The 72,089-nt window shown below is 37.1% G+C and overlaps 1 protein-coding gene and 1 long non-coding RNA gene across 2 annotated transcripts; both read right to left on the reverse strand.

The window, feature by feature from the left end:
- Positions 1-214: 214 nt before the first annotated feature.
- LOC141515262 (sodium-coupled monocarboxylate transporter 1-like) lies at positions 215-44,788 on the reverse strand. The gene is made up of 15 exons (XM_074226687.1): positions 44,438-44,788; positions 35,497-35,562; positions 31,233-31,284; positions 25,492-25,559; positions 24,788-24,942; positions 21,059-21,199; positions 17,844-17,973; positions 13,698-13,786; positions 11,599-11,711; positions 10,766-10,833; positions 9,202-9,288; positions 3,689-3,900; positions 3,064-3,167; positions 2,533-2,612; positions 215-492 (listed from the first exon to the last, which is right to left on the reverse strand). The coding sequence occupies exons 1-15, from the start codon at positions 44,786-44,788 to the stop codon at positions 367-369; spliced, it is 1,842 nt and encodes a 613-aa protein (XP_074082788.1). The 3' UTR covers positions 215-366.
- A 184-nt stretch (positions 44,789-44,972) lies between these two features.
- LOC141511781 (uncharacterized) lies at positions 44,973-48,752 on the reverse strand. The gene is made up of 3 exons (XR_012475402.1): positions 48,703-48,752; positions 47,830-48,031; positions 44,973-45,797 (listed from the first exon to the last, which is right to left on the reverse strand). It is a non-coding gene; the product is annotated as an uncharacterized LOC141511781 (long non-coding RNA).
- Between the last annotated feature and the right edge of the window lie 23,337 nt (positions 48,753-72,089).

Genomic DNA, 72,089 nt, shown 5'->3' on the forward strand with positions numbered 1-72,089 from the left:
GAGTCTTCCATTCACTTGGAAGAACCAGGAGCAAAAGAATCAATATTAGGATGAGACATCATCAGGACCCAGAAATGTAGCCAAGTTAGAAGTCAAAGTAGATCAGAAAATAAAAAGATCAGCAAAAACCACACAGGGATAGTAATGGGGACTAGTCATGTGATTTCTTTGATATGAGGAACTTCCAAGTGAGGAGATGCCCTCTCCCATGCAGGTCATCACCTTCTCTGTACCTTACAACTGAGTGTATAAAAAAATAACAGAGGAATTCTAAAACAAAATCTAAAATGCAAAGTAATTATCTTAGAAAAAAACATATAAAAAGCAGCAAGGCTTTCAAGTTCATCCAGTATAATAAGTACAGCCTCAGAAACGTGACTCCAGGGTCTTTCCACTGTTCTCTGAGTAGTTCATTTCAATGTGGTTAAAAGCAGGGTTAAAAATGCCACCATCTTCATTTCCATAAGGTTGGTGATTTAAAATTGATTTTTCCTGAAAAAGAAAAATTAACTAGTTACATCAATACTTTGAAGATGAATGACTTCATTAGCCAAGATCCTCCCTCCATTAAAGGAAATCATACTCTTTTTGTTCCTACTAGATTGTTGTTGTAGCTGACAAACATTTCCCTCTAGTGGCCAACTTTTCAGTCTTCCCCAGCACTAACATTCTACTATCATGAAATAAGAGGATTTTAATGAAGAAATGAGGGTGGAATGGAATATATATATATATATATATATATATATACAATTGTAAATTATTGATGTTTTAATTTCTTTTTTTTTAGATTTTTCAAGGCAATGGGGTTAAGTGACTTGCCCAAGGCCACACAGCTAGGTAATTATTAAGTGTCTGAGGTCAGATTTGAACCCAGGCACTCCTGACTCCAAGGCTGGTGCTCTATCTACTGCGCCACCTAGCCGCCCCTGATGTTTTAATTTCTTAAAAATTCTTTTCCTAGCTGTATGACCCTAGGCAAAAATTTAACTCTTTTCTGTCTCAGTTTCTTTATCCATACAACAGGAGTAATAGTAATATATGCACTTCTTGGGGTAGTTGTTTTAAAAAAAAATGAAATAAATAAATTTTTAAAAAATAAAATGAGATAATATTTGTAAAATATTTAACAAGCCTTAGAATGCTGCATAAATTCTAGTTATCATCATTATTATTATTGACTTCCTATTCTGAGGGAGCAATATATAGAACAAGCACATATCATTAAGCTTTACGAGTTTAAGAAAGATTTTTATCAGTTGATATTTGTTCTACATATAATCCCTCCTCAAAAGGCATGTACACATACAAACAATGAATATTGTGCATGTGCACATATGTGTAGACACATGTTTGTGTGTTGTGTGCATGGATATGCATTTATGTTGGAGAAGGTATAAATCACTTTTAGAGGAAAAGGTCCTATATATACAGGAAAAATTTATAGCTCTCTTTTTGTGATGTCAAAATTGGAAACTAAGGTAGATTCTCATCAACTGGGGAATGGCTGAACAAATTATGGTACATGAATGTAGCGAAATACTATTGTGCTTTAAGAAAGGAGGAAAGAGATGTTTCAGAGAAACTTCAGGAAGACTTGTAAGGACTGATGCAGGGAGAAGAGGGACAGTTCATATAAGGACATCAACACTGTAAAAATCAAAGATTTAATGTATGTTTGTGTGTGTTTATATATATATATATATATATATATATACAAACATATATGTATATATATATGCCCACAGACAAAGATAAATATACATGTAATATTTAGGTATACATATAATAAATTATATGTTATTTTATATTGTATTATATTACAGACACACATATACACAAATCTATCAGGTTTTCCAAAAGTCATAAAACAGTTTTAAGCTTTAATTAACTTTTATAAAAGCATTTTTGAGATCTCCTGAATAACAAAAGAGATAACATAGAAACAAAGAGACATAGAGAGAGAGAGAATCTGCATTTGGGAATTCATGATTTCAGTGATATGGGGAACTCCTCCCATTGTAGACTTATAACTCTGTTCCCCGAAGTCTTGGGGAACTGCCTGGGGTACTGAAAGGATAAATATCTTGCCCCAAAGCACACAGCCAGTAGCATCAGAGGCAGAATTTGAATCCCATTCTCCCTGACTCATGATCAGCTCTCTCTCTCCACCTGCTTCCCCTCCACCTCTTAGCATATGGTTACATAAATTGCCATAGCTGGGGGGAATTATTTCCTGATAGTCAAATTTTTGGTGCTAAACCTTTATAAAATTAGCTAAAGAGTTCCTTAAACACTAGGGTCCCACTTAATAGACCCTTTGAGAGCTCCCCTTCTATTGGCAGAGACTTTGTTCTCCCAGGGTCACTTCAGTCCTTACTGGAGTGAGACTTTGGTGGAGAAATCATTAGAAGTATTAATTGACTCTTTTCTCCATGATGTTTGGGGAGGGAAGGAGTGATGGAGGAGAGGAAGTCAATCCTTTCCTGTTATAAAATGATAGAAATGACGTTATTTAAGGACAAAACATACCCTCTTTAAAAAGTTAAAGTTGGATAAAAAGTCTTCTTTTGTTAATAGGAATTTGTCATCTATGTTCTGTCTTCTTCCTCCTGAAAAACAACCAATTATGGAAACATATTCAAATATCTTTCTTAAAGTAAACTAAGAACATTAAGAAATAAAAATTCCTCCAGTCTAAAATCATTTCCAGATTTATCAGAAGAAAAGAAATTTTTATGAGTTCTTAATCAAACTCCAAGAAAGTGTCCTCTAATAAATCCTCTTCCTCCTTTCTCTTAATCTTAACCCTGTTCTCTTGGGAAAGTGTCCAAGAAAAACAAAAAGAAAAACTGAGGCCTGGCAAAGTGATTTCAGAGGAAAACATAATAAGAAAAACTTCATTTTTGTCTCTATTCCCAGCACTTAAGTGCAGTGTCCCCTACTGGTGAAAGCCAGTTACACTCAATCACTCAGTTTCCATTTATAAATTGGAGGGGAAATTCATGTATTAATTATTATTAAAGATTATCTCAAAAAAAATCACAAAGCAGAAATGAGTACCTGTTAGGAGGCTAACAATAATTCCCACAAGTAGTGTGACTAAGGTTCCAATGGTGCTGAAGTACAGATAGGATAAGGAATACCAGTTATCCATGAGAGGTGTTCTAGAAAGAAGAGGGAAAAAATTCATTATAAAATTTATCTACAAATCTCACATCAAAAACAATCAACATGCTCCATTGGCATCTATAAAGCATTAAGAAAACTAGAGGAAGGATAGCACTATGCTATATTGGCTCCATCTTATGGGAAGACAAGGTAGAGAGTCAAATGAGATGAGCAGGCATGGATTGGGGTTGGGATTTGTATTTTTGACAAAGGTTCACACTTTGTTGAGTTCAAAGATCCTTGGAAGTCTATGCCATGACCAACTCAAAACATACATACATACATTAATGATCCCCAACTCAAGGAGTCTTCTGTCTTTTACCCATTTTTTTTTAGGATTTTTGCAAGGCGAATGGGGTTAAGTGGCTTGCCCAAGGCCACGCGGCTAGGTAATTATTAAGTGTCTGAGGCTGGATTTGAACTCAGGTACTCCTGACTCCAGGGCTGGTGCTCTATCTACTACACCACCTAGCCATCTCTTAAAAACTCATAATATAGTCAAACATAATTCAGTTACCTTTCAACATCGCGCATTTGAAGGGTGCTTGCAGAAAATGGCATTTCTGTGGTAGTTGTCCAGTTCCCCTGGGAATCTAAGTTGGTCATGTTACAACCATAAGTATCAAGTCTCAAGGGTAAAGTCCTCTCTGGAAGGGGGGGATAGAGTTGAGCTCCAATTCCAACCCAAAGGGAAATGATAAATCCAGCAACGAGTCCTACAAATGCCCCCTGTAAAATAGAAGTGATTTTGAGAGAATAACAAATGTTTTCTTTGGAAGGAAAAAAGGAATAAAGTAGAATATTAAAGGAACCTTCACAAGTCAGTGTCCGCATAAATAAAGTAGTAAACCAACATCTCTTAAGCTCCTTCTGTGCTCCGATTACTCTGGCACACATAGTATATAGTTAACAATTCTTTATTTGACTGGTTAGTTCTTGTCCTTTGTTATAGAAGAAGCTCAAAATGATATCATTATGTTAGAAACAAATTACAGTGTGTCCAACTGTGGCTGATCAGACCAATATGAGCTCAGAATGCTCTATCACAGTTCATGCACAAATAGTTCATGCAAACACCAGGGGTATTTACTCTAAACTGATGTATCCCACGTTTCCTTTGAACTGCTTCAATTCTGCCTTGCTCATAGGGCACAGCCCCCACTCTAACGAGGGCATGCCATGCTGGGCGGTCCTGTGCCAGTGTCCCCCATGCTGCACAATCAATTCTAAAGTTCTTAAGAGAGACCTTCAGGGTGTCCCAGTATCTCTTCTTTTGGCCCCCTGTGAATGCTTGCCCTTTGTAGGTTCTCCATAAAATAGTCTTTTAAGCAAATGTACTTCTGGCATTCTACCAACATGGCCAGTTCACTGAAACTGCACTCTGTTGTAATGTTTGGATGCTTGGCAGTTTAGCTTTAGAAAGGACCTTCGTGTCTGGGATCTTCTCTTGCCAGGTGATCTTCAGAGTCTTCCTAAGATGATTTAAAAGGAAAAGATTCAGTTTCCTGGCCTGGCAGTGATGGACCGTCCAGGTTTCAAAGGCTTATAGCAATGATGTCAGCACGAGGTTCTGTAGACCTTCAGTTGGGTAGTTAGTTTAATACCTCTTCTCTCTCACACACTTTCCTTCAGAGACTCCCAGATACTAGCAATGTGTGTATCAACCTCATTATCAATGTGAACTTCCCTGAAAAAGGACACTGCCAAGATAAATAAACTTTTCCACAGTACTCAAAACTTCTCCATTTGCTGTAATTGATGGTTTCATATATGGATGGTGTGGTGCTGGGGTTTTCTTGGAGTTAATTGTTGGATCAAAATTAGCACAAACAGTAGAGAGTTGATCCAACTTTGTTACATCTCAGCTTCAGAGGGTACATTAAGGTGTACAATCATCTGCAAACAGAAGAACATGCACCAACACTCCTTCCATGTTGGTCTTGGCTTGTAACCTTTTCAAATTGAAGAATTTGGCATCATTGAGGTAGCTGACCTTGCGGCTGTGTTCATCCTCATTAAAGGCATCTGATAACATGACTGAGTACGTCATGTTAAAAAGCATGAGAGCAAGGACACAACCTTATTTCACTCTATTGGTGACCAGGAAATCTCAAGAACATCGTCCACTATTCAGAACCTGGCAAATATGCTGTCATGAGACTGAAGTACAATAATGATGAACTTTTCCAGGTAACCAAATTTTGACATAATTTTCCATAAACCGTCATGTCTGATGGTATCAAAGACCTTGGTCAGATTTACAGACATTGTACACAGACCTGTGTTCTCTACCTGTCATTTTCCTGGAGTTGTCAGGCAGCAACTGTTGAAGGGTGCTTGACTGTTCTCCACACCGAAGTCACGCTGGCTTTCAGGTAGGTGACCATCTTCCAAGTGAAGGATCAGTCTATTGAGAAGAACTCTGGCAAGAATCCTACCAGCAATGATTAAAAGAGGAAACCCCCTTGTGATTGTCACAGGACAGTCTATTCTCTTTATCTTTATAGAGGTGGACGATGGAGATATCATTGAATTCCTGGGGAATGACTTCTCCATGCCATACAACCTGAAGTACAATTTCTTTTTCTATTTCTCTCACTTTATTTTTTGTGAAGTTTTTCTATTTTGGGGGTGGAGATTATGTTTACTCTTACAACAAGACTATTTTTAGTAATGTATAAATAAATACATAAAATAAATAAAATTACAAGTAAAAAACAAAAGAATTACTGTCAAGAGATGAGTATCTCTCTGAACTGGAACAGTTTGTGGCTAACTTGGAGGGGAAAACCAAGCCAATACATAGTTGGAAACAGATGATCAGAAAAAGAGTGGGCAACTTCCAGATATCTGGTTTAAGGTACTGCATTTCCTACAAACATCAAGACTGGCTTATTCAGTGTTCAGATTCCATCACTTCTGTCTCTGGAATGGATTGCTTTCATCATAAGTCCATCAGAGAAGTTGCTTCCATATTTTTCCCCCACAGTTGCTATTGCTAATTATATTTCCCTCCATCCAATCCACCCCATTCCCTTTTATTCTATTCTTTCTCTCCTTTCACTTTGACCCCCCCCTTCTTGACATTAATTCTTCTAGTAGTCATTTTGCTTTGGGGCCACTGCTTTGATCGAATATGAATATTTAGATTGGAGAGGATGAGTCCGGAATCAGTGCATCATTCTGGACCTTTGCCACTCTCACATCCTGTCTGTCTCTTCTTGTGATCACATAGTCTAATAGATGCCAATGTTTGCTACAAGTGCATCCAGGAAGTTTTATTGCCTTTAGGCAAAGATAGTGTTTGTGATAAGAAGGTTATGAGATGTGCAAGTCTTCAGTAGTAGGTGACTATTGCTATTTCTTTTTCCAACTCCATTTCTCCCAAGGACTTCCTGCCATGTCTGGTAATCTGAGGCTACTCTAACATTAAAGGCACCCTGAATTCTGAGTTTATCTTCTTTTGGTACATTGATGAAAAGGGTCTCCAATTCTTCATAAAATTTTTCTTTAATTTCATCAGTTTGCCATGGTGGGAGCCTGCTGGTGGCATGGCTTTTTCCTAGAAAACGGCTCTTTGCCATGAGCTGATGTTCACTCCTTTTGGTAGGCATTAAGAATGTTGACTAGATTAGTTTTGATTGCAAAACCCAGCTTCACAGCATTCCCTGTCTGCAGCCACTCCAGAAAAACGTATATCCAGCTCTGACCTTCATTTGCCAACCCTGTTTCACTCAAGGCGGCTATTTGGATATGATACCTGCTGAGATCTCTAGCAACAAGAGTCTATTGGATCTTGTGGTGTCTATGTCTATGAATGTGTGCGCTTTCCATGCACTGATGGTGAGTGGAATCTTCTATGAAGAAATTTTTGTACTTTTTTTTGTGTTTTGACGGCAAGGTGGGATTCCTGCTTGCCACAATAATCAGACCAGGGTTGGACAATTTTTAGGGCACCTTTTGTAGCCCCTTCCTCACACCAGGAAGTGAGTAGTACAATCTTTAAAAGGACTCCTCAGAGACTCAGGAGGCTGCCAAACCTCACTGCTTCTTTTAGTGGAGAAATGACCCTATGGCCTGGGCCAATTTTGTGCAGAGTTATAGCTCCCAGTATATCTGCACCTGCTGCTTTATCACTTGCCAGTCATTGTAGGACTTTGAGATAGGAACGGTGAAATAGTTCTGGTGATATCTTTTGATTCATGTGTAAATTGGATTAAGTGAGATAGAGTTGCAAGAAGTCATGGGCCTCACTCTCTCTTCCAAAGTCATTATGGTCCAGTGGCAAAACAGAGTCAAATCTAACTAGCTATTGCTCTAAATGCAGTGGCATCTTGGCACCTTGGCATCTTCTATGTCTAACCAAGCTCTAAGCTTTCTATAGTACCTCCTTCAGTTGCCTTCATGGCTTTTGGAAGTGTTCTCATCCTCTCAGTCCACCAGTGAAAGATTTCATATTCTTGGGGCAAACACCCCCTCTCCCGAACTCATTGATGAATTTGAGGCTCCCTCAGTTTCCTTTAACCTGATTTAGCCCTTCTGCTGAAATGGTTTCCTACAGTGTGGCCACTGTGTTTGCTACAGCTTCTTGGAGCCACACATGAGAGTTAGGTAGCTCAGGTGGACCTCAGAGGTGGAAAGCAGCCCTCATACCAGAGCTATTTGTTTTCCATAGTGTAGTGGAAAGAGCCCAGGATTAGGATTCAGATACTGCTATTATCTATATAATCTTGAGAAAGTCACTTTTTGTGTCTTAAAAAAGTTTTTGTAATTATAAATATAATTTTTCCCTCCCATTCTTCCCATCTCCAAAGTAAAGAAAAGAAATAGAAAACCTTTGCAACAAATATTATATAATACATACATATACACACTCAAAAATACAAATTTCCAAATTGGTCAAGTCCAACAAATCATTGTTGTCTTATTCTGTATCCAGAGTTTGGGAAAGTCACTTAAGTTAGATCAACCTCAGTTTTCTCATCTGTTAAATGAGGAAAATGGGTTAGATCTTCTCTAAGGTTCTTTTCCCATCCATATTTATGATCTCGTTATCTTTCACACCCATTCCCATATTCAGGCAGTCACTAAGTCCCCATCTTCACCTCTTCTGCCTTCTCATTACCTCTTATCTAGTCACCTCATAGGGACAGCTAAGTGGCTCAGTAGATAAAACAACAGGTCTACAGTGACGATTTATCTTCCTGAGTTCAAATCTGGCCTCAGACATTTACCAGTTATGTGAATGCAGGTGAGTCATTTAATCCAATCTGCCTCAATTTCCTTATCTGTAAAATGAGCTAGAGAAAGAAGTGTCAAATCACTCCCATATCTTTGCCAAAAAAACCACCAATGGGGTCACAAAGAGTCAAGCACAACTGAAAAAAATGACTGACCAACCTCAACCAGCTGGCACCAGAGAACAGGCAGTGCTTCATCTTAAGAAGCAGCTTGGTACAGAGTGAAGAGAGCTGGCTTTGGAGTCAGAAGACCTGGATTTCAATCCTGCCTCTGATACTCAACAGTGTGTGATCTTGGGCAAGTCACTCTCTGGAGCTCATTTTCCTCATCTGGAAAATAAGGGGTTGAACTGGATGGTCTCTGAGGTCCTTTCTAGTTCCAGATTTATATGATTGTACATTTTCACTTGCCATCCCACTGTCCCCCTAGGCCGTCTTGTCATCTGCCTGCCACCTATCACCTTATCCACTACCTTCCTTGCCCTTAGGTACTGGATACAGAAATCATAGGTTACTATAGTAACATAGCACTGTTATTTTGGGAAAGAGCAAGTCAATAGACTGCCTCCTATATCAACGTACCATCCAAATGAGTTCTCACACCAAAACCCCTCTCCCTGGCTGTATAGTCTTCCCCTGTTAGAGTGTTATCTCCTTGAGGGTAGGGTATTCTCTTTATATTTTTATCTTAATTACTTGGCATTATATTTGGCAACTTCTAAGTGTGCCAATCATTCAATTATTCACTTTGGGGAAGGATATTGCCTTCATGGTCATATTTTATACTTACAATTGAGTTGGCAAAGGGGACCAAGATCCCCAGAGAAAATAAGCCCAAAAGTGGTCCACCAACCATTCCGAAGATGCTAAGCGCTGCCTAATAAGAGAATAAAAATCACTAATTATTCATGAATGATATATATTCTCAAGAAAAAAAAGTTAGCTTTTCCATTTGGACAGAAAAGAATGGAATACAAGTCAATAACAGAAGTCAATAGCATTTGCTGACTTTCCCAAAATAGAAAAGGTTTTCTGGAGAACCATGAATGAGTCAGAAAGAAAATCAAATCTTTTGCTGAAAGGACACTAAAGTGGAACAGGACAAGAGAGGTTGATATTGTAGATACAGGAGAGGAAAACTCTGATAATGAATGCAGTTGTATAAAAAGGTAAATAGAAAGAAATATCTTCACTGACATCACTCACTCACTACCTGGGTGATGAGTGAGTCACATATACCCCCAGATTAAAGAATTGATGGATGTGGACTTCATAATCTGGTTGGCTGTGTGTTTCTGGGCTAGGACCTTAACTTCTCTGTCCCTCAATTTTTTTTTTAGGTTTTTTGCAAGACAATGGGGTTGAGTGACTTGCCCAAGGCCACACAGCTAGGTTATTATTAAGTGTCTAAGGCTGGATTTGAACTCAGGTACTCCTGACTCCAGGGCCGGTGCTCTATCCACTGGACCACCTAGCCGCCCCCTCTGTCCCTCAATTTAATAAAATGAGAGGAGGAAGCTCAATGATCCATAATGTACACACCAGCTCCAAAATTCTATAACTTATTTGGACTATCAATATGGGTTTAAATCCCTGCTTTGCCACTACTTCCCTGTGTGACCAGTGGTGAGATTCTATGTGTCTCAGTATCTTCATTTGTAAAATGAAGGCGATTTCTAAGGCCCTTTTTGGTTCTAAGTCTGTGAACTTAAATAATTAGAATAGGTTTTAGAGGTCATAAGAAGGTATAATTAGATGATGAATGGAAGCCATGAGATACAAGGCAAACTTATTAGGATTGATGTAAAGAAAAAAATGAAATGGTAAGGAGTTTACAGATATCAATGTTCTTCAAGAAGAGATGAAATGACTATTGTCAGCTAGGTTGTAGAAAGTATTGTTGTATGGGTTAAACTGGAATAGCTTCCAAGGTTCCTTACTTCCAAAATGTCAAGCTAAAGATAAGTGGACATATATATATATATATATATATATATATATATATATATATATATACATGTGTCCATATATGTCTATAAATACATATAGACAGACATGCCTACATATATAGACACATGCATGTATTACATGTATATAGAAAATCATGATGTTAGGCACTTTCTGTTTATCACAGAGATGTTGGATGGTGATAACCAATAGGCATTCCAAGATTTAATTTCTCTTTACACCCATACTTCAATGAATGATCATAAGCAGGTTTTTCAGCTATGAAAATGCCTCCTAGTGGCCAGAGTGAACAAAAAATAATCTGGTGTCATTTGACTAAAAAATAAATTTATTGATGATTTCTTATCATTGATTATTTTCCAGACTTGCCAAAATTCAACACTTACCTGTAACAAGGCTCCCATGAGTGACGCCAAGGCCGCCATCCCAATGCATAGGGCTCCATATAGGATACCTAGGAATAGATGGAAAACCAAGTTTTGATTGCTGCTGATAGTTGACATTCTCAATGGAATATATTCCTAATGGATTTTTTTTCCAAGTCAACAATAGAATGGGACGAATAATCACGGTGATCAAAGCAGGTAAAAATAAAAATAGGATGTGTTTTTCTGCCAGAAAAGCAGTTTGCAAAGTTGATAAATAATACCCTAGTGTGGTGTTTAGGATTAGTTGAAACACAAGATTATGTCAAGTAAAGAATCCCTGGAATTAATGGGGGGGGGTCATAAGCCTAACAACTATTGTATTATAAGTCTAATCTTCTACAGACATGTGTTTAGAGGAAAATATATATCTCCACCCCAGTTTAAACAGCAATAATAATTTGAATTTGCCAAAAGGTAAAATAATTGCCTAAGGAGGTAGGGATTGTCATCCTCTTCCTCCCTCTCCCATTGGGAACATGGGATGTCTTCAGGCAAAGATTGAATGATTACTTGATGATCATTATAAAAAGGGAATGCTAATTAAAATACAGGTTGAACTAGCTTGTAAATGAGCCTCTTTTCATTTCTAAGATTTTTATAATTCTCTGATGGTCTAAGAGTCCTTCCGAATCTAAATGCTTTCAATCCTAAACTTAGGATTTCACCTTAGAACAAAAATGTTCTATGTCCAGCCTAAACTGAGTCAGATTTCTGAAGAGAAATTTCAGTTTTGTAAACTTTCATTCCTTTGATGTTAGTTGAAAAAGGGGAGATAGTCAATGGACACTCACTTGTTCCTTTTGAAATCCAAGACAGAGTCTTTTCTGAAAGTGATCGGAAGTAAGGTTTGATGAGGTCTTCAACCGTTACTGCAGCCAAAGCATTGATACTGGAGGACACAGTACTGGGGAGACAAAGGAAAATCTTTCATTTTAAGTCTTCCACATTTTCATAAACATTATGAATACTAAGTACCTGAGGGAAGAAATTGTGATAAAAGGTAACAATCATCAATATTTAAGTGAATTTATAGGATCCTGGCTGTAGGACTGGAAGGAACCCTAGAAACCAACTATCTAAGGCAACATCTTATTTTATAGATAAGCACACTGAAATTTAAGGAAGTCAGATGACTTGCCCAAAGTTATGCAGGTAGAGAGTTTTAGAAGGATTTAAATCCAAGTCTCTGACTCCAGAGTAATGAGTTTCCACACTATCAGATCCCATGCTTTTCACACTCAGCTGAATTCAGTTCAATTGATAATCCAAACAACATTCATTGGGGGCTTGCTAGATCTGGGGGAGACAAAAATAAAAATAAGAGCCAGTGCTTGCCTTCAAACAGCTTATGTTCTCCTAGAACTTTTAATGTTACCTACATGCTTCCTGAAAGGTCAGAGGATCTGATTTTAAACTAGAGGTACCCTTATTCCAAACTCCCTATTGAATAAAGGAGGAAACCAAGTCCAGGGTTAAGGAAATGATTTGCCTCAGATGTCAAGAAGTGATAGGCCTGGGATATCTTGAATTCAATTTTTTGAGTTCAAATCTAGCACTTCTATGACACTAAGCTGCCTTTGAAATTCAGAAAGATCTGATTTCATAAGACTGAAGGAAAATATTTCTTTCTTTCTACCCATCCATTTTAAAATATACAAATATATTCACTTATATCTATCAATATATACATATGTATGAATATATATAGCTATCTACCCACCTAATTAGATATATTCATATGAATATATGTATTTATATGTCTAGCTAGATATATTCTTACATATATTATGTCTATGGAGTTGTCTAGCTAGATAGAAACATAGATATAATCTATCTAGACACATTGGATATATGTATTTATACATGTGTGTACATACATGTATGCCTGGGTGTATTATGCCTATATAAAAATACATTGCACATGTAGGTAGCTATATATTTTTAAGTATGTGTATATATCTATATTTTATTAGATATCCTCAAGATTTAATGAGTGGACTATTAGAGGCCATCTTCATTAAAATATGCTACAAAGGTGGGAGGCAGGGAAGGAAAGGGAGAGTCTGTATCAACAGTGTCTTTCCACATCCTTTTTAAAAAAATGAGATATTTTATTTATTTACTTTTCCAACTACATGCAACAGTAGTTTTCGGCTATTTTGTTTTGCATGGTTTTGAGTTTTACATTTTTTTCCATCCCTTTCTTCCTTCCCCCTGACAGAAAGCAATCTAATATAGGGTATACATGTATAACTATACTAAATACAGATTCATATTAATCTTCATGTACTTTCAACATATGAATTAGGCACCTTTTTTTTGAAAATGGATTTTATTGGTATTTGGAAATTATCATTAAAAGCTCTGAAGGCACAGTATTGCATGAAAAGTCATTTAACATGGAGCCCTTGGGGCAGCAAGATAGTGCAGTAGAGTACCTGCTCTGGAGTCAGGAGTACCTGGGTTCAAATCCGATCTCAGACACTTAATAATTACCTAGCCGTGCGGCCTTGGGCAAGCCACTTAACCCCATTTGCCTTGCAAAAACCTAAAAAAAAAAAATGGACCTTTGTCTGAAAAACCATCCTTGTTAAATATGAATAGGGTGATGACTACCAAGTTTCCTCAATGTATTGATTTTGTTTTTTGGTCCAGAGCAATCTACTAAGGAATAGAGGGTTCTCAACCTTGATTGGTCTAACCATTGATGAAATCATAATAGTTTCTTGAAATATTAGATAAAATACAAATGAAAATTGCATGCTTAGTACAATAGCTGAAATTCAGTCATAGCTCATGAAATATTAATTATTAATATTACTAATTATCATTGTTATATCCTTTTTAATCACTCTGAAATCACATTTCATTAATTACACAAAGACCATACCTCAATGTTCCACTGTAAGCACAGGCCACAAAGAGTCCTGGGAGTCCTGGATGATTTCGGAAAATGTCCAGCACCAGATAGGGCATGAGCTGAAAAAAGTTCAAGATTTACTAAGGTGTGTCTTATCATCAGGAATATACCATTCTAATTCCTGGTGAAGAATTGATCCACTGTTCACTTATCCATCATTGGCAGAGAATGAGTTAATTTACCCAAATGCATGTTTCAGATGATTGTTTAACTTGATGTCAATTTTTTTACCTTTTCAAAAGTAAATATTTCTAAATCATATTGCATCCTTTTACTTGTTAAAAAAGTAAATATTTGTAATTTATATTGTAAACTTTTACCTTTTTGAAAGGAAATATTTCTAAATTATACTGTCTATTTTTATTATGTGAATCATGGATTCTTATAAGCAATCTGATGACCCCTATTGACCCATTCTCAGAATACAATTAAATTGACAGTTGAAGGAAATACTAAATTTCAATTTAGAAGTTTATTTAGGTTTGCTTTTTTTTTCAAGGCAATGGGGTTAAGTGGCTTGGCCAAGGCCGCACGGCTAGGTAATTATTAAGTGTCTGAGATCGGATTTGAACCCAGGTACTCCTGACTCCAGGGCTGGTGCTTTATCCACTGAGCCACCTAGCCGCCCCTAGAAGTTTAAAAAAATAAAGTTTTTTTTCCTTCCAAATTCAAAGGCCTCCATTCCCACTCAAAATCTGTTTACAGGTCTTCAAAAAGTCCATAAACTCCAAGTTCACACATCCTGGACTACACTGAAGAGGGACTTGTAGATATATACAGTGCTAGACGAGTGTTAGCATATTAAAAGAAGACAAAGTATTAGAGCTTCTGAGACAGAAAATCATCAGGTACTGTCCATAGCTTTAATAGGGTATCAGCCTCTCTCCCACCATGTGGCTATTTACAGGTAATAGATAAAAGCAGGAATTAATGTTGGGTTAATGTTAATGTTCCAACACTGTCCTCTAAATTGTGGCTGCAAAGCTAATTGTCTTGGCCAGAGGAACATCAAGAGAACCAGATGAGAGAGAACAAACTAAGTAATTTAAGGGAGTTAGTTTTCCCCGAGTATCTATCTGGGTCTTCCCTCTATTGAATGTGTTCCTGGACAAATCTCAGAGATAGGCAGAGTCGTAGCTGTTATTTGTCCTTCATTCTCAAAGACGATCATGATATCAGGGAGGTGATGCTATGACAAGCACATGAACTCTGTGTGTGTGTGTGTGTGTGTGTGTGTGTGTGTGTGTGTGTGTGTGTGAATCTGTGCAATGTCACCAGCCTTACTTTCTCCTCTGGAGGGTCTGGGGTAGGGTGATTGCATCACAAGTGGAGTAACACAAGGACCATTCCCTTTTCTTTTTAGAATGTCTGTGCCTGAATCAGGTGTTCTAAACAATAGGTTCCTATGACCATGAAGCCCTAGAGAGGTCCTGGTACTGCCCTGAGATCAATTTCCTTTCTGTCATCCGAAGCTTTCTCATAAAGGTGGTGTGAAGAACAATAGGCAGCTATATAATTCCCAGAGCAGTGAAACACAAGGCTCTATGAAGACATAGATTGGGAAATAAAAAGATTAAGCAGCTTTCTCCCAAGCAGTTTTCTCACCTTTCAGACAGAAAATCCTTTTTATTGTTATTAGGATTTTCTGACTTGCGACAAACATTCAAAACAATGTTTCTGCAATAGTAACATGAAGGACCATGGACACCTCCCCAAGTAAGCTCTGTCCCACTCATTCATCTCAATTGAGTTGATTCTTAGTCAAGTGTGAAGGAATATATTTTACAGTTGGTTTGCACTAGACTCCTGGGGAGATGACTGTCTCACAAGTTTACAAATTATATCTTCACATGGAAAGAACACCGGAAAAGCCACAACTTCCCCCAGTCCTTCAAACAGAATTCTAAGCAAAGGTTGCACTAAACATTGGAGAATATATAATGCCATAATTTGATCAAAATTCTAGAATACTAAATCTAGTTTTTTCATAAAATAATTTCTATAATATTAATTTTTATCATTACAGCATAATATAGTGGTTAGACCCCTGTAATTGAATTCAGGTCCTGAGTTCATATTCTAGCATTTATTAACTGTAGGGGCCATGGTCAAGTCACTTAACTTATGTAATCTTCACTTTTGTCATTTATAAAATGGATATATTATATCCTATATATTCCATTAAAGTATGTTTTATAATATAACCAAAAATATAGTTTATATTATCATGCAATATAATAGCAATATTATATTTTATATGAGTGTAATAGAATATGATAGTAATGTTATGATATAATCTAATAATATATTATGTAATACTATATTATTATATAACAATGAAATAGTACTATTGTAATGTAAAAATGGGTATTATATATATAAAATAATATGTAAATAATTTATAAATACATTTATAAAGATATAAATAATATAATATATAAAATACTTGTACTGTATCACAGTATTGTTATAAGGAAAGTCCTCTGCAAACCTTATAGCATTATATGAATAAAAACTATTCTTTTAATTTCCTTAATGAAAAAGATCTGAGTCCATAAGTAGAGTCAATGGGATATCACTGTCAGGTAGAACGCTGATTAAAAAAAAATAAACAAGTCTCTGTGTGTGGATGCATGCACACACCTATACACAGGCATATGTGTATATGAAAGCTTGTCTATCATTTGACATGAGTAGAGTTTATCTCAAGGAACCAGGTTGCTTGAAATTATATACATGTGTGCACATGTGTATAATATACTCTTGAAATTAAATCTATTAATGTTTTTCTATATATAAACTCTATAAAATTTTTTCTATTTTTACAGAAGCATTTCATTCTAAAACAAGGGATGTTTTGTTAAATTTCATTCATTAGAATAGGTGTCCTTTTCCACTGGAAAATTTAATTGCCACAAAATTTTCAAATGTCACAAATTAAATTTTCGAAAGTGTATTTTATGACAATAACATGACTGAACCAGGAGCATTTGATTCACTGGAATTTTCAAAATTAGAATCCAGCAAATGTTGCTGGGATGAACCTGTTATCAACATCAATATGAAGCTACTCAGAAGACTGTCTTCAGGAATTTGTTCTCAGAAAAATCCACAAATACTCTTCCTGATAAATGGTTTCAAAGGATGTCCATGACCAAGGAGCTAGAAGTGAGAATTCTTTCACCGATTTTATATTCCTATGAAATTTGATCTGTAGAATTCTTACTAAATTCTTATTTGAGTTGTTATTCAAATAGAAATATTTCTACTTATTATCACATGCTCTCAAATTTTTTCTTCACATTTCTACATCTTTTTTTTTTTTAGGTTTATGCAAGACAACGGGGTTAAGTGGCTTGCCCAAGGCCACACAGCTAGGTGATTATTAAGTGTCTGAGGTCAGATTTGAACCCAGGTACTTGTGACTCCAGGTCTGGTGCTCTATCCACTGCGCCACCTAGCCACCCCACATTTCTACATCTTAATTTTGGATTTAGGGTTCTTCATACCACTAGAATATCTACAATATAAATTTGCCAAATTTTTTCTAGGAGTTTATGAAAGTGAGTTTCTAGTGTGTCCATCTCTTATGTGTTCACTATGCAGAAGTTCTCAAAGTAGATCAAGAAAAATAGGCTGCAGGGTGGCTAGGTGGCGCAGTGGATAGAGCACTGGCCTTGGAGTCAAGAGTACCTAAGTTCAAATCCGGCCTCAGACACTTAATAATTGCCTAACCCCATTGCCTTGAAAAATCTAAAAAAAAATAATAATAATAATAGGCTGAATATAAGAAAGATTAGCAGACTCACCACAATCCTTTTTCTGTTCTACCATGCTCTATTGGATATTGGTTAGTTTTGTTAATTTGTAAAAATAAAATGAAAAGGGGCAGCTAGGTGGCGTAGTGGATAAAGTACCAGCCCTGGAGTCAGAAGTACCTGGGTTCAAATCCAGCCTCAGACACTTAATAATCACCTAGCTGTGTGGCCTTGGGCAAGCCACTTAACCTCGTTTGCCTTGCAAAACCCTAAAAAAAAATAAAATAAAATGAAAGATCATTTTATAATCCTTGGTTAGTTCATCTAAGGAAGTAATAAGAAAATGACAGTACTGAACCTGGTCTAGGGCTGATACTTTCTTTGCTGTCCAAGGATCACAGTCATGGTATCTTGAGTAAAGGGCGAGCCCACACAATACTGCACAGGCAAGAATTGCCCAGAGTCCTATGAGATTTATGTAAAGAGACCTAAATGGAATAAACAAATGGTTAATAAATCAATCATTTACATTCAAAGAATTTTACAAACAAATTACAGCTAGATAGCACAGAGGATGGAGCCCTAAGTCTGGAGTCAGAAAGACCTGTATTCAAATTCAGACTCAGATACTGACTTAGCTGTGTAATGCTGAGTAAATTGTTTAAACTCTGTCTCAGTTTCCTCATTGTTATTGGGGGAGGGGGAGAATTACAATGCCTAAATTCCAGAATTGTTATGAAGATCAAATGAGATAATATTAGTAAAATATTTGCCAACCTTAAAACACTATATAAATGCTAGCTTTTATTTCTATTGTATTATTTATTCCTATATATATATATATATATAATATAAAACCTTGCAAAAGTCACTTAATACTCTTAATTTAACACTTCTTAGGCCTCATGTTCTTCATTTATGATATGAAGAGGTTGATCCAAACCCACTTAGAGATGAAATTGGAAGGAGATAATGGACAAAAAATAGTTTTCCAAGTCATAATATTCCACTATACTACACTGTAACATTTTCTAAGGGAGTTTTTAGTCGTAATTTATATTGCCCATGGATGTGACATCTGTCAATTTAACAAAACAGTAAGAGTTTGCTAATCAGTGTAGTTTGACCTGCTAGGTGGCAGGGTGGATAAAGCATTGGCCTTGGAGTCTAACTGTGTGACCTTGGGTGAGTCACTTAACCCTGATTGTCTCACTTCTAGGGCTATCTACAGTCTTCCTGATTCATATCTGGTCACTGGACCCAGATGGCTCTGGAGGAGAAAATGAGGCTGGTGATTTAGCACAGCACCACCACCCTCACTCCAATCCAATTCACATGCTTGTCATGGCATCACCTCCCTGAAATCGTGGTCTTCTTCAAAAATGAAGGACAAACATTAATGATCTCTTTACTATAAACATTTGCCTGTAACAATGGATCACACAAACTTCATAGGACATGGTGATTACATAAATCAATACCTTTCCTTTATAATAATACTATTATGACATGTCATTAAGTAATATATTAATTTATCATTATAAAGCATGCAAATGATATAATTATAAATTACATCTATTTCTCATTTCTTCTGTTCATAGCTTGCTAAACTAAGTCAGAGGGGATCCGCTGTTAATGAACACATTATTTTTTCTCATCTTTATCCTTTAGTTCAATGTTGCCTTTTGGTTTTACCTTTCCTCTAAAGCAAAGTCTGAACCATGGTCCAGTTGCCCACAATCAATCCAGAATTTATCCCTTGACTTTTTTGTGATGTCCTCTCACCCTTCTTCACAATTCAACCCATCTTTCCAATTAACTTTTATCTCCTAGTTTTATTTACATTAATACCATGGAGAAGTGGTTTATTATTATTATTGTAGGCTATGCATATAATTACCATCATTATATTATCAGAGCAACTCATGTTTACATCATGGTGGAAGGTTGCAAACCAAAATTGCACACTCTCTAGGACCACAGGACCTTTCCATTCTCTACATCTGGAGGATCTAATCTTTTAGTGGGGAAAATGAGTTTTTGGTTCTAAAGGAGTGATAATGAAGTATCTATACACTTCTGACAGAAAGGTGATGGAATCAGAATTAAATCTATATGTTTGGATATGGCCAGCACAGAAATTTGTTTTGTTTGGCTATGTAGACTTGTTTGAAGGTGTTTTTTTTTTTAAAGGTGAGGAGAGTTAGGCAGGAGAGAAAATCAATGTGTGCAGATTGAAATAAAATAAAATAAAATAAAATCTGCCTGGAAGCAGGTGCTAATGCCTAGGCAGTTCACTAACCACTAAGATAGACTACCTTTCACATTCATTTATGCCAAGGTGTTAATGCACCACAATAGTTTAATCCGTTGCCCCTCCTAGGGATATTTGCATTTTAATAAAGAACTCATGAAATACCCAAACATGAAGACTATATTTCTAAGGTCCAAGGCAGGTCAATGAGGAAGATTCTTTTTGTCTTAGTGTGCCATTTCCTCACATTACCTAATGTAATGAACCCCTCCTCTCAGTGAAAGACTGGTTCAATTGTTAAGTTTTATAAACATTTCTAAATCAATTGATAAAATTGTTGGGGAGGGTTTTATATTAATTCACACAAAGGCCCAAAGGGTTTCGGCTAAAAATATTTATATTCAGTCATTTCTCTCATATTCCAAACTTCATAACACCATTTGAGATTTTCTTGGTAGAGATGCTGGAGTGGTTTGTCATTTCCTTCTCCAGTCCATTTTTTTTTTAGGTTTTTGTAAGGCAAAATGGGGTTAAGTGGCTTGCCCAAGGCCACACAGCTAGGTAATTATTAAGTGTCTGAGACCGGATTTGAACCCAGGTACTCCTGACTCCAGAGCCGGTGCTTTATCCACTGCACCACCTAGCCGCCCCTCTCCAGTCCATTTTACAGATGAGAAAATTAAGGCAAATAGGCTTGGAGGATTTATCCAAGGTCACCCAGTTAGTGAATAAGGTCAAATTTTAAGACAGAAATTGAAGTCTCACTCCAGGTCTGGCACTCTATCCACTGTGACAAGAAGTATATTCACGTTTGAGACAGGATAGATTTGTTTATAAAGTGATTGGTCATGATCAGGAAGATAATAATTTTGGTGGTCATGTAGCAATTATATAAATTTTCAAATTTAAAGATAGAATAAAATATTTTATAATTATATGAAATAAATTTTGATTTGGAGATTTGGGAGCAAAAATTATCTAATAATTATTGCAAGCGTTTAATAAATCTAAAAAAAATGTGAGGGGGAGAAGATCAGATTAATCCAGAGGTTCACAACACTTTTTGTGGATGTAATTGAAAGGGATTCTTAGGACCACAATAATTATATAATTATATAATATCTATCTAGATGGAGAGAGAGAAAGAGAAAGAATAGATATATACATATATATTTACATATATATGGAATCACTGCCTACACTAAGCTGCCTCTTGTCATTAGCTTTATCATCACTGTTGTTATATAAAATAATAATATAAAAAGTTATAATCTGAAGGATATTTAAAGAGTATTAATATGTGTACTAAAATTTCTTACATTTTTGCATGGAATCTGTTTTTGCAAGAAATGTACCGCTGTACTTGGGATTGGTTAACGCCATAAATAGTGGTCCACGTGAAGGTTCCGCCGATGATAATTGTCCAAAAAGTATGTCTTTGCAAAGGGTTTGGATTGAAACTAAATGGAAAAGAATAGAAGAGAATGTCAGTCTGTCATACACAAATAGCAACACTGTTGAAATAATTCACAATTGAGGTTGTTGGAATAAAATATTGCTTCTTTAATGTTCAAGTTTTTGTGTAGATACTTATGAATGCCAATGCTTTTCAGTTTTCCTACTCCATAAAAGGATGCTATTGATTAAATCAGGGGTATCAAATTCTATATAAATGGGGCACCATTAATTTGTTTATAGGGATCTCTACAAATTGACTTAGTTTTGAAATGTAGAACTGCTCAAGTTTTTTTTTCCTTTAATTTTATGGAATAAAATAAGCATTTCCATAACATAGTATAATAAAAATAATAATTGCCTATGCAATTCACTAACCATGTATGTGCTATTTCTATTAAATATATGTACATTTTTAGAAACTTATTTTATTAGATGTTTCCCAATTACATTTTTAAGAAAGATTTTATTTATTTTGAGTTTAAAATTTTTGCCCTAATCTTGCTTCCCTCCCCCCACCCCCTGCAGAAGAGTCTATTAGTCTTTACTCCCGATTACATTTTTTTCTTTTATTTTTTTTAAAGATTTTATTTATTTTGAGTTTTACAATTTTTCCCCTAATTTTGCTTCCCTTCCCCCACCCCCCACAGAAGGCAGTCTGTTAGTCTTTACTCTCAATTATATTTTAATCTGGGTGAATCCAAAATAGAAAGTATTGTACCACCTGCAGCCCACACATTTGATGGCAGAGTATTAAATAATCTCTAAAGTTCCCTCCAAGTCAAGTATATTGTGATTCTAACCATTCATATATTTATTTAGCTTTTCAAAAAAACAGAGTGGTACAGAATAATAAAAACATATTTTTAAAAAACCTTTTAGTTCAACTGAAAACATTAAGAAGTAATATTTCTCTAGTTTAAAAAGTCTTTAAGCTTCTCCCCTTTTCTCTTCTTGGAATGGTGACCAATTAGTCGAGGACAAAAGGTCTTCCTAAATGAAATTGATTAAGGATAGAAATTAAACTTTAAACAAAGAATAACTCTGATCTTAAGATCTTTGCCTTCCCCTCAAATACTGAAGCAATTGAGCTGTGAGCTGCCCTTTTTTCATTTAAAAAGAAAGGAAATATTAATTCTGGGGTGGAGACCTTTAAAATACTTGAGGAGAGAAATCAAGAAAAGAATGTCATTGAAAGTCAATTTTAGGGGAATATAATGACTCCATTTGGTGCCATATTTGCTATTCATTATATTATATTATATTTCTTTTTTCCATGTAACACATCCCCTTCCCCCATCACTTTATAATTACAAACCAAAACAAAACCTTTGAATAGTTCCAAGAAGTCACTCCCATTTCTTTTTCCCATCTAAAAATGTGCCTTAGTGATTTAATAGATGTTAATTCGCTGGCCAATAAGAAACATACCATTTTCTTTGATCTGGGATAAATAATTTTGATAAAAGTCTTTGTAATATTTTTAGCATCCCCTGTCTTTTCTACAAAATGTACCATCTTTTGACCTGCCCAACCTGATCTAACCCAAGACTACTCAACTTGATTTTTATCCAAACTCTGATTCATGTAACTCCAAAGACCACACACACACACAATCTGTAGGATTATTAGACAGATATCGGACAGTCCATCATCTACTGATGATTTGTGCAACACCATTGAATGGTTAACTAAACTGCAGTGAACCTCTCTGTAACCTGTGATGGTTTATTTGCGCTAGTCTGAACCTGAAAATTCTTGCAACAGTGTACTAATTGTTATTTTGGAATATTAACTTTTGGAATATATTTGGAATATTCACTTTAAAATACTTTTAACATATTATTGCTTTTCCTTGTTCAACATTCCTATGTTATTTTATCTCATCTTGCCATAGAGGCAAACATCCAGGGGCAGCCAGGTGGCACAGTGGATAGAGTGCAGGGTTTAGAGTCAGGAAGACTTGAGTTCAAATTTGACCTCAGGGACTTACTAGCTGGATCACTGGGCAAGTCACTCAATCCTGTTTGTATCAGTTTCCTCATCTGGAAAAATAAGCTGAAGGAAGAAATGGCAAACTCCAATATCTTTGCCCAAAAAAGTCCAAATGGAATCACAGAGAGATGGACTTGACTCATAGCAACAAATCTCAATGTCCAGAAATCTATCATCTATACTGGTATATTCAATGTCTGTAAGGAATGATGTATAAAATGTTATCATTGGAAACTGTCCTATTCTTTCCACTGTTGCAACATTGCCTGGCACTGCTAATCTGAAACAGGATCATATTTCTATCTTATTACAGAATCTACAAGTAGTATATTAGAGCAATATTGCAAATACTATGCTAAGATGTTAAAATTATTCTTTTAACACCCTGTAGTTTCCCAATACTCTTGTTGCTCTAAGACTAAAATTGTCTGACACAGCTTAATCAGACCTGTCTTCCGAGTGCCCTAATCATCTAGGGGAAGCAAGTTATATTTAATTGGATATTTATATGATAAAAATCAATCTGGGAGTGTACACTATCTGGTGCAATTATAAAAGTACCATAGAAACCTATTAAATTAGCTCCAGATAGATTTGAGAGGGCTCCACATCATTCCTATCCTGGAGACCCCTTGAGCATTCTACTCTCCTCATCAATGAAAGAAACTGTCTAGCAGGCCATACATAACACTCTGATGTAGACAAAATGATGATGTAAAGTTCAGAATTCCTTGAATGATAAGCAGTGGGCCATACCTGTTAAACTCACTTATCAGTTCAAAGAATAAGGAATTTCTTTTGAACTATGACCATGGAGTTATGACTAGAGGTTTTCCCATTGAGGGTTCAGTCTCTCATGATGCACTTTCTGTGCCCCAATATTTATCATTTTTAGGAGTTGTGAGAAATTTCAAGTCTGAATGACTTGGCAAGGATCACCCAGCTAATACTTTCACACACACACACACACACACACACACACACACACACACACACACACACACAAAAGACTTGAACCCACACCTTGCTGCCTCCAAGGTCAGACTCCTAACCATTATGCCAAGCTGCATCTTTTAGTCTACTAACAACTGATAATGTCCCCTTATCACAGAATAAGGAAACTGGGTATCAGAGAGATTAAGTAATTTGCCCACAGTCTTTCAGCTAATAAATAACAGAAGTGGGATTTGAGCATAGCTCTCTTTCCTGATTCTAAGAACAGGATTCTTTCTAGTATAATAATGTAAGATCAACCCCAAAGTATAGAATATCAGCCTTAAATGTTTATTCACTATCTTACTATTTTCATACCAGCCTCACTACTATTTTACTTTATTTTATTTTATTTACTTTAGGTTTTTTTGCAAGGCAATGGGGTTAAGTGGCTTGCCCAAGGCCACACAGCTGGGTAATTATTAAGTGTCTGAGGGCAGATTTGAACTCAGGTACTCCTGATTCCAGGGCCGGTGCTCTCTCCACTGTGCCACCTAGCTGCCCCCCTCACTACTATTTTAAATGCTACTGTTTCTACTGAAAATTTATTATGCTTATTGATCAAATAACAAATCATATATTAAAAAGGATAAATGGAAACTTACTCCCAGAAGTTCAGTCTTCCTCCATGATAGGAATCATTTACAATTTTATTGATCCCACCTTGAACCAGAGTAGACTGTATGATCACCGATGAAAATCCTGCCACCATGATGCCAACTTGGAAGACATCTGTCCAGACAACAGCTTTGAGACCACCCTTCATTGGGAAAAAGTACATTTGGAACATTATTCTTCTGATGACAAGATCATAGATTGGCAGAAAATTCATTTGGAGAATCATGGATTTAGACCTGGAAGGACGTTATTTATTCTATCCCCCCCTTGTTTTAAAAGTGAGGAAACTGAGACCCACTTAAATTATTGTAAGTGTTTTAATGCTCAAGATTAAATAGTTGATAAAGGGTGGAGCTTGGATTTGAACTCCACTTTCCTGACTAGGAATCCAGCATTCTTCCTACCACATTCCCCCATCTGCTCAGAACATAGCACTGTATTCAAGATTTCTTCCTGAGAATTCCCAAGTCTTCTTTATTTCATCCCCTAGACCGACTCTCCTCCACTCTGCCCCTTCTATTACTGCCAAGGAATCCAACAAAACTGAGGAAGAAATAAAATTTTTCCCCTGAATAATTCTGACTTGACCCTCCTTTTGTTTTCATTAAAGAAATATGGACAATCCATTAAAGGAAGAGTGCCTGGCTACTGGAAATTTAAATTGTGCAAAGCCAACAAGAAATGAACATACCATTGTACAGTAGAAAGTACAGACCACCCCAGTGGCAACAACTGCACCCCACAGATCGAATCCAGTGACTGCAAACACAGGAAAAACAAATAAATGCATCCTCATGAAATGGCATGATGCCATAGCCTCCTGAAAGTTACATTCTAAACTTCAGAAAGTTTTGTCATAAAACCAACATAGCCACAGTACAGCGAGTATTCAATTTGAGTCTAAGAATCGAGTCTAAATGCTGTGTGAGCTTGGGCAAAGCTATATCTCTCCGAGTCTCCGTTTTCTTTTTTGAAAGGTTTGGATTAGAGGGCAGCTAGGTGGTGCAGTGGATAGAGCACCAGCCCTGGAGTCAGGAGGAACCCGAGTTCAAATCTGACCTCAGACACTGAATAATTGCCTAGTGGTGTGACCTTGTTCAAGTCACTTAACCCCATTGCCTTAAAAAAAAAAGGTTTGGATTAGGTGAGCTCCCAGATCAAAGAATTTAGAGCCGGACAGGTCCTGAGAGATCATCTGCCGCAAGATCCACATTCTATAGAGAAAGAAAATGAATCTCTACATGATTAACTCCAGGTCACATAATTTAAACTCATTCCACAATACCATACTTCTAAAGTCTCACCAAACACTAAATCCTGTGATTCTGCTTGTGAGGCAGATTGGGCATAACAGATATCTCCTTCTAGTCACTTCTCTAATACCTTTACCTAACTCAAAATTCTATGATTTTGCTTGTGAGACAGATTGATTTTAATAGATATCATCTTCTGACTCCTTCTCTAACACCTCACCCAACTAAATTCTATGATTCTTCTTGTGAGACAGATTGACTTTAACAGATAGCATCTTCTACTTCTCTAATAACCTAACTCCAAATTCACCCATCATTAAATCCTACTTGTGAGAGAGATACCATCTTCTAATTACTCCTCTAATACCTCATCCAACAATATATCCTATGATTCAGCTTGTGAGGCAGATTGGGTTTAACAGATAGCCTCTTCTAATTACTTCTCTAATACCTTCCAGTTCAAAACAATCTAGTTTTGGGGCAGCTAGGTGGCACAGTGGATAGAGCACTGGCCCTGGAGTCAGGAGGACCTGAGTTCAAATCTGGCCTCGGACACTTAATAATTACCTAGCTGTGTGGCCTTGGGCAAGTCACTTAACCTACCATTTGCCTTGCAAAAACTTAAAAAAAATTTTTTTAAATAAAAAAAAATCTAATTTAGTTATGTCATCTGCACAATGAAAGAACTGAGGCAAAAGTGTTCTGAGGTCCTTTTTTGTTCTGTTATCCTGTGGCTTTATGATTCTAACATATGGATAGACAGGAGACATAAACCATAGTAGAGTTTTAGAGGTCACTGGGACTTTAGACTATAGAGAAGGCTGAAGTCAAATGTCATGACTGAAGAAATGAATGGATTTTCCCATAGTCACTCAGCTAGTAAGATTATCGGATAACATTTAAACCCAGTTCTTCCTGATTCCCAGTGCAGCATTCTGTCTTTTACACAGCGTTGAATCTTGAGGATATATAGAGAGGATAAGAATAAGCCTGAAAGAAGAGAATGAATGAAACACATTTCCTTTTCCTATAAACAAAGAGGTCAGTGTCAATGGTGTAATGTCAGATAAAAGATGTTTAGAAAGGATAGAAATTAGGAAAGTGTGTTCTCTCTCCTTCCATTACTTAACAAAGGCATCATGAATGGACTTGGGTTACAGAAGTGCTGAGAATAATGAATGCCCTTTTAGCAAACCAGGATTGGAGGGGGATTAGAGAAGTCTGGCAATAAAAATAATAACAATCATAAAAATGAGCAGTTTGTATATAATACTTTAAAGCAACAAAAACACTTAACATATGTTATTTCATTAGGAGATAAGTGCTATTATTATTTCCATATTACAGATGAGGAAACTGAGGCAGACTGAAGATAAGTGACTTGCCCAGGATCACAGGACTAGAAAGTATCTAACATAGAATCTGGTGTTCCTGACTCTGGATCTAGACTTCTCCCCCATCTGAGACACCTAACTGCTAAAGGGTCACAGTTAAATGATTGGAAAAATGTTATCACCGAGTTGATGTCTGAGGACCAATGACGAAAGGAACAGTTATAAGTAATAATAATAATAATAATAATAATAATAATAATAATAATAATAATTGTAGCTGACATTTTTACACAACTACAAAGTTTGTAAAACACTTTACTTAAAACATTTCATTTGAGTCATAAATTCCCAGTGAGTATAAGTACTATAAGAATTATTAGGGGTGGCTAGGTGGCACAATGGATAGAGCACTGGCCCTGGAGTCAGGAGTACCTGAGTTTAAATTTGGCCTCAGACACTTAATAATGACCTAGCTGTGTAGCCTTGGGCAAGCCACTTAACTCCATTTGCCTTGCAAAAATCTAATAATTAAAAATTAAAAATTAAAAAAAAGAATTATTATCCTCATTTTGTTGTTGTTTCAGTCATTTTCATCCCTGTGACCCTATTTAGGATTTTCTTGCAAAAATATTGCAGTGGTTTGCCATTTCCTTTTCCAGATCATTTTACAGATGAGGAAATTGAGTCAAATAGGGTGACATGACTTGCTCAGGGTAACATAGCCAATTTTTAAGGCGTCTTTTTGACTCCAGATCCGGTGTACTATCCACTTTGCTACCTAGGTGCCCCTTCCCCTTTTACAGATGAGACTTAGGGGAATTGTACATGATCTCACTAACAGGAAGCCACTAGTAGAAGCTAGTAGGAAGGAACATATACCCACTTTTGTGGCTGAAATCCTCACACCAACCCCCCTTTCTTCAAGGCAGTATGGGCATGGAAGGAGCATTGGATTTAGAAAAAGACAGCCTGGGTTAATAAGAGCACCTATCTCCCAGGATTTCTGAGATCAAATGGGATATTATGTGTTTATAACATAGAGGAGGTGCTTCCTCCTCTCCTTCATGATTTAATTTAATTCCATGCAGAGACTAAGACACTTTTAAGAATAAAAAATCAGGTATTTTAATGAATGAAAACTAATGTTCCTAGATTTTCATTTCCTAAATGAAGATTAAAATTTAATTTCTTTAAAACAGAAGCAAATAAGGTAATTTATAAAAATTGCTTCTAATTACTAATAGATCCATTCATGAAATGTGAAATAAGCCAATGTCATTCTGTGACAATGTTGGTGTTAAAAGAATCCTGAGCTTTCTAAATAGAATAGTGGATATCAGAGACACAATCTTATGATGAGTCCAAAGTGCATCTCATGCTATCTGATAACTAGCATTATTATTATTATATATGTGTGCATATATATGGCAAAAATCAATAAAGTTCAAGTCCAAAGTATGATTCTAAGAGTTTATCAGCACTGTGGGATAAACATTAGCATGTCTATTATTAAGATAAGCACAGAGATTATGGACTGCCCCACTAAGGAGTGAGGAGCAAAATGCTGATGCCCTTATTTTCAGATTGGTCTCCTGAATTTCATGCTGATCTTCCAAACGTAAAGTCCAGGCCCTTTTACTCCAGTTTTAAATCTTTGATGAGATAACAAAAGATGCCATCTTCTTTAATCTCATTTCTATTAAAGGTTTAAGACAAGTCATCCTCCAATTAGAAGAAATTAAAACCACTTAGTCATAATGAAAAAATGTTCCAAATCATTATTGATTAGAGAAATGCAAATTAAAACATCTCTGAGGTACCACCTCACACCTATCAGATTGGCTATGATGACAAAAAAATGGGAAATGATTAATGTTGGAGAGGATGAGGAAAGCTGTGAACAGATTAAGCTATTCTGGAGTGTTAGATGGAACTATACTCAAAGAGCAATAAAATTGATCATAGCCTTTGATTCAGTAATACCAATACTAGGTCTATATCCCAAAGAAATCATAAAAAATAAGAAAGTCTTACATGTTCAAAAATATTTAAAGCAGCTCTTTTTGTACTGGCAAATTAGAAATTAAAGGAGTGCTCATCAATTGGGGAATGACTAAACAAGTTATGGTATATGAATGTTACAGAGTACTATTGTTCTAAAAGAAATCATGATTTGTGGAGCATTAGAGATGCAAGGAAAGAAATGCTGGAACGGATGTTGAGTGAAGTGAGCAGAACCAAAAGAACACTGTACACATTAACAACAATATTGTGAGATGATCTGCTATGATGGATGATGCAATTCTTCTCAGCAGTTCAGAAATCAAGGACAACCCTGAGAGACCTGTTATGGACAATCCTATCCACATTCAAAGATAAAAATGAATGAAGAACAATGCTTACCATGTTTATTTTTTTAAAAGCTCTTTTGTGTTTTTCCTTTCTTTCTCATGGTTTTTCCTTCCCCCTTAGTTCAATTCCTCTTTCATAATATGACTAATATATAAATGTTAAACACAGATTTACATTTACAACTTTTGCCAGACTGTTCACCACCATGGGGAGGGAAAAGAGGGTGATAGAAAAATGTGGAACTCATAAATTTGCAAATGGATGACTGCTGAAAAGCTACTATTGTATGAAATTGGAAAAATAAAATAATATTTCAATTTGAGACTGCCATGATCCTTTTCTTTCCCAAATAAATTGCTCCCAGACTGAGTGCGATGACACACATTCGTTTATAATCCCAGGTGCCCTCATAACTGGGAGACTGAGACTAACAAATCTCTTCAGTTTGAGAGTTCTAAATATTAGTGGGCTTAGCAAATCAGCTTCAATATAATGAATTGGGAGGGGACACCAAGTTACCTAAGGAGTAATCAATGAACTCAGTCAGAACAGAAATGAAGCAGGTCAAAATGACAATCCTGTGTCAAAGTGATTGAATCCATGACATAGAAAGTTCTGGAATTGGGTCATTGTAGCGATAAATGAATAAATAAAACACAGGGAAGAAAATAGATGGAAGTTGAGTGGGACATATGGACAACCAAGACAGATTTTAAAAATAATATGTATAACTTGCTTCTTAGCCTTTTTGCTCAAAAAAAGTGAACATACACTTTTTATAAAAAAAAAAAAATGTCATGCCCAGTCTCTTGCTACTTACTAGCTGTGGGGCCATGGCAAGTCTTTAACCACCAACTGCCTTGCCAAAAAAAAACTCAAAACATAAAAAAGTATTATGAATCTATTTCAAATTACCAGCTACCTTGGGGTAGGGGGAGAAAAGGTGGGAAGGAGAAAACTTTGCAAAAATGAACACTGTAAACTATCATAATCTCTGGAAAAAGAAATTAATTAAAAATAAAAAGTATTAGGAAATGGAGATTTCTGATTTCCTATGAAATTTAACACCTCTTCAAGCTCAAAGACTCTCAGATTCTATAAGGTTTGGTTCCCACATAAAGATAGTTACCTTATTCTTGTGTAAGGGAAAGAAACTTTTCCTGTTTCTCTCTTATGAAATTTGTGAACTGGAAAGAAAAGACTGGATATGGGGAGGGGGAGCATCAAAGGAATTGAGTTCAAATTCTGACCGAGCCACTTATTATCTCTGAGACTTTGGTCAATTTACTTAACCTCTCTGGGTTTCAGTTTCCTTAATTGTAAAATGAGGAGTTGATTTAGCTGACTTCTAAGATCTCTTGTATCTAAGAGCCTTTGATCCAGTGATCAAAAAGCTCATCTACATCAAATCTCCTCATTCCCCCAAAGATTCATCCAAAGATAAGCACAAATACTACTGTTCACTGTTTAAAAATTACCTTAAAACAATTTACCTTGATTCAAAGCGAGAGCCGGGGCATAAATAACAATTCCAGTGTACAGAATCTAGAAAAGGGAAACCAGAATATGAAAACTGAAATAATACAGCTTAACAGTATATTAATTTTATTATTAAAGTCTTTATTGTTCAACTTCATTGATAACTCTTTCTATTATTTAACTATATTTCGTGAATGGGGAAAATATGTCCATTCCTCCTTGTGCCCTCCAACATACCTGGATCTGTCTTCAGAACAAATGGGCTTATTGTACAAACCCAGTAATAAATTTTCATGCTTTGATGACTGTATATCGAATCAACTTTACAAATAAAATGTATGGTCATCAATAACTGATTAATGAATAAACACTGAAATTCCTTTTATCCAAACATTTTTACTTGCTCCTCCTGGGTGGTCTTGACTTCTCCCATCAGCTTCACAAAGAGCTTTCAGAATTCCCGTTTCCCTCTTCCCTCCATTTGGGTCAGAACCCATTGGGAGGAACCTGTCCCCTGCAGCGTTTCAACCTTATTTATGGCTGACTATCAGTTATTTTTCCACTCTCTGACCGTTTCTTTCTATTATATTTTAGAACTTTTAGCTATTAATAAAAATAATAATGATGCCTAGAATCTAAATAGTACTTTCAAGTTTACAAAACACTTTATGCATATTAACTCATATTTATACTTACAGTGGATAGTGTCCAGCAATTGGATCAAATGAACTGTTGCCAGTTCTGAACATTTCACCTTTGCTATCGAATTATTGCTAATATTTATGTACACATCTTTCAACTCCTATTAGACTATAAGCTTCATTAGGGGAGGGACCAAACTGTATTCTTAGAATTTTAAATACAGTCTTTAATGCATTTAAGGCCTCAAGAAATATTTGTTGAACAGTTCAGGAATCTCCAAGGATGATCACACCCAGACCATTCATTTTTTAATTCTAGGCATACAACAAAGACAATGAAAAACTGGAGTCAGTGAGAATTTGGAAGACGCTGAAGAGGTCATTAGTGGATGACAAAGGGCCAGAGAATATTTAGCCTTGAGAAGAAATCTCGCTCCTGGACTGAGGGTCATAGAGACGGGGATAGTGAAATTCAAGTATTTGAAGGGTTCTCATGAAAAAGGGGGGGGGGGGTTGAACTTGGTCATCTTGCAACCAGAGAACTGATTTAGGGCAAAAAATTCAAAGTGTCAGAGGCAGAATTGTCTAATCCTTGGAGCTGTCCAACAGTGGGACAAACTTTCAAAGAAAGGAGCTCTCCATTGAAGGAGATCTTCACATGGAAGCTGGACAAGCATAGAATTACAGACATAGAGCTGAATAGGATCTGCTTCATTTTGACCTCATTTTACACATGAGAAAACTGAGCTCCTGAGAGGGATGTGTCCCAAAGTAACAGGTTAACAATTATCAAAGGTGGGACTGGAACTCAGGTCTTCTCATCTGTCCCACCCTGCCTCCTGGACATGAAGTAAAGAGAAAGCCTATTCAGCTAGGGGATGGATTTAATGACCCCTGAGATACCTTCCAGCTTTGGCATTCTGCCCTTCCAATTTCCTACCTGCCTTAATCACTAAATGGTCAGATGCCTCAGTTAGGGAGATTTCCCACTCTGTGAAACATAGCTTTTATTTCTCTTTTGGAACTACCATCTAATAACTTGGAATCTAATAACTTGACATCATCATTATTATTAATATTTAATTGCAAGAGGCATTGGGATTAAGTCATAGCTAGCTAGGGTGGATTCGAACTTAGGTCCTCCTGACTCCAGAGTCAGTACTCTATCTACTGCACCATGTAACTGCCCTTGACTCTTCTTTAAAATAAAATTGCAATTCCGTGTGTGTGTGTGTGTGTGTGTGTGTGTAACAGAGAAAGCCATAAGTATGTTTGAGAATTTTCTTTGGGGGAAATTAGAGCCCCTCATTCCTAATCAATCATTTTTATGAACATTTCAAAGAATGGCTTAAGGAAGGGCCATATTGTCAGGGCCCGTTGGAATCATTAACTGCATATTTTAGCTATAAACTTCGCTCAGCAACTCAAGTCAAGTAGCATGACCAGTTTCCTTTTGCTCCCTTTATATTCTTCTCCTACTTCCTAGAGAATTGGAATACAAGTTTGACCCAGATATCATTCAAGCCACCATGGCAAAGGTCTACATGGCTTTCAAATGTGAAAATGAAAAAGAAAAGCCTTTTCCCATTGGTTCACTCTTCAAAGACTGACTAAACCCTTATCCATAATGGAAGGAGTGTTGAACCTGATGAGTCAGCGAGGCCCTTTGCCACATCAGTAACCCCAAACACTTCAGGTAACAATTAGTATCCCCAGCTTCACAGTGACCTACTTTCCCAAGTGTTTGACTATAGGTTGAGCCAACTTCCCTGGTACATTCCTAAATTGTTTTTTTGGAAATGCTTGGCTTTGAAGGGAAGCTCACCAATGTGTGATTTTTTAATGCCCTCTCAAATTAAATACTAGTTTTCAGTTGAGTAAGCATGTGTATTTCTTTTATTAAAGACAATAACTTTTTTGGAAAGCTACCATTTGATGCATGCACCTCTTTTTCAGTCTCTCATCATGGAGAAAATGATGAACTTTTGTAAAAGATCCATTGTTGTTTTTTACTTGCTCTTTCTGACACTTGATTCTCACCAGATTATCCCAATGAATAGAAAAGGGAATCAAGACCTGAATCCAGAGCCCTTCTCAGTTTCCCAGTAGCTATATGACCCTGGGCAAGTCATGTCCCCCTACTGTATAACCCAGTGTCCTCATCTCTAAAATGGACATATTAACCATAAATATACAGGACCTAAATAATAGAAGTGAAAGAACAACAGAAAGGATATTGGATGACTAATATGGAAATATATTTTATTTATATAGTAGGGACTCTACTTATATATCAGGGAAGGGGAAAGGGAGAAAAGGAGGGAGAAAATTTAGAACTCAAAATTTTTAAAAATGAATATCAAAAATTAGCTTTAAATGGAACTAGAAAAAATTAAATATTTTTTTAAAAATCAAGAATGTTGAGTTTGGGCATCAGGGATCTGGATTCAAATCTGGATTCACAACTTTGCCATTTTATTTTTCATTGTTACCATTTTGTTTTCATTTCAAATTCATTTAACTCCTCCAAACTTCAGTTTCCTTTCCTCAAATGCAAATTAAGGTAGCTGAACAAGAAGACTTATAAGATACCTTTCCAGCTTTAAAGCCATAATCCTATGATCTTATAGTGTCAAGAACTGAGTTCTAGACCAGGGGTCAGGAGAATGTAGGTTCAAATCTTGCCTCTCTCATTTACCAGCTGTATGGCTTTATGAAGTTACTATTCCTCTTCAGGCCTCAGTTTCCTCATCTGTCAAAATGAGGGCGTATAACTCCATAACCTCTAAGGTCTCCAGCGGTTCCAAATCTAGATTGATATGAATCTAGCGGTCAGAGTTGTATCTGGTTCTATAGTGGTGACTGCTGTTCCCATGGTGGGAGTCTGCATGTATTAGACATTATAAGTCAAATCCTTTGTGTATTCACTACTTAGCTGAACCCCACAGGAGTGCATTGAGGAAAATGCTTTGCAATCTTTCAAGAATTACAGATGGGGAGTCATCAGTAATTCTTGAGCATTTCCAGCAAACTCCTCAAATATCTTTGCCATATGAATTAAGTTATTAGTATCATTTTTTTTAATTTAAGAAATTGGGCCAGGTATATTTTTCAATTTAAGAAATTACCCCAAATAAGTGACAGGTCTACATATTAATCTAAATAATTCAGTTTGGGAATAATTTTCATTGTGATAACAATAATAATTATCATTATAAATAGCATTTATATAGTGCTTTAAGATTTACCACATATTTTACAAATACAATCTCATTTTCTTCTTGTACAAACCCTAGGAGGTAGATGCTTTTATCATCCTGAAGAAACTGAGGCACAGAGAAGTTATATGAATTGCCTAGTATTACAAAGTTAGTAAATAGCTAGTAAGTACGATTTGAACTTGGAACATTTTCTGAACTCACAAAATCTCTGTTTTCAATTCTCTGCTCTGACAGGAGTATCCTTATCCTCGCTCCTCTTTCTAACCTGCTCCCTCTTTTTCCGTTTTCCTTTTCACTTTCAACTTTTGTAGGTCCATTCAGAAGCTCCTTAATGAAAGACATCCACTTTCCATAGATATTTTAATAAAACACATTACATTGCAAAAGTATAAAAAGGACATTGGAGAACTACTTACTGTTTGAACAATGAATAGAATGGTTCCACAGAGGCGAATATACTTATTAAAACGAAGCTCTAAATACTTAAAAAAAAGAAGAAGGTAAAATAGGTTAGTAGGCATGACCAATTTTTCCCATTCTAGAAGAGTATCTATCATAGATTTAGGGTTGCAAGAAAGTCATATAGTCCAAAATCCTGCATAAAAGCCCAGCTTCTTCTTGGAACCCCACCACTATCACCACCACCAATGAACAAATTCTTCTCAGCGTTCTGGAGACATCAGAAGACTCAAAATAATCTAGGGATCCTGAGACCTGATAATGGAACACATTCCCATAGACGATTCAGTTTAACCCTAGAATATGAGACAGTGGGAATGGGGTAGGGGTCAAAGTTAGAGGAACTAAGTTAACTGGAACACCGTTACTTCTTTTTGTGTGTGTGCCTGTATGAATTGGCAAGTTCAACTTAAGAATACTGCTTAACCTAAAAAGAGACAAATACTTCATCACTTTCTGTCATCTATGTTATTTCTCCATCCTCAGGAAGATAGAGGGTGAGCTGATAATAAAAAAGACTTCTTTCCCTGAAGTGGAGATTCCTCAAGATGCCCCTAAGGAGCTTCTACCTGCAGAAGATTTCTCTCCATTTGGGAGCTTTGTTACAGTACTTTTGGAGGCAGTCCCTTCGCAGGATCCTCTCTCTACAACCAAGTCCCACTTATAAGGGACAGACTGATCTCTTGAGAGCCATCTCTGATGGATGTCTGAGAAGGAGGAAAAAACAGGGACATAGACAAAAATAAAAATTGTTTTCTCCTCCCCATAACCTGTGACATAGATACTTCCCCATTTTGCAGATGAGGAAACTGAGGTTTAGGCAAGTTAACTGTTCTGTCCACAGTTGTACCATCAATAGGTATCAGAACTTTCCAGGGTTTGAATCCTGGTTGTCACATCTGCACTATTTTTTCTACTAGGTCACACTATCTTTCCTGTAGCCTTGAACTCTGAAAATAGATAGCTAAGTATATTTCCCAAAATGACTTTTAGGGCTAGTGTTGACTAAAGGAAGACAAATCATTACAGAGAGCGATGAATCCCATACTTCCAAAGTGGAGTCTGGAATATTTACATTCCCAACTAAGCAATCAGTTTTTGTTATTGTTCAGTCATGTCTGACTCTTCCTGGCCCCATTTGGGGTTTTCTCAGCAGAGATACTGGAATAGTTTGCTATTTCCTTCCCCAGCTCATTTCGACAGATGAGGAAACTGAGATAAACAGGGTAAAGTGACTTACTCAGAGAAGTACACATAATAAATGTCTGATGCCATATTTGATCTCAGTTCTTCCTGATTCCAGGGCTGGTACTCTATCCACTATACTACCCAGCTGCCCCAATGTTTTAGTCCATATGAAAAGAAAGTCAGAGAGAAATACTTCAGTCTAGAAATTCTTTTTTTTTATTTTTATTTTTATTTTTTAGGTTTTTGCAAGGCAATGGGGTTAAGTGGCTTGCCCAAGGCCACACAGCTAGGTAATTATTAAGTGTCTGAGGCTGGATTTGAACTCAGGTCCTCCTGACTCCAGGGCCAGTGCTCTATCCACTTCACCACCTAGCCGCCCCAGTCTAGAAATTCTTAATCTGGGATTTATGAACTTTTAAAAAATTTGATAACTAGATTTCAATAATAATCCTATATATCTTATTCATGTACAAAAATTATTCATAAGCCTCATCAACCATCCAAAGGAATTGATGACAAAAAAGTGATTAGGAATTCCTCATTTAGAGCAGCTAGTTGGCACAGTGGATAGAGCACTGGCCCTAGAATCAGGAGAAGCTGAGTTCAAATCTAGCTTCAGAGACTAGCACTTACTGACTGTGTGACCCTGGACAAGTCACTTAATCCCCATTACATCATACAAAAAAATGTAGAAAGAAAGTAAGAACTCTTTTCCTGACTTCCTTCACAGTCTCTCTATTATAAACATGCTCCTAAAATTTCCTTTTCTCTCCTACCTTTGACCAATATCTCTTTGCTTGAAAGGTTACTCTCCCTTTTCTCATTTATATTTCCACTATATTTTTCACTCTGTTTCACTGAAATATTATATTTCACTCTATTTTCCTATAGAATGTAAGCCTTGTGGGCATTTTGCCCATATTTTCCTAGTCTTTCTACCAAATGGAACACATCCCCTCACTCATGAGAAGCTAGGTGACACAGTAGATAGAACACTGGCCTTGGAATCAGGAAGACCCCTCTTCCTGAGTTCAAATCTGGTCTAGATATATGATCCTAAGTCATTTAAGCCTGATCGTCATAGTTCCTCATCTATACAATGAACTGAAGAAGGAAATGGCAAACCACTCCTGTATCCTTGGCAAGAAAAATCCACACAATGGAATCACAAAGAGTTGGGCATAATTGAAACAATTAAACAACCACAAACAAAAAGATGCTTTGTCCTACAACATGGGAAACAGCCAAGATGCAACCCAAAGCAACATCTAGAATAGTTGACTCTACTCTACAGCTGATTTCTTTAAAATGATAGTCTTCAATTCAATTCATTCAAACAAGTGTTTAAAATATAAGAGATAACAGTGAGAGAGAGCAGGCTGGTACAGAAAAATTTGGGATCAATTCCTACTTCTCAAGCAGTGTGATCCCGGATAATTCACTTTACCTTATTTCCCCAGAAAACCATCTAAAACAGCAGTTCTCAAATAGATCCCTTCAGGGAGCCTATAGGGTTAAAATGATTTTCCCAGTAATACTAAGATTTTAAATTTCCAATATAGTAAATATCAATAGAACTAACTCACAACAACAAAAGCTATTAGAGGGAGAAAGGGATTCATTAATAATTTTTAAGAGAATGAGGGAGTGCTAAGACCAAAAAACTTGGGGAGTGCTGCTGTGACAAAGGTTCTCCACCTGGGGACTATGAACTTGGTAGGGTTTGTTTTGCTTCAAAATTTGGATAAGTACATTTCATTATAATTGGTTTCCTTAACCTTGTGTGTTTTTAATGCATTTAGAAGCATTATTTTGAGAAGGATCTATCAAGTTCATCAGACTTCAAAAGGGATCCATGAGAAAGGAAGAAAAGGGCTGGGGGGGGAAAGGAGAGATTGACAGAGAGGAGAGACAGAGAAAGGGAGAAAGATAGAAAGAGGAAAGAGAGGCGAGGAGGAGAAAGAGAAGAAAGAAAGAAAAAGAAAGTAAGCAAGGGACATAGAGGGGGAGAGGAAGAGAGAAAGGGGGAGAAGAGAAAGGGAAAAGAGAGAGAGGGAAGAAGAAAGGGGGGTTCTAATAGTATAAGACAGTGATAGGCATGGAGGGAATTGGTTTTCTTTTCTTTTTTTTTGCAAACCAATAAAATCAGATAGTGAGCCCCTCCCCTCCCCACAGGAAAAAAAAAACCAATTGTTCATAGTATTTCCCTGAGTGGTAGAGATACACAGATAAAAAACAAAAAATAGTCTATGCTTTTAAGAGGCTTACATGCTATAGGAAAATAAAGTGTAATATAATATTTCAGTGAAGTAGAGTGAAAAATATAGCAAAAATATAAATGAAATAATTGGCACTGTAAAAAGAGCTCTGTATTTGGAATATGAGATACTGAGTTTGAATCTAGAAGCTTGGGCAAGTAATTTCCCCGCTCTTGGTCTCAGTTTCCTCATCTGTAAAATGTGAAAGTTGAATAAAATGGTTTCTAGGATCCCTCCCCCCTCTGAATAACAAGATAATGACAGATAATTTGGTGACAAGTGAGGTAAGGGGAAAGAATGACTGCTAGTAAATGGGAAGATTAGGAAAGGTTTCCAGGAAAAGACTTACACCTAAGTTGAGTCATGAAGGGGAGGTAGTGTGCAAACGTGGCCTGGTTAAAGAGAAACCACCAAAAGAGTCCATCTCCCTCATTTTATAGAGAGGCAAACAGTTCTAGAAAGGGTAAGTCCCATAGGTAACAAGTAGCAGGATCAGAATTTGAACTCAGGGCCTTGGACTCAAATTCAGTCCTTTCCACTGTATCTCATGGAAATTCAACACACCTCATGATGAAACTGCTATCAGTTTTGTCAACTGAAGCAAACTGTTGGTCTAAGGAGAAACTGCTGACCCTTGGTTGTTATGCTGTATGAAATAGAACACTATCTGTTGAGTTTCAAAGTATTAATTAACAGATGAGGAAGGGCCAGGGAGGAGGTGAAGAAAAACAGAAGGCATCTCTCCTTCCACAAATTCAAGACTGAACTTTCCGTGCTCAAGTTTCAAAGGCCCTTCACCTTCATGTCTCCCCCCTCCTTTTTTTTTTTAAATTTAAATCCATCTTGATTAAGCATCAACCCTGTGCCATGTCAACAGATTCTTCAGTTCTTAAGAGTATGCAGAGCACTCCCTGAACCAGGCCTTGGGAGAGAGAGACAAAATTTAGAGAAAAGACAATCTGGCCTCCCCAAAGCTCGCAGTTCGATGCAAATGTATGACCCAGACTAGCCAGAATCTATGACTTCCAGGACCCCAGTATCTTTCACACTACCTCCCCTTCGTGACTCAACTTAGGTGCAAGTCTTTTCCTGGAAACCTTTCCTAATCTTCCCATTTACTAGCAGTCATTCTTTCCCCTTACCTCACCTGTCACCAAGTTATCTGTCATTATCTTGTTATTCAGAGCTGGGATGGGAGTGGGGATCCTAGAAACCATTTTATCCAACTTCCATGTGGGAGTCCAGCCTGTGTCAAACAGCTTAGAGACCCTGGCTCCCAACACTTCCACATTTTACAGATGGGGAAACTGAGACCAAAAGAGGGGAAATTACAGCATATTGTATGTGCTTGTTGTATGTGCTTGTTGCTATGTGACAGAAGAGCCACATATACACACACATACACACACACGCACACACGCACACACATATACACAAAGAGGTGTAGTGGATAGAGAAATAGAACTAGGAAAACCGCAATTTTCACTTCTGACACATCCGAGACTGGGTGTGGAACCCTGGAGAACTCTCTAAGGCTACAAGACATAGAGAAGGCACTCACCTGCATTGGGAGAGGCAGTTTTTTATTGTAATGAAATCACAAATTCAGTCCTTACTCATCTTCTCTGTCTCTCTGTCTCTCCTTCCCTCCCTCTCTGTTTCCTCTGCCCCCATCCTCTCTGTCTTTCTCCTCTCTGTCTCTCTTTCTCTGTCTCCCTCTTTCTGTCTTTCTCCCTCTCTTTCTCCCTGTCTGACACTCTTTCTCTGTGTGTTTCTGTTTGTTTCTGTCTGTCTGTTTCTCTCTTCCTCTCTTTGCCTGTCCCTGTTTCCTTTTCTTCCCCCACTCTATGTTTATAAAGATATACACATGAGTCTCTCTCTATATATAGTATATCTATGTCAAGATCCATCTATGTATATTTGAATATATAAATATATAAATTAAATCATAAATAAACTAAATATGCTTATTATATTTGTCCATTATAACTTTTTTCTATTGTATTTGTGACCCTGAGGTCATTTATCTGTCCACTAAACCACTGTATCACACATGTGTATGCATATATGTTTGAATGTATGACATGCTTTTAAAAAATATCTTAGCAGGGCGGCTAGGTGGTGCAGTGGATAAAGCACTGGCCCTGGAGTCAGGAGTACCTGGGTTCAAATTTGGTCTCAGACACTTAATAATGACCTAGCTGTGTGGCCTTGGGCAAGCCACTTAACCCCATTTGCCTTGCAAAAAAAAAAGTATCTTAGAGAAAAATGCCAGGATCTTGAACAAGTTAATCTTATAATTATTTCTGTCCCTAACATAAATATGCATATACCTATGGGTATATATATATATATATATATATATATATATATATATATATATCTTTGATATAAATCTCTATTACATACAAACATGTGTGTACACACATATGCAGACATGTAATTCTATTAGTATGCAGAACTCCTAGTGTGGATGATCCCTTCCTCAAAGCCGATCAGTCACTATCATGAATAAGTCTTAATCAGTTGTCCTGCACTGAAAGGTTGAGTTACTTGCCTTTAGTCACAAAGAAGCAAAACTTGAATCCTTGACAACTAGGTGGTGCAGTAGATAGAGCACCAGCCCTGGAGTCAGGCGGACCTGAGTTCAAATCCAGCATTAAACACTTAATAATTACTTAGCTGTATGACCTTAGGCAAGTCATTTAACCCTATTGCCCTGCAAAACAAAACAAAACAAAACAAAGCTTGAACCCAGGTCTTCCTGACTCCAAGGTTACTCCTCTAACCTCAGGCTAGATAGAGCAAGCCTTGTTTCTTCTAAGTGGGTATGAGAGAAGAGCAGGGCATAATTAAGCTTACTCTGCACAGATGGAAAAAGAAAGAAGAGGTAGTATTGATTGCCAAGACTGGGACTGGAATCAGTATTTTATGGATCTTACTTGGAAACCAAGTCAGGAACTATCCTTAGGTCAAAGGTCAGCTCTTGTGGTTGTTTGTTTTTTTTGTAACATCTAACTAATTTGGGCTAGTGATTTTTGTAGCCCCCACTCCAATCTGGATATGGGAACCCTAATGCAGAGGTTCAAATTTCAGGAGGAAGGTGTACTTAAAAAAAATTATTAAAAAAATTAAAATGAATTGGAAATCTTTCCACCCTTCTCAATGAGCCAACAAGGTTGAAAGGAGAAGGTTGATTAAATAAGTAGGTTCTTGTGACTTTGTAGAGCTCCCAAGAAATATTCCAGGAAAGGAGATAGGATTTCATAAATGGAGAGGAAATATGTTACAGTAGAAAGAGCTCTGGATTTGGAATCAGAGGACTTACCAGTTAATACTTACTAACTAACATGCATCTGTGTTTAGCATAATTATACATATATGGTCTAAGATGGATTGCTCTCTGTCAGGGGGAGGGGGAGGGAGAAAAAAGTAAAACTCGAAACCTTGCAAACAATGATTGCTGATATATTTTAATATGATTCAAGCTTCACTGCAAAGTTTTACAGGTGCTTTGGGCCCTTAGGCATCATGTTTGATTACATTGGCCCAGAACACTGAGGGTTTAAGGCTTTAGAATGCTCCAGCCAGTACATATCAGAGGCAGGTCTTAGATTCTTCCTGGATCGCTAGTCACTAGATCAAGCTGCTATGTTAATTAGATGGAGTACTGACTACCTAGGTATTCAACCGGAAAAAATAAGGAAGCCAACATATAGGAATGATGTTAAGTTTTAAAATAGAAGCAAATGTGTTTGTAGCCACAAATACCTAGACAAATTGGACATTAACAGATTAGAAAGAATTTAGAGTGCTATAGAAGGTAATATTGATTAAGTTTTCCTTTTTAGTGGTAAATTTAAAATTAAAATTTCTTTTATGCTTCTCCTTCCTATCCCATGGTTTTCTTTCTTTTAATAATTCCTACGTCCTAATTCCTCATACACAAAATGACTAATACTTAAAGGTGTTAAAAGTACACACACATACATATACACACACACACACACATATATATAAATATATATATATATATATATGCATAGTTTTTGCAAGGCAATGGAGTTAAATGACTTGCCCAAGGCCACACAGCTAGATAATTATTAAATGTCTGTGGTTGAATTTGAGCTCAGGTCCTCCTGACTCCAGGGCTGGTGCTGTATCCACTGCACCACTTAGCCACCCCAAAAGTATACATTTTTTAAAAAAGTGTTTGTTGACCTTAGAGAAGTCATTTATCTTTTTCTGGGACCCCATGGAAGGGGAGGCTTGGATCAGATGAATCCTGATGAATCTTCTATCCAGTGTGCCACCCAAAAAAGTATATGTACATATATACATACATACATACATACATACATACATACATATATATATGGGTTTTTGCAAGGCAATGGGGTTAAGTGACTTGCCCAAGGTCACACAGCTAGGTCATTATTAAGTGTCTGAGGCCCCATTTAAACTCAGGTCCTCCTGACTCCAGGGCTGGTGTTGTATCCACTGCACCACTTAGCCACCCCAAAAGTATACATTTTTTAAAAAGTGTTTGTTGACCTTAGAGAAGTCATTTATCTTTTTCTGGGACCCCATGGAAGGGGAGGCTTGGATCAGATGAATCCTGATGAATCTTCTATCCAGTGTGCCACCCAAAAAAGTGTATGTACATATATACATACATACATATATATACATACATATATACATACATATATATACATATATATATATATGGTTTTTTGCAAGGCAATGGGGTTAAGTGACTTGCCCAAGGCCACACAGCTAGGTCATTATTAAGTGTCTGAGGCCCCATTTAAACTCAGGTCCTCCTGACTCCAGGGCTGGTGTTGTATCCACTGCACCACTTAGCCACCCCAAAAGTATACATTTTTTAAAAAGTGTTTGTTGACCTTAGAGAAGTCATTTATCTTTTTCTGGGACCCCATGGAAGGGGAGGCTTGGATCAGATGAATCCTGATGAATCTTCTATCCAGTGTGCCACCCAAAAAAGTATATGTACATATATACATACATACATATATATACATACATACATATATATATATATGGTTTTTTGCAAGGCAATGGGGTTAAGTGACTTGCCCAAGGCCACACAGCTGGTTAATTATTAAGTGTCTGAGGTCAGATTTCAACTCAGGTACTCCTGACTCCAAGGCCGCTGCGCTATCTGCCCCCCAAAAAGTATATATTTTTTAAAAAGATTGTTGAAAACTCATCCCATGTGGTTGGAAAATTAAATAATATTTTACTAATCCTAATAAAAATATTTAATAAAGACAAAACTTGTGTGACCTTAGGGAAGTCTCTTTCCGGGCCCCCAGGGCAGGGGGATGTGGACCAGAAGACTCCGGGGGTCTCCTCCAGCTCTTCCCAAGCTCGGCGTCCCAAACGCCACCCTGGCAGGGGAGATCAAGCGCCCGGAGGGGCCCCTCACCTCATAGGTGCTGGTGATGCCCAGCTTGTAGAAGACCGGCAGGAAGACCTCGGCGCTGAGCAGGACCACCAAGGCGTAGGTGATGGCAAAGACGCAGAAGACGGCCCCGTAGCGGTAGACCTCGGAGGGGGTGCCCAGGACGGTGACGGCCGACATGAAGCTGGCCGTGAGGGACAGCGCCACGGGCACGGCCGTCATCCTGCGGCCACCCATCAGAAAGTCCTTGGAGGTCTGCTGGCCGCCCCCCGCGAAGGCGTAGTACACGCCGATCGCGGCGGAGATGAGCAGCATCCCCGCGAACACCAGGTAGTCCGCCACGGCGAAGGTGCCAATGTCCCGCGGCGCGCCCATGGCGAGCCGCCCGCCGCGCACCCGGGCAGCCGCTGCCCGCCTTCCTGGGGGGGTGCTGGAGGCTAGCCGAAGGCTCCTGGGGCTGGGGTCCCCCTCCTGCGGCCCCCGGGGGGACCAGGCGCCCGGAGAGCGCGGGGAGCCGCCGCGGGAGCTGTCCACGCTGAAGCCGGCTCCGGGCGCTGGACACTGGCCGGGGCGGCCCCGGTCCGCGAGGCTGGAAGGGGACTGGCGGGGAAGGTGAGGCGCCTTCACACCTTGGCCGGCGAATGCCAGGCAGAGACCGTTTTGGCCACCCCGTTGGGAAGGGCAGATGCAAATGCAGGGAGGGAGAGGCCGGAGGAGGGTGTGGGGCGAAGACTACCTCCTCGGCTCCTTTCCTTCCCGGAAGGTTAAACCAAGGAGTTTTTCTTTTCACAAACAAGTTTCACTGTACACATTAACGACAAGACCGTGAGTTGGCCAGCCTTGATGGACGGAGCCCCTCTCAGCGGCTCAGAGAGCCGGGCCACCCCTGGGACACCCGCTGTGACCGACCCTATCCATAGCCACCCGAAGGAAAACAAAGGGCACAATCTGAATGAACATCGCGTTCACCTGGTGTGGACAAGCTACAAAATAGGCAAACCAACAAACAAGCAGCGACAGAATCTGGATCAACACTATGTTCACTTTTTTTAAAAAAATGCCTTTTATATTTTTCCTTCCAATCCCATGATTGTCTTTCTTTCCCCTCAGTCCCAATCCCTCACACACAAAATGACTAATACTTAAACGTGTTAAACCCAAATGGACAGGTACAACGTTCACTAGACTGTTCGCAGTTGGAAGAAAGTGGTGTGACTTATAGACATGCATGTGGATGAATATTGAAAAACCTTCATGGCAAGTCATCGGAAAAATAAAATATCGATCAGGAGTCCCTGGGTTCACATCCAGTCTCAGACACTTCATAATGACCCAGCTGTGTGGCCGTGGGCAAGCCACTTAACCCCGTTTGCCTTGCAAACACCTAAAAAACAAAACAAAACAAAATAAAATATCGATATGGGTGGGTGTGGGAAAATAATAGAAGGTAGCTCTTCAGATTTCTAAATGACAGAAGGAACACTTTTGCCTGTTATTGACTACAGATAAAGGTATGGTCTTGGTAAATAGAGACTGTGCCAAAATCCATAAATGAATATAGAGACACATGAAGACAATGCAGATCACAAAGAAGATAGGCAAACTCCTGGTAACATTCAAGATTCAGTGTTGCAATGATTTAGGTGACAAGTATTTCTAAGATATGATTAAGCCACAAGCCTCATTGAATAGGATTACCACATAGTAGGTTTTGAGAGAAATTATTATTAATAACCAATTACCAATTAAAATGAAAATCAATTAATAACCAACGATTGGGGGAATTCCCAAATTCCCTCATCTTTCCTATAGTCCTCATAAAAGTCACAAACCTCATTTAATATGATTGCCAGATAGTAGATTTTGAGAAAAAAATGAATATTAATAATCAGTGATTGGGGGTGTTCCAGAATTCCCTCATTTTTGTCTAGTTCTTTTGGGGGGGGGGGGGTGCAAGGCAATGAGGACTCAGTGACTTGCCCAAGGTCACACAGTTAGGCAATTGTGAAGTGTCTGAGGTCGAATCTGAACTCAGGTCCTCCTGACTCCAGGGCCAGTGCTCTATCCACTGCACTACCTAGCTTCCCTTTCTGTAGTTCTTACAAAAGCCACAAGCCTCATTTAATAGGATTGCCACATAGTAGGTTTTAAGAGAAATGATTATTAATAACCATTGATAGGGGGAGTTCCAGAATTCCCCCATTTTTTCCATAGTCCTCATAAAATTCAAAAAAAACCTCTTTTAATATGATCGTCAGATAGTAGAATTTGAGAGAAATGATTTTTAATAACCAATTAATTGCCAACTTATGTAATAATAAATTAATATAATTAAAATAATAGCCAATTAATAACCAATGACTGAGGGAGTTCTAGAATTCTCCCATTTTTTCAATAGTCCTCATAAAATCCAAAAAAACCTCTTTTAATATGATCGTCAGATAGTAGAATTTGAGAGAAATGATTTTAAATAACAAATTAATTGCTAACTAACATAATTATCAATTAATATAATTAAAATAATAACCAATTAATAACAAACAACTGAGGGAGTTTCAGAATTCTCCCATTTTTTTCTATAGTCTTCAAAAAAATCACAAGCTTCATTTAAAATGATTGCTAGATACTAGATTTTGGGAGAAATGATTATTAATAATCAGTGATGGGAGAGTTCCAGAATTCCCTCATTTTTTTCTATAGTCCTATTTCAAAGTTCAGTCTCTTGAAGGACGTTGAATGAACTCTTCTCACTCTTGTCCAGATCCCTCCCAGTCTTACCAGGAATCTCTAATCTAACATGAATTCCACTCAGATAAGCTTGGGTGGCAATAGATCCTTCCATCTAGATTGTCTCATTCTGGGAATGTTCTGGATACAAGAATAGTCTCTTTTCCAAGGGTGATATAATGTCACTCTCAGTCTCTCACAGGAGTGAGCTCACTTCTCTTTGTAAAGTCTACTTCTCATTAATTGTTATCCAATCAGAGCTGATTGCCACCCTCAGGAGTACTCCCTTCCAAGGGCATATGAGCCCTGCCCCACTGCCATTATTTTCTTTGGCATTCCAGAGCTCCACTGACCTTTTTTTTTTAACCAAAATGCTGACATTATTAATAAAATGATCATTTAAAAATAATAATTAAATTATTATTTATTATTAAATTATTATTAAGTTAAAATAATTAATAAAATTAATTACCCAGAAGTTATGTCTTTTGAATGCCACAGTCTTCATGAAAGAGACTTGTTTGGGGGCAGCTAGGTGTCGCAGTGGATAGAGCAACGGCCCTGGACTCAGGAGGAAATGAGTTCAAATCTGACCTCAGACACTTAATAATTACCTGGCTGTATGACCTTGGGTAAGTCACTTAACCCTGTTGCCTTTCAAAAAGGAAATAAAAGAGACTTGTTCTTACCTTCTGAAATAGGCAATTCTTTGAGATTAGTATTTTTCATAACCTCTTTGGATCTCAATTTTCTATTCTGGAGAAGAAGGTGGCAAGGATAGGCCAGGTAACAGTAGCAAGGCAGCTCAGAGTTCACATCCTCCCTTTAATATTCACTAACTATTTGACGTTGGGTAGGTCACTTCATTTCTATCTGTCTCAGACTTCTCATCTGTAAGAGGGAGTTGTTTTGAGTATAAAACAAGAAAAGTTTTGTAAAATACATTGCAAGCTTTGATGCCTTAGATAAATTCTGGTTATTACCATTATTTCTCTGATATCTTTTTGCTCCAAGATTGTTTGATTGCCCCCTTCTTTATTTGGCATATACAATACACAGTTTCGTATTTTAACCATTTCTTCTTTTTTTTTTATTTAAAGCAGTGGGATTAATTGACTTGCCCAAGGTCATACAGCTAGGCAATTAAATGTCTGAGGTCACATTTGAATTTAGGTCCTCCTGATTCCAGGGCTGGTGCTCCATCCACTGTGCCACCTAGCTGCCCCTTAACCATTTCTTCTTGAAGGTACTAAACTAATTTGTTTCTTAAAGACTACCATTGCCATCATGTATTTAGTTACATAGTTCAGCATGTGTAAATACTCAGATTATATAAAGCTATATATTATATTACACATAGTTATGTATAGAATACATAAATATATATATATGTTATATATGTTTATGACTAAGAATTCTTTTAATGTAGAAATAATAGTCTTCTGGAGGAAAATAAAATCCAAGTATTTCAATCATTTAACCAAAGACATGATTTATAATTATGTCTCACACTTTATAAGAACTAGTCTGGTGAGTTCAGTGCAGGCTGTTTCCGTACTTACCATGAGAATTAAGTAACCTTCTCAGGATGTACCTTTGAAGTCAATACTCCAGGGTTTAACAAAATAGAGAAATGCTGTTTAAACAACTGAATACTTTCCCATTGGTTCCTATACTTTAAAAGAGAACTCTGGATCATGAACGTACAAGATGTCCCTCTCGTCCCTCCTGTAGGATTGCTTAACCTGTTTCTAGTAATGAGAAATCTCTCAGTGTTAGTAGAGACTTAAGAGGATCACTCGTTGAAAGCTTTTATTCTTCCCCACTTCCATTTCCCCATTCCTTCCTGTCATATTCCATTCATAATATGGACAAAATAAATATTTAGCACCAGAGAGAGTGAAAATGTTGTACAGAGTCAGGGAGACTTGAGTTCTAATACCACCTCTAACATACAGAAGTTGTGCAAGCTAGGCGAATCAGTTGACTCAATTTCTTTATTTGTATAATGAGGGTAATAATAATAATAATAAGAGGCAGTGGAGAGAGTACCATCCTGGAGTTAGGAAGGTTTGAATTCAAATTTGACTTCTGACACTTACTAGATTTGTGACCTTGGGCAGATAATTTAACTCTTGTGTGACTCTGTTTTCTCAATAACAAAATGGGGATGACAAGAGTACACAGGGTTGTTGTGAAGATCAAATGAGTTAATAACTATAAAGCTCTCAGCACTGTGCATGATATACAGTAGGTGCTTAATGAATGTGTATTGTCTTCCACTTTTACTCCCATATTTATCTCTTTTGGCATGTTGTAAGGATCCAGTAATACAATGCGTGCAAAATTCTTTGTGTACCTTAAAATCCTATATAAATGGATGATAGTGATTTCATTTGGCATGAGGAAATTCTAGATGAGAAAATTTTCTCTACCAATGCAATATGGCACTTTCTCTTCAATTTATGCTCTTAGAGAAGCATGGAAAGAATTACACGAACTGACAATGACAAAGGGAACAGAACCAAGAGAGCATTGTACATATTAACAACAATATTGTGAATTCATCAATTATGATGGATGCAGCTCCTCTGGGTTGTTCAGAGAGCTAGGACAAGTCTGGAAGACCTGCTGTGAACAATGCCATCCACACCCAGAGAAAAATAAAACAAGACAAACAAACAAAACCCCCCCCAGAATCTGAATGGATCTCTGTTCACTTTTTAAATACTTCTCTTATTTTTTCCTTTCTATCCCATTTTTTCCCTTTAGTCCTAATTCCTCATGCACAAAATGACTTAATATGTAAGCATGTTAAATACAAAGGTACATGTACAAATTTTCAGACTGTTCACCGCTGAGGAGAGGGTGGTAGAAAAATGTGACTTATAAATATGCAAGTGGATGCATGTTGAAAAACTTTCATAATCTGTAATTGGAAAAATAAAAGAAAATATCAATTAAAAATTAAGTCCTATTGATTAAAAACAAATTACGTTCTTACAGAGTAACCTTGAGCACCTACAGGTTAAATAACTTGGTCAAAGTCACACAGCCAGAATGTGGCAGGTGAGGGACTTGCACCCAGGTCCAGGTCTTCCTGGCTATGAATGTCAGTCATTATTATTATTATTATTATTAATGAGGTAGCTATCTATATAGTCTTTTGCTTTTATTTCAAGGCAGTGCAATGGAAAGAGAACTGATTTAAAGTCAAAGGACCTGTGTTCAAATTCTGTCTCTGCTATTTACTGGCTTTGTGAACTTGACAAATTATTTAACTTCCCTGGGCCTGAAATTCCTGAGTTATAAGATTAGAGGGCTTGGCCTAAATGGCCTAGAAGGTTCTTGTGTTAGGAATCTGTGACCAAAGTCACTTTCTTCTCCTAAATGTGGTCATTGTCTCATTTTTTTTCTTATTCATTTCTCTGCCATGCTTCTAGTTTTCACAAACTTCCATCATAGATAGATTAATTTTTTTAGGTTTATTTTGCAAGGCAATGGGGTTAAGTGACTTGCCCAAGACCACACAGCTAGGTAATTATTAAGTGTCTGAGGTCTGATTTGAACTCAGGTACTCCAGACTCCAGGGCCGGTGCTCTATCCACTGCACCACCTAGCTGCCCCTAGATTAATTTTTTTTTGACTGGCCATGTTCTTCCACAAGAATGAATGATTTCTCCAGTTTTCTTGGTATCAGGGTTAGAGAGACGAGTTCGGGTTTAACAGCACAGTGTGGCAGTGCTAACTCATACCCCAGATGACGTTAATACTCCCAAAAGGACTTCCTATAAACTCTTAAGTGCTGAGGAGCCCTGCTTTAAAAAGCAGCTTCCTGCAGGAGTTTGCCTCTAGGGAGGCCAGGAAACTAGAATTAGAGGCACTCTCTGGCCAAGTCTTATTTTCCCTTTGAATTTTAATAATGCTTTTTTTTCCTTCTTTCTCCATTTCCTCCTCCTCTTCCTTCTTCTCCTTCTTCTCTCCCACTTCTTTCTCCATCTCTCCCTCCTCCTCCTCCTCACTCTCCTTCTCCTTCTCCTCCTCCTCCTTCTCTTCCTCCTTCTTCCTTCTTTCCTGCTTCCTTCTCCATCTCTCCCTCCTTCTCTTCCTCCTTTTCTCTTTTTTCCCTCTCTGCCTTCTCCTTTGTCACTTCCTTTTCCTCTTTCCTTTTCCTCCTCTCTTTCCTAAATCAGCTTTCGCTCACCTACACACATAAGAACAAGAGTCCACCTTCCTATTCCCTTCAGACAAGCAGAGTCAGGTGGGGAAAACCAGAAAAGATGGGAGAGAGAGACTAAGTGAGGAAGCTGGAGAGTTGGAGAGGCATAGAGAACAGAGCCAAGGGATCCCAGTAATAGTTTAACTAGCAGCTTTGGTGACTGGGGTCTAGGGCAAATGAAGAGAGTGCAGAGGGAAGGTAGATGAGAGATTTCAGGGAGATACTTCAAACATCTTTACATAAATCTCCACGGAGAGATTAATCTATTTTTTATTTTACAAAATAAAAAAGAAAATAATGTGTCTTGTGCCCTGTAAAACATGAGAGGATTCATAATATAAAACAATAATTTTTAATTTCAAGAAGACCTATATAATAAATTTCAAGAAAATCTATATAATAAATGTTAAACATGGTATTCAAATTTTGCCTCCTTGTTTTTGCCTTCTGTTTTCTGTTTACTTTGTTTAACTAATTATTCTTACAGGTATTAAATTCAGTTATTTCTAGAAAAGGCTACTATTACTCTCTATACCCTCTCTCTCTCTTCCCATGCCTGGGGCAAAACTCAGTCTACCCACCTTAATTATGACTGATCCACTGTGCTAGAAGCTCAGTTTTCTCATCTGTAAAAAGAGAGGCTTTGGATCATTTAGTCTCTGAGTGTTTTTCCCAACACTGTATCTCTGACTTTCTGATCTATGAAACTGTAAGACCTTGGGCAAGTCATTAACCTCCCTAGGTTTCATTTACCTCATCTTTAAAGAGGCTGCACTAGATGGTTTCTAAGACTTCTTCGAACTATGTTATTCTTTATTATCCTATTTATTCTCTTAAGACTTGAACGACAAATTATCAGTCTATACACCCTCAGAAATGCACATAATATTGAGTGAAATTAAATCCTATTTGCACAACCTAGGAGGGATTCATTTAACAAATAATGTCTGAGGTGGACTTGAGCTGGGCTCTCCTGTAGGAGTCAAACTTATTAAATGGTACGAGAACTCAGCCCACAAGTGAGATGTCGAAAGGGGAAACAAAAGAAGGCTATTGTTGGTGGCAGAGATTTTTACAGCCCCCATGAAAGGTGTGCCCAAGAAACATTTGATAAGACTCTTTCTTCTTCTCCCGGTTCCTTAAAGAAGTTGCAAAATTCCCATAGCATTAGCTCTTTGATAAGAAAACAATTTGCCTAGCTCTGGGTATTACTCCCCCTGCCCCTTAAAAATGGTTAATCAAGGCATGGTCAAACTCTTGTCTTGGCAATAGAAAACCTAGATCTGAATTCCACTCTGTGTGACTTTGGACAAGTCAATTCACTTCTCTGAGAGTTGGACTGAAGGCAGTGTGGTTTGGTAAGAACAACAAATTTTTTTTGGGGGGGGGGGGCAGTTACTGGATAGAGAGCTCCAGAGTAAGGAGGATATGAGTTCAAATCCGAACTGAAGTGTTTCTAGAGTCCCTTCCTCATATAATATCAGTTTCCTGATCTTATAAAAATGAAAATATTGACCCCTGAAGTTTCTTTCACCTCTGGACCTTTGCTCCTGTGCTCGTTAAGATCCCTCACTGGACCATGAACCCCTTTCTGTTTTACAGGAAAATATCATCAGGAAGAATACAGATATACTTGGGGCAGGGAAGAGAGTGGAGGGAGTTTCACTAGAAACCTGTGTACAGGGATGAGAAAGAAGCTTCTATTTTGACCTCACCATTCTAGGAATGCAACTTCAAACAATTATGAGTTATCATTTCACATAAAGAAACCAAGGAGAGGGGCAGCTAGGTGGCGAAGTGAATAGAGCACTGGCCCTGGAGTCAGGAGTACCTGGGTTCAAATCCGACCTTAGACATTTAATAATGACCTAGCCGTGTGGCCTTGGGCAAGTCACTTAACCCCGTTGCCTTGAAAAATCTTTTAAAAAAAAAGAAAGCAAGGAGAGAGAGAGAGAGAGAGAGAGAGAGAGAGAGAGAGAGAGAGAGAGAGAGACCCCAAAGAAGACTCAACCCTGAATAGGCTCAGTTCTACTACGTCAGAGATCCTGGTAATACAGATGGGAATATTCTTACTGAAAAGTTTGGATTTTCAAGACAAATCCTTGCCCCCGTCCATATCAAGATGGGAAATATATCTCCAACTAATAATAATAATAATAATAGCAACAACAATAATAATAAAAAATAGTAATAATAATGCTTTCACATTGTACTTTGTGAAGACAGCTCAGTGATACAATGGATAGATGAGTTAGCCTGGAATCAGGAAGATGCGATCCTTGATCACTTCATCCACTGGATAGCTTGAAGAGTAAGTAGGTCTGTATGGTTGGATTGCACAGTGCCTAGGAAGGGAGGGGGAGACTGTGGTGTAAAAAAGACTGACTATGGAGGCATAGAGTAAATTGTGAAGGACATTAATTGTCCGTCCGAAAACTTTATGTTTAATCCTACAGTAATAGTGAGAAAAACGATTATCAATAACCAATTGTTTGGGGAGAGCCAGAGTTCTCTCCCCTTTTTCCTAAAGTCTTCATTTCAAGGTTCAGGACAGAACTGATGATAACAGATAGGATCAACATTCTCCTCAAGCTAGGCGGTGTTTCCCAAGCCATTCTTACCAGAAGTCTTATTTTTTTAATAAAATATTTCATTTATTTACTTTTCCAACTCCACGTATTGACAGTTTTCAGCAGTCATTTTTGGCAAGGTTTGAGTTTTATAATTTTCTTCCTCCTTCCTTCTCCTCCCCCTGACAGAAAACAATCTAATATAAGCTATACATGTAGACCTATGCTAACCATTGATGCATATCAATCTGTTGCACAAGAAGAATCCAATCCACACAGGAAAAAAAAAAAACATGAGAGAGAGAAAAAAGACAATACATGAGACAATTTTTAAAAATTGAAGATACTGAGTTTTGGTCTTCATTTAAACTCCACAGTTCTTTCTCTGGATATGAATGATATTTTCTATCCAGGTCTTTTAGAACTGTCTTTGATCATTGAAATACTGAAATAGGTAAGTCCATCATAATTGATCATCACCCCATGTTGCGATTACTGTGTACAATGTTCTGGTTCTGCTCACTTCACTTAGCATCAGTTCATACAAGTCTTTTCAGGCTATTCTGAAATCCTGTCGCTCATGATTTCTTGTAAAACAATAGTGTTCCATCACATTCATGAACCACAATATGTTCAGTCAGTCCCCAATTGATGGGCATCCCCTCAATTTCCAATTCCTTGTCACTACACAAAGAGCAGCTATAAATATTTTTGTACATGTGTTATCAGGAATCAGAAGCTGGTAGTGGAATATAAATACTTTGTTATTGGCGTTGGGTTTTTTATTTTTTATTTAAGGCAATGGGGTTAAGTGACTTGCCCAAGGTCACACAGCTAGGCAAGATTTGAACTCAGGTCCTCCTGACTCCAGGGCCAGTGCTCTATCCACTGCACCACCTAGCTTCCCTGGTGATGTTTTCTTGAAGAAGATAATATAAGGGAGGTGATGCCAATTGGATTTGAGTGAGAGAGTACTTAAATTCTTTGATTAGGAAATTCCTCAGTCCCTCATTAGAGTAAGTCAAGTCTCTCTCATTAATTGTTAACCAGAGTTGATTGTTTTCCTCAGGAGCACCGCCATGATTTGTCTTTGGCATATGAGAGTGTCACTGACACTTTTATTAATAAGATGCTATCATTACTAAGAAAATGACTAACCATGCAGAAACTATGTCACTCCAATTTTAGAAATGTCACACTAAGAAACTACTGGAGTTTACTGAGTTTGGTTGGGAGTTGACAGGGTACATGACCAAGCCTAGTCTTTAGGGGATAAAAGAGGCCCAGAAGCCACTTAATTTGATACCTTCATTTTACATGTGAGGAAACTGAGGAAGAGGGAATACTTGCTTATGGTTCATGTCAGGATTTCAAGGCCCTTCCCCCATACTATGCTGATATTCAGAGAGGTTTTTCTGACTTCAGAATCAAGCCTTTCATAAGTAACTGAGAAGGGAAAAAGGGGATTTTTTTGTATAATGGTATATATAGTTATGCAATATTTATAATAGCAAAATAGAATCATAAAATTATAATATAGAAATATAATGATAAAAGATGCTAAATATCTTAATAGGAAGTCACAGGAGTTTAGTGAATTGGATTGGGGAGTTGAAAGGGAGTTGACAAATGAAACAAATTAGAAGACTATACAGAAATCTTGAAAAGTCTATGAGAAATATATTTTTAAGTATTTTCAATCTTGTTTGACTCTTTGTGACTCATTTGGGTTTTTCTTGGCAAAGACACTGGAGTGGTTTGCCATTTTCTTCTCCAGTTCACTTTCTAGATGTGGTAACTAAGGCAAACCTGGTAAAGTGGCTTGCCCAGGGTCACACAGCTAGCAAGTGTTGGAGGTCAAATTTGAACTCAGATCTTCCTGATTTCAGACCCAATACTGTCTAATTACCCATGAAATAATACCAACTGAAAAAGTATACTATATAGATAATGACTACAATTATGTAAATTATATGGACATATCTAAAAATGCAATCACAAGGCCTGGAAGAGTTTTGAATGTTAATTAAGGTCACCTGTTGGGATTATACAGAAGACATTCTTTGGCCAGACAAAGGTTGAACAAGCTGTCTTCCGACCCTGCATTTCTGTGAGCATGAGAAATTAGAGTTTGGGAGAATAATGCAGAAAATTACAACATTAATAAACCCATTTACACAGTATTTTAAGATCTGTAGAGTGTTTCATAACACTTTACAGATGTTATTTCATTTGCGTCTCACTACCCTGGAAGGTAGATATTGTTTTTCCCCCTTTCTACAAATGAAGAAACTGAGTCATCAAGTTGTTAAATCACACAGCAAATGAGCGTCTGAGGCAGGAAACCTAATTCCTAGTCCAATATTCTATCTGCTACTGGGGGAAATGTTCTTTGAAATGTTGAAAGGGAAGAAAACTACAAAAGTAAAGGATGAGTATAAGGGATTGAAACTCATTTCTGGATTCCTCATTTCTGAGATTTTTGCTGGTCAAAATCTATTTTCCCATTAACCCTGAAACCATTTGTGGTCTTCCACAAAAAATTAAAGTGTTGCAATAATAAAGATATAAATGTGGTTTGAAGGAGACATCAAGCTGGGCAATGTAGAGCCAAAATTTAAAAAGGAAGGACCTGAGAAGAGAGACTAGGATTATGTGGTTATGACTGTATTTATTGATGGAATACCTAAGTTCTATGTGAGCCCTGAGCCACCTTTTTCAAGATCTTTCCTCTGGATAGAAGGATTGATTACCTTTGGGATCCCCTCACAGGGGCAGATATCTGGATATTCCATACATCAAATACAGTATTCAATGGTACACACTCTCTAATAACTACCCATCTTGAGTGATTTCCATTCAGACCTTTCCATCAATCCCCAATGGGGATCCATTTAGTGTTAAGGACTGTAAACTATTACCACCTGGTGTCCTTGAGTACCAGAATCTTATTTTACTAAGTGCCATGGGAATGGGAGTGGATTAAGGGACTGGGAAGGTATTTAATTACTGGTGTCTGGTTCAATAAATGGAGACCCTGGAGACCCTGGAGACCCCGGAGACACTTGTCTTTCTTGTCTCCCACCCCTCCAATGAGCACCTGGGGAAGATTTAGGGAGTGTAGGAAAGGGACTCAACAATTCAGCAAGCAGGTAAATGATTCTTAATTTTTTTGTGTTCTGGATTCCTTTCAATCAATCAATTAATATTTGTTAAACACATCTATTATATAGTAAACATTATGCTAAATGCTAGGGATACAAAGGAAGCAAAAGATAGACTTTGCCTTCAAGGAATTTATAATACAACATGGCAGAGAATATGCCAAGAAACATATATATATATATATATATATACAAAGGAAGACACTTAGGTGAAACTTAAGGACTCCTCAAAATAATGTTTTAAATAAAATATATCAGATTATAAAGGAAATTGATTACAGTTACAAAAATATTTTCAAAAACTCAAGTTTCTATATACCAGATTAAGAATTCATGTGTCATTGAAAGATAGATATTGATGCTTTTGAATACTGGAGTAGAAGCTGGACTCTTTTCCTAGACCAAGATATTCTTATGTTCCCAGGAAAACTTTAGGTGGAAATTTTAAGAGATTTTGTGAGAGACATCTCCTTCAAATGAAACTGGTATAGATGAACTCATAGTTTCCATAATTGCACAAACTTGAGCAAGACAATTACTCCTTGTTTGACTCAGTTTCCTCATCTATAAAGTGAACTGAAGAAGGAAATGGCAAACCATCCTGCCAAGGATCTCTGCCAAGCCCCAATGGCACCATTAAGAGTTAGACAAGACTGAAATGACTAAACAACAAGAAGAAATATTGTGCAAAACCAACAAAAATTTTCCTGACGAAGATCTGAGTGAGTATTAAAGATGAGGAAGGTGAACAAAATCCTAGTGCCCTCAAAATTGGATCTTTATTATTGTTTTATTTTTAAGTTTTTGCAAGGCAAATGGGTTTAAGTGGTTTGCCCGAGGCCACACAGCCAGGTAATTATTAGGTGTCTGAGGCTGGATTTGAACCCAGGTACTCCTGACTCCAGGGCTGGTGCTCTATCTACTGCACCACCTAGCTGCCCCTGATCTTTATTATTTTTAAAAATCTCTACCTGTGATTGAATTGGTATGGGGAAATCCAAGTGAATAACCCCCCTTTAGCAATGTTACCATTATTTTATAATTTTTTTTACAGTGGAAGTTATTAACCTGGAGTCTGTAATGTATTTTTTAAATATTATAATAATTATATTTTTAGATAAATGATTTCATTTGAAATTCTCTGCATTTTATTTTATGCAGTTAAAAACATGACTCTAAGCAGGGTTCAACAGATTTTTCTGGAGTGTTCAAGAGACCCACAACACCAAAAAATGGTGGAAAGTCTGTCATTTCTATAAACTAATGCTGAGTTTAAATGAAGCCTTTCCTGATATTCCCATTTACCTTTTCTCCCCACCAAAATCATTTTGTCTATCCTTACTAATGTATATGTTCCTTCTCCTGATAGAATGTAATACCCTTGAGGGCAAGGACTGTTTCACCTTTGTCTTTGTATCTTAAGTGACTGGCACAGAGTGACTGGCAAAGGTATGGCACAAAGCAAGTGCTTAATAAATATTTGCTGGCTGACTCATTGTATTCACTACCACTAAGGAGGTATTTCTTGGCTAACTACAGACCAACAATTGTGTTGATGCATCAACCAGAAATCTCCCACAGATCTGCCATGTCCCAGAAGAGATGAAGGCTTATCTCACATGAAGCAATACTAAAATATGAAAATTTATATCAGTTCAGGATGATTGCTTAAACTGTGGAATATTTCTTCCTATTAAAAAAGGTATATGCCAAGGGATAGCTCTCATGGCAAACTCTACCCATTCCAGTGATACTATTGAAATAGCAAAAATTTAGTTAACATTTAAAAAAAAACAAATTTGTAGTAGGGAGTTAAATATACTTGTATTAAGAGATAAATACTGCTATTACTTGGCCACTAAGAAATCAATGTTAGTGTCCCTCTTGGCTTTTCCTGTGTTATCATTTATCTTTTTAAGGCTATGTCTTTTTTTTTCCAGTTAGTTTATTGGCTTCCAGAAGGCAGACCCCATGTTTTGCAATTCTTTTAATTATGCTATAGGAAGGGCTATCAGAATTTCAAAGTAATGTTTTCTCTCTCAACAACCTTATAAGGTTGGTAGTATGAGCTCTATTTTCCCAGATCAACAGATAGAGAAACAGAGGCTGAGGGAGGTTAAATAGCTAGTCCAGGTTCACAAGGTAGCATGTGCTGAAGTGAGGGTATGGGATCACAGAATCTTAGAACTGTGAGTGACCTCAAATGTTATCTAGTCCAAATCCATGCTACTGTATGGCAAATTTCAGTGAAGAAGGTCCAACCACTCCTCATGGAAGGCTTCTCATTTCACTTTGGGGCAACTGTAATCATCAGGAAATTTTTTCCTTATGTCGAACCAATTAATCAGCAAATATTCATTAAACACCTACTTTGAACTAAGCACCACTAGAGATACCAACTAACAACAGCAGAAAAGAAACTAGACCTTGCCCTCAAGGATTTTACATTCACTAGTAGGAGGTAACATATCCACAAGTAAGAATACATAAAACTAATGCAAGATAAATTTGTTAGGGGTGGTGGGTGGAGAGTACAGTGTCTGCAGGATGAGGAAAGTCTTTCTCTAGCAATGTGGGGGTCTGGGGATAGATGTCAAGAAAGATGCCCAGGATGATCAAGATATTCAAGAAATTGAATGAGGAAAAAAAAAGAGTTATATCTTTATTTTCCTTTTTTCTAATTAAAATTTTGTATTGTCTTAAGTTATTTAAAGTCATTATACTGATAAAGGGTCCATAGACTTCATCAGACTGCCAAAGGGATCCATAACACAAAAATAGGCCAAGAATGACTAGGGTGAGTAATTGCCTAGCTGTGTGGCCTTGGGCAAGCTACTTAACCCCATTTGCCTTGCAAAAAAAAAGGGAAAAAAAAAAGAATGACTAGGGTAAAAGATGGCCCATATATATGCAATTCACATATGTATGTGTTATATTACATGTGTGTACAAGTGTTTGCATATAGACATGTATGTGTATGTTGTATAAATACATATACTTAAATGTGTAAAGATATATATGTATAAGATTGTGCATATTTGTATGTAGCAATACAGATGTATATATTAATATTTTTATTATGTCTAATAGTTGCCAATCATACATAAAAATTTTAACAATAATTTTTCTTTCCTTTTTGGAGGCAATTGGGATTAAATGACTTGCCTAGGGTTACAGCTAGTAAGTGTCTGAGATCAAATTTGAATTCAGATCCTTCTGACTTTAAGACCAGTACTCTATCCACTGTGCCACTTAGGTGCCCCAATAATAATTTTTTTAAGATTTTGAGTTCCAAATTCTTTCCCTTTCTTCTCTCTCCTTGAGAAGAAAAAAAAAAGCAATTTGATATCCATTATACATGCAAAGTCATTGGAAACATATTTCCATATTAGCTATGTTGCTAAATAAAATAACAAAATAAAATAAGAAAAATAAAGAATTTTAAAAGTCTGCTTTAAGCAGTTCATTCATTTTTTCTCAGAGGGAGATAGTGTTGTGTTTTTTTTTATCTTGAGTCCTTTGCAGTTGTCTTGAATCTTTGTCTTGATCGGAATAGCCAAATCATTCACAGCTGATCATTGTACAACATTAATGTTCTCCTCTATCTGTTCACTTTGCGTCACTTCATTTAAGTCATTGTAGGTTTTCCTGAAACTCTATCCTTAAACATTTTTTTTTTAGCAAGGCAAATGGGGTTAAGTGGTTTGCCCAAGGCCACACAGCTAGGTAATTATTAAGTGTCTGAGACCAGATTTGAACCCAGGTACTCCTGACTCTAAGGCTGATGCTTTATCCACTACACCACCTAGCAGCCCCTCCTTAAACATTTCTTATAGCACAACAGTATTCCAACACAATTATATGCAACTACTTGTTCAGCCATTTCCCCAATTGATGGGCATGTCCTTAATTTCCAATTCTTTGTCTCTACCAAGAAAGATGCTACACATATTTCTGTACAAATAGGTACTTTTCTCTTTTCTTTGATCTCTTTGAGAAACAAACCTAGCAATGGAATATTGGTAGTTTAAAGGTTATGCTTAGTTTTATAGCCTTTTGAACATACTTCAGTTGTTCTCAAGAATGCTTGAATCAGTTCACAACTCCAATGGCGAATTAGTGTTTCAATTTTTCTACATCCATTTCAGTATTTGTCATTTTCCTTTTTCTGTTATGTTAATCAATCTCAAAGGTATAAAAGTATCTCAGAATTGTTTTAATCTGCATTTCTCCCTTTTTTTTTTGCAAGGCAAACAGGTTAAGTGGCTTGCCCAAGGCCACACACAGATAGGTAATTATTAAGTGTCTGAGACTGGATTTGAACCCAGGTACTCCTGACTCCAGGGCCAGTGCTTTATCGATTACGCTGCCCCGCCCCTGCATTTCTCTTAAAATGGTAATTTTGAACATTTTTCTATGACTATTGATTACTTTGATTTCTTCTTCTGAGAACTGCTTGTTCATATTCTTTGGCCATTTATTAACTAGGAATCACTCTTATTTTTATAAATCTGGCTCAGTTCCCCATATATTTGAGAAATAAAGCCCTCATCAAAGAAACTTGCTTTACCCCCCATTTTCCTGTTTTCCTTCTAATTTTGACTACATTTGTTATATTTGTACAGGTCTTTTAATTTCATGTAATCAAAATTATCTATTTTTTTTTCTTCCCAGACTTTCCCATTATTTATAGGCCTGAAAGCACATTTTTACATACTCCCCTAATGATTTTTTTTTTTTTGCAAGGCAATGGGGTTAAGTGGCTCACCCAAGGCCACACAGCTAGGTAATTATTAAGTGTCTGAGGCCGGATTTGAACTCAGGTACTCTTGACTACAGGGTCAATGCTCTATCCACTGCACCACCTAGCTGGTTTTTCTTACGTTTAATTTTTAATTTTATTTTTTCTCTCAATTACATGCAAACAAAAATTTTTAAATTCATTTTTTAAAATTTGGGTTCCAAGTTCTCTACCTCCTTCCTTCCTTCCCGTGAGAAAAATGATTATTAATAACCAAAGATTTGGAAAGATCCATAGTTTCCACTTTTCTAAAATTCCTCATTTCAAGGCTCAGAACAGGACTACTGATTGCAGAAAGTATCAGTCTAAGTATTGTTGCCTCATTCAATTTAACCAGGAATTTAATCTAAGATGAACCTCCAGTCCATTGTCTCCACCTCAGGCTAGGCAATTTAGAAGTAAATGGCTTAATCAAAGTTACATTCTCCCAGCCCCTCATTAGAACAGTACCACCTCAAAGAATTGAACATTGAGGGGATTCCCATCAATTGGGAAATGATTGGACAAGTTGTGGTAAACGAATGTAATGGAATACTATTGTATTAGAAGAAATGATGAGCAGGCAGATTTCAGAAAAACCTAGAAAGATTTACATGAACTGATACTGAATGGAGTAGAACCAAGAGAACATTGTACACAGTAACAGCACCACTGTGAGATGATCAGCTGTGATAGATTTAGCTCTTCTCAGCAGTACAATGATCCAAGACAATTCCAACTTGAAAAAAATTTATCCTCCAGAGAAAGAATTATGTAGTCTAGCATTGCAGATCACAGCATACTATATTCACTTTTTTGTTGTTTTTTCCTTTCTGTGATTTTTTCCCCTTTTGTACTAATTCTTTTGTCACAATATGACTAATATAGAAATATGTTTAACATGATTGCATGCGTGTGACCTATATCACATTGCTTAATATCTTGGGGAGGGGAAAGGAAGGGAAGGAGAAAAACTGATTTCAAAATAAGATAATGAGATTAAACTAACTTTCAGACCCTATACAAGTGGGGAAGCCACTGCACTCTACTTGGAATAGGGTGAGGATGAGTTTTTTTTTTAATAGATTGCCCAAGGCTGGGAGTAACTTAGAAGTAAATGACATAATCAAACTTGATTAGAGGGGTGGCTAGGTGACTCAGTGGATAGGCCCTGGAGTTAGGAGTACCTGAGTTCAAATCTGGCCTCAGACACTTAATAATTACCTAGCTGTGTGGCCTTGGGCGAGCCACTTAATCCCATTGCCTTGCAAAAAAAAAAACACCCTAAAAAAAAAAAGTTCATTAGAATTGGTCCAGTCTCCCATTAGTAATATTCATTCTTTCATTAATTATTAAACAATCAGAATTGATTATCACCCTCACAAATACCCCTCTTCCAAGAGCAAATAAATAATAGTCCAGGACCATGATGATCTCTGGTATTCAAGAATGCCACTGCACTTTTATTAAAAATGGTAGCCTTGATAATAAAATAATTACTCAGAAATTGTCTTAAGTTTTTAAAATGTCACAAATGAGAAGGCAGCAATTATTTTTTTTTTTTAGGTTTTTGCAAGGCAAATGGGGTTAAGTGGCTCGCCCAAGGCCACACAGCTAGGTAATTATTAAGAGTCTGAGACCAGATTTGAACCCAGGTACTCCTGACTCTAGGGCCGGTGCTTTATCTACTGGGCCACCTAGCCGCCCCAAAGGCAGCAATTATTATACATGCTTCATCATGCAAAACATTTCCATATTAGTCATGTTGCAAAAGAAAATGCAGATTAAAAAAAGAAAACCCCCTAATTTATTAATCTCATCCTTTAATTCATAATAATTTGTTGATGTTGAACTTATCTTGGGATACAATGTGAGATGATAATCCTTGACTAGTTTTTGGCAAGCTGCTTTTCAGTTTTCCCAGTAATTTTTATCAAACATAGACAAAAACTTTGGATTTTTGAATTTATCAAACATTCGATTACTATGGTCCTTTGCTACTATGTCCTGAATACCTGGCTGATTCCACTGATCCACCATTATTTTTTAGCCAGTACTAAATTGTTTTGATGATTACCACTCTAATAGTTTGAAGAAGACAGCTCTTGTGTATAATTTATGGGGAACCTAAATCTTCCCTTTTGTAATTTCCATCTTGATTGTATGGGAATTTAATTCAATAAACATTTATTAGATTTTTAGAATATGTGAGATCAAAAAGAAAAAAAGATACAAAACTTTGGAAATAACACCATTCCTGTCTCCAAAGAGGTTAGCATATAATAGGGATGATGTGATATGGTGCAAAAATGAGTATGATACAAGATAATAATTCACATATATGATGCTCTGAGGCTTTGAACTCTCCCTTTGCTTCCAACTATAAGATTGACAATTCAAATATCACTAACCCCAATAAATAGAGGGCTCAGAGAAATTAAGCGTCTTCTCCAGAGAAGTAGGAAAGGGATAAATGTTTATGAGCTCTCCTTCAAGATCTGGTACCCAGGTTATTCTAGATTTTCACACATGTTTTCACTTCAATGAGGGCACACATCAGGGCTACTTGGGAAGAAGAGGACCAGGTGTTTTATAGAGATTGGCAGGATCATTTAAAATTCGTTTCCTATCACTGCTATCTCAGACAGAGAAGTGCCACTTGGCTAGATGCTACAAATTTCCAGCTAGTTTGATTCTATATTTGGAGAAGAGTTGTAGAAAAGATGTTGTGTCAAGCTATACAAATTATTTGAGAAATATCTATAACAATAGTCCCAGTTAAAATGTCACAATCAAGTATGAATTTAAGCAACATATCTCATTCCTCCCAAAGGAGGAAGTATTGAGGAAATGTACCCTGATTCCAGGAGACAAAATATTTCTTTTAAAGACAATTCTAGGAGCTAAGTCTTACAGATGGCTTGTGGTTGAGAGTTAGTTTATTTCCTAGTTCCTTAATAGTAGATTAAAATAAGCATTGGATGAATCAAGGGATCTTAACTCTAGCATAACTTCATTAGCAAGATTTAAAGGAAGCAGATGGTAAAGGTGTGGCATTATACTATGCTTTTTATTATGTAAAAACTAGGACTTATCAATGCCAGAAGAGCAGGAAAAAACTGTTTGAAAAGAACCCTCCCTTTAATAGACGTCAAATTTTGAAAATGACAGTCTGAGTCATTTAGCTCACTAATCACTCACTCTCTTTTGGCAGGAAAAAAATTCAGTTACTCCATCAGTCTTCAGTGTTCTTGTTTAGTTTCTTATTACTTCAGAGGGTTATTACAAAATATAGATTTCCCCAACCTGTCTTTCATCCATTTTACATATCATATGCCTACAAGAATTCCAGTATTAATACTTGATGCAGAATGATAGGGAAGTAATGTGGCATGCCTTCCCTCTGTTTATTATCCCCAATTTAATATATACATGAATAATATTGTATATTTATACATTCATTCATTCATCTATCTGCTTATTTATTTATTTGTTGTTTGTGAGGTGTTCATGGATGACTAGCACCTCTAGTGTAAGAGCTTGTCAAACCCTTTTCAGGATTGCTCATTCACCTTTGGGGTCCTCCTGATCCACCTAGCTCTCACCTATGGCTCCAAGAAACTATAGTTTGCACATTAGCCACACCCCAATAAAATTGATCGGGCATAAGGCCTAAACCAGGTTGAATGTAATCAATGGACCTCATATCTGTTGGTGAGTTAGGGGAATACTTAGTCCAACCATGTAAATGCTTCCCCACCCCCATGGAATGGGAGATGAGAAAATTTATTCCAACTGCCAAAAAGGAGACAGAAGCAGCTCAGAAGGGTTTAGAATTTGGTCAGACATCAAAGATGCCAAAGTCATCCACTACATCCCAGGTCATCACCAGTCAATCTAACTTTTGCTCTGCCACTATGGATAGAGTGTTGGGCTTGGAGTCAAGAAGATCTGAATTCAAATCCTGCTTCAGACATTTACCATCTGTTCAAACCTGGGCAAGTTGTGTCAGCCCCAATTCAACCCCACTCCCCACCTCCATAGAATGGGGATAGATAAAAACACCTACTTCATTCAGTCATTTTATGGTTGAAATTAGCAAACTTAAAAGCACAGTATAGTCTTTACACAAAAATAGTCTTTACTATTTTGGGGGTTTTTTTGCAAGGCAATGGGGTTAAGTGACTAGTCCAAGGTCACACAGATAGGTAATTATTAAGTGTCTGAGATCGGACTTGAACCCAGATCTTCCTGACTCCACCACCTAGTCACCCCTAGTGACTACTATTATGTTTATGTAGCTATAGATACATATTTAATACAAATATATATGTATATATTTAACCAAACTGGCCTTCTTACTATTTCTCATATATGTATATTATATATATATATATACATATATATATATATATCCTAGTTCTAGGTCTTTTGAGTAATGAAGTCATTTTGACTAGATAAATTAGATAAATTTAAATAGGCAAATTAAAAAATAAAGAACATGATGAAGACGCTATCTGCATTCAGAGAATGAACTAATAGATTTATACATATATAAATAGGTTTATATATATAGTTTTATATATATAAATCTCTATATAGATATGCATAGGTGAGGGGAGGAAAGAAAAAAGGGAAAAATTTACATGAAAATTTTATTATATATTTAAAAGGAAAAGCAAGTTGTACATAACAAATTTGCAATTTTGTGTGCAATCATCTTTCTTATTATACTATACTATGGAAATGTTTGTTTTATTTCATAAATAAAAAATAAAAATAAAACAAATAAACACCACATGAGTTCCAGGAATAAAGCGTTTGTTAAAATCAAATGAAAATGTGGCAGTCTGAAGACAATTTAATTCTATTCAAATAAATTCTAATCTCTCTCTCTCAGAATTCTTGCTATTGGAATTTTTTTAAATTTAATTTTCTGTTCCTAGGGTGGATACATGAGAACAATACCTCATTCCCCTTGTTGCTTCACTCCAAATGGGATTTTGACCCCTACTTTACGACTTGGGATAATTGATGTTTGGTACTTTCTCCCATATGTATGTGCGCATTTTGGTGATGAGTATCAACTCTTCATCAACACCCAAGATGAGTTCTGAGACTGACCCTTCTCTATCCCTGTGCTTCTATCATATCCCAAAGCTCAAAAAGCTGGTTATGAGTAAGGGATAGGAGAAAACTGGAAAGGAGTTAGTATGGGGGGGGTGTTAGTAAGGTTGGGATAATGAGCCCTAGATTGCTCAGGAAATGTTGACTCTTAATGGGATGCTGGGGTTATGGGGAGAAAGCAAGGATTTAAGGAAGACTCAGGAAGATGGAAGATTCAAATATATCATTATTAAGATTAAGATAAAGGTTTTTATTTAATATAATGATTAAAATGTCTTAATTCTTACTGATTACACCCTTTCACACCCATCTAGCCATATCTCCCACTTCCAAAGCTACTGACTTGTAGTTTGTCTTATAAGTGAAATGAACTTGCTTTGAACTAAGAACCTTCTAGTGATGAAACATGGGGATCACTCGCTTCAAGGGATCCTTTGTTATTCAGTCATGTCTGACTCTGTGACCTCATCTGGGGTTTTTGTGGTTTGGTTTGTTTCTTTTTTGAAAAGATACTGAAGTGCTTTGACATTTCCTTCTAGAACTCATTTTACAGATGAAGAAACTGAATTAAAAAGGGTTAAGTGACTCACCTAACATCGCAGAGTGTCTGACATCAGATTTGAACCCAGGAAGATAATCCTTCCTAAATTCAGGTCTGGATTATCCCCTGTGCCACCTGGCACCAAGGTGCCATAGATTATTATTATTATCCACATTGGTTAAATCATTTGCCCAGAGTCACAAAACTAACAAATCTTTGAAGATAGATTTGAACTCAGATCTTTTCTGTAGTTATAGCACTCTCCATATCACTATCTAGCTGATTTTAGTGAAAGAAAGGGCAAGCTGGAACACTCTCAAACCGACTCATGAGATCCAATTGTTAAATTTTGAATGTGAGTGTTTTATACTTCAGAAATTGGCAAATGCCACAAATTACTGATCTAGTATTTGGATGATCTGTTTAGACTTAAGAAAGTGATAGAGAAAATATTAATAATGCAAAGAAACTTTTACATACTCTTTTTTTTTCTTTTTGCAAGGCTAACGGGGTTAAGTGGCTTGCCCAACAAGGCCACACAGCTAGGTGATTATTAAGTGTCTCAGGCCAGATTTGAACTCAGCTACTCCTGACTCCAGGGCCAGTGCTCTATCCACTGCGCCACATAACCACCCCCAATCACACATACTCTTGTGGGTTTTTTCCCCACTGAGCTGGTGGTTAAACATTTACCAACATATCCCTAACTGAAAGGAACTGTAGAGTTCATCACCCAGTTCCAAACCATCATTTTTTTAAAGAAAGATTTTATTTATTTTGAGTTTTACACATTTCTCCCCATTCTTGCTTCTTTCCTCCCGGCACCCATCACAGAAGGCATTCTGTTAGTCTTTACATTGTTTCCATATTATACATTGATCTCAGTTGAATGTGATGACGGAGAAATCATATCCTTAAGGAAGAAACAAAGTATGAGATAGAAAAAAAATCTTATGTAATTTTACTAATTTGATGGTAATAGTCTTTGGTCTTTGTTCAAAGTTCATAATTCTTTCTCTGGATACAGATGGTATTCTCCATTGCAGACAGCCCCAAATTGTCCCTGGTTGTTGCACTGAAGGGATGAGCAAATCCATCAAGCAAATCATCACTTTACAGATGAGAAAAGAGAGGCTCTAAAAAAAAAGTGACTTTCCCAAGATTTAAATCTTGGTTTTTCTGATTCCACATTTAGGACTCTCCTATATGATATTGCTTCTACAAAAGAATATAAGCACCCATTATTTTTTGTTCCTTGTAGGTAAATCACGTTGAAGGACTATGTAACAGGAACTTTGTGTATCAGAATTAGTATCTGAGTTTTAATTCAGAAACCCCCAGAACCTAGCCTCTCTTTCCTTCCTTCTTGTCCATCTAAGATCTGGTATCTTGGATTAACTGCCTTTTTCCCCCTTCAAGACTAAGTCTCCATCCTATCTCACCCCAGTTAGAAGCTTAGTAGGCACATAATTGTGATCCCACAACTAATGAGCATAAAAGCTTTAACCGAATCCCTTTTACTGACCTGGGCTAGTTCCCTCCACTATAAGGAGCCTAGGATATATCCTTCTGCCTCCTCCCCATCCTCAGGGCTCCCCATATTGGTGATGATGTTGATGATGTTCATCCTTCACAATTGAGGAGGACCATAACATCATATTCATGATGACCAGACTTGGTCTTACGTTTATTAGAGTGAGTAATAGAGTTATTGTTATGGTTTAACCTCTGTGAATGAATGAGCCATAACATTGTACAAAGACATCCTTCTAACTTACCTGTTCCTGAGCCAGACTTAGAGTAGTCATCATATGGGCTTTAACCCTACCACAGCTCAGAACCCCCAAACTCAAGTGATTCACCAGTCTCATCACCAGGGATTAAAGATGTGCCACCATGACTCCCCTCTTAGCAAGTGGCACTCTCAGAGGTGGAGCAAGTAAAATGCCTTCCTTAGGCTTATTAAAACATAAGTATTATTTACACAGATATTTGTCTTCCTTTGTTGAAGATCAAATGTCCTTCTTCCCTGATTACTGTAGCATTCATTTATTCAAAAGCACTTATTATGACTACTGAGGAAAAAGAGACAAAAAAATGAAATGGTCCTTGCCCTCAAAAATCTTACATTCTATTGGAGAACTGAAAGAAGACTATGAATAATAGCAGAAAGGTAAAAAAATATGCTATATATATATATATATATATACATACAGATATATATATATATATATATATGACAGAATGGTAGGAACTAAAGTTTAAATAACAGAATAATGAAGGGTTAAATGTCAAAAACAGAAATTAAAGGTTCCATCAGAAAGCGACAGTTTTTAATGTTGAGTCCAACTTTTCTTGACCTCATTTAGAGTTTTCTTGGCAGAAGTATTAGAGGAGTTTGCTATTTCCTTCTCCAGCTCATTTAATAGATGGGGAAACTGAGGCAAACAGGGTTAAGTGACTTGCCCCAGGGTCACATGCCTAGGAAGTATCTGAGGTCAGATTAAACTCAAGAAGATGAACCCCCCCCATTCTCAGCCCCACACTCTAACCACTGGGCTACCTACCTCCCCTCAGAAGGGTTATTAGCCGAGGAGTATCATGTCCAGATCTATAAGGAAATTTTATAGGTAAGGCTACAGAAGATGTTTGGTTGTAATGCCAATTGATGATGTTTGTCATTTCTTTTTGAAGAAGACCATTACATCAGAGACGTTAAGCCATAACAAACAAGTGAATTGGATTTGGAAGAAGTGGGGGGCTGTGCTAAATCACCCACTTTCCCCTTCACAGATATCTAGGTCCAGTGGGCAAATATGAATCAGGACAACTGGAGATGGCCCTGGATGTGAGGAAGTCAAGGTTAAATGACTTGCCCAGGGTCACACAGCTAGCAAGTGTCAAATGCCCAAGGCAATATTTTAGGGTTTTTTCCCTAGGCAGTGGGGTTGACTTGCCCAAGGCCACACAGCTAGGCAATTATTAAGTGTCTGAGGTTGAATTTGAACTCAGGTTCTCCTGACTCCAGAGCTAGTGCTCTATTCACTGTGCCCCCTAGCTACCCCACAAGGCCATATTTGATCTCAGATCCTCCTGACCCCAGGGCTGGTACTCTATCCATTACATTAGAGATAGAGAAAGAAGAACAGATGCCAGATTTGGAATTGCCCACAGGGGTCAACCAGTTCAACAGGCACCTAACCATGGATGTGGCTATCATATCCTGAACATTTCACTTATCCAATCTTTTCTTTTTTTATTGATATTTTATGTTATTTTCCCAGTGACATGTTATAGAAGTTTTTCAGCATTCATCCACTTGCATATTTATATTTATTTCTTTACCACCCTCCCTTCCCATCCCTTCCCTTCAACATTGAATGTCTGGTAAAAATTGTACATGCACTTTTGTATTTAATATAATTAAATATTAGTAACTTTGTGTATGATATCTAGTCTTTTTTAACGATCTCAAATGAAGGGGAGCCTACCATCTCCAGAAACAGCCATTAAGGTAACCAATTAGTATTACCCAAAGTCACTATGAGATGCCAAAGTGCATAGATTCATCTCCCAATTTCAAATCTAACCTCTGATACATCTAGCTGTGTGACCTTGAGCATGTCACTTCACCCTGTTTGCTTCAGTTTCTCCATCTGTAAAATGAGCTGTAGAAAGAAATGGAAAATTACTCAGTATCTCTGCCAAGAAAATCCCAGGTGGTACACGAAGAATCCCATTGAACAACAATTATTTGGAAGTTTTTAGTCACTTAAAGCTGAAATATGCCTTTCTTTATTTTCTGTATGTTACTCCAAATTTTGCTTTCTCAGATTAAGTTGAGTAAGTCTAGGCCCTTTGTTTTTCAAAATCAGAGATGTAAGAGAATATAATATGAAAAAGTGATTGTGAAACAAAGTCAATCAGTCATAAAGACTAACAGACTACCTACTGTAGAGGGTAGGGGAGGGAAGTGAGATTAGGGGGAAAATTGTAAAATTTAAAATAAATTAATAACTTAAAAAATAAAGCCAATCAGTCAAGAACCATTTATTAAGCCTCTAGTATTCATTAGGCAAATACGAAGAACACAACTTAAAATTTGTCTGTGAATGGTTTTTAACAATATCATAGGTAATGCTAACGTCTCACATTCCTGAAACCATCCGATAATGGATAAAATAGAAGCCAGTCTTTACAAGATGGTATGAAAGGTACTCATGCATATTTAATAATGGACAAAGGTTGCCAAAGAGAACACATATTATCCAAGCAGGCAAATACTTAGATATGAAAATTAAATACATCTAAATAGTCAAATGGCAAGAACACACCCATTATAAAAAAACAGCCAGGTTAGCAGTAGGTAATAAAGAGGTAGTGAGTATGAGGGTGGAGGCAGAGAGGAAGTGAAAACTCTGTAGCTGCAACCCAAGTTTCAAGCCTGGGGCACTTTTGTTGTTTTTATCCTTCATTCTTGAAGAGGACCAGTGACATCATGAGAGTGATGCCTTGACTTGCAAGTGAATTGTATTGAAGAGAGGCAGA

Source organism: Macrotis lagotis, chromosome 2 (assembly GCF_037893015.1).
Source record: "Macrotis lagotis isolate mMagLag1 chromosome 2, bilby.v1.9.chrom.fasta, whole genome shotgun sequence".
NCBI lineage: Eukaryota > Metazoa > Chordata > Mammalia > Peramelemorphia > Peramelidae > Macrotis > Macrotis lagotis.

Bases quoted from the DNA above. Each gene is read 5' to 3' on its own strand.
- LOC141515262 (XM_074226687.1), bottom strand. From the start codon at position 44,788: ATGGGCGCGCCGCGGGACATTGGCACCTTCGCCGTGGCGGACTACCTG. The intron at 35,563-44,437 runs GTGAGGGGCCCC...CTTTTTTTTAAG, and splicing joins GCATCACCAGCACCTATGAG to TATTTAGAGCTTCGTTTTAA. The intron at 17,974-21,058 runs GTAAGAAATTTT...TATTCCATTTAG, and splicing joins AACAGATTCCATGCAAAAAT to GTCTCTTTACATAAATCTCA.